Source organism: Ornithodoros turicata, chromosome 2, assembly GCF_037126465.1.
Source record: "Ornithodoros turicata isolate Travis chromosome 2, ASM3712646v1, whole genome shotgun sequence".
Classification (NCBI taxonomy): Eukaryota; Metazoa; Arthropoda; class Arachnida; order Ixodida; family Argasidae; genus Ornithodoros; species Ornithodoros turicata.
Genome location: NC_088202.1, coordinates 120,564,652 through 120,636,740, shown reverse-complemented (window position 1 = coordinate 120,636,740; position 72,089 = coordinate 120,564,652). Strand labels below are relative to the sequence as shown.

Below are 72,089 nucleotides of genomic sequence, written 5' to 3'. Positions count from 1 at the left end.
AGCCAAGCGCACGCGGCTGGTAAAGTAGTGATCAGCTAGCAGTCTGCAGTGCGGTATTCCTATTCCGTGGGAGACCATTTATTAGTGACGGTAGAAGAATCGCTAGCGTGAGTGAATTGCATTCTTCTTCATTCACCAGTGAGTTTACCTTGAATTCGTAACTAAGGTAAGGTGTTTCTTATTCCTTTTTAGGATACGACGTACTCTAGCACGAGCGCACAGGGAAACTAAAGGAGGGACAATGGTAAAAGCGTTGCGCCATATTAACCACAAGTTCAAAACGAAAAGATCAAGCTCGTTTTTCTGTGTCATCACGTGTGCGTCACATACCAGGCGTGCACATCAGTAAAAAGTAGAGATGGAATAAATTCATAATTTTCCGAATCTGAATCGGAATCCAGGGAAGGTTCTGCGAATCCACGAATCTCGAATCTTTCGAACCTTTTCTTAAAGAAGACTTTTAAAAGCCAGGAAAAAGAAACACTTCAACTGAAAAGTTTTTTGAAGCAGAATTTGATATATTTGTTTAACAAAAAAAAAAAAAAAAAAAACGTAATAGCTCACTTTCAGGGGAAAACAAACCCATGTACTTCATTAACATGTTCATCGACTACAGGAAATACATAAGCTCTTGCGTCTGAATTATTTCTATAACACTAAGACACAATCGAAAGCAAAACCATGTTGCTTATAAACTTGTAATGTAAGATTTCCTGCTTGAACTCTTTCAGTCCAGAGCAAAACAAACAAAGAGGAAAACACACCTGCAAGATTTAGATTAATGTGCCCGGGACCCAGGGGAACTCAGGAGCCGACAATTTTAAAAAGCAACAAAAAATAACAATGAACGTGGTTGGTGAATTTGAAAGATTCGATTCGCAGTTTTGGGCACTGGGATTCGGATTCCAGGATCTCGAATCCCTGCCTAGGTTCGATGATTCGCAGATTCGGTTGGCCCATCCCTAGTAAAAAGTGTATGTACGTATACGACACGCAGTGGGAAATGTAAATACGAGAGGCGAAACAGTGCAGGTGGCTATGGAACCACGCAAAGCTTGCACGTTGCCACGTGTACTAAAAGATATCTCCATCGGACCCAGTACAGTACGTAGGGGGGGAGGGGTTACACTAATAAATCATTAAGAATTAATCCTTTACGAAAAACTCTTTCAGGATACATTGTTTTACAATAAACCGCGTCAAGTTCCCCGATAAGGAATCAACCTAGCAAAAATCCACGCCCAAAAACAATCGCCCAGGAATCGACAATGAAAAGTATATCGTTGCAAAATATATCGTTAAAAATGAAATATTTAACAATATATCCTTAAAAATAAACTGTTTCAAAATATATACAGTAGTCGAATACGACAGCGGAGTTATACTTATGTATCTCATCGCAGAGGATAGCGGTACGATGTAGCTTACATAGGTGGTTTTGCAGTTAGCACTCACACCTAACTATGTCTGGACTGTCATGGCTGCCATTTTTTTCTGTGTATGTGTTGTTGCTACGTTTTCTTTTCTAGTGAAGAAAGGAGCGCTTACACAATATGTCAGCACTAAAGAACGCGGAAAGAGGTTATCTTCCTTTATTTTCTGTGTAGTGTGCGCAGGACTCTGTAAGTACGTATGTATACACGTCGCCTAAAAAAAATTACACCAAAAATTAAAATAAAAAGAAAACTAAACTTCGTTCAGAACGTTTCTACCCTTCTCCATGTATCAGTACGATTCCTGCATGGCTGAAAGAGACGAAGGACAGATAAGTCTTTTAAGCGCTGCACAGTCATCTACAGAAACGCATTTAAGTTCTTACTTTAAAACGTCCATATTACCCGATATTAAAGCTAACGCGTCAGGAAGCACTCTGATGGCCGGAAGGGAGTTTTGAAAAAAATGACAAAATCTGCGTATTTTACTTTTACTGCTTCGTGGCTACTCTTGTATGTTCATTCGCGAAGATTTCCAGATGGAATGGGAATTCTCCATTGGGAGCGTCGGGACCTGAGCCTAAGTAGGGATGCGTGTCACGTCCTCTCCTCTTCCTCTCAATTTCTTCTTTGTTTATCCCTCTCTTTTTCTGCTTTACATTTTTGTCCTGGTGCAAATGTGGAGACGGTACAGAGTAGCCTTGCTGATGGCTGTGTGTTGAAGCACGTTTTACAAAATCTTCGATGGGTCACGTGGAAGTGACCCCGTTGCCGAAAGGGTTCTTGAATTGTGTGTGCTCGGATGTTTACAGGTTTTGATTTGCTTTGTTCAAGCAGATTGTTGTGTAGCGCGCACTGTATAGATGTCGGAGTACTTTATCGTCGCGCTGAGGAATGAGTAAAGCATGGATTACAGTACCCGTACGCTTACACCCCCCACTGAAGGGCCACTCTCTTGGAGACTCAAAACTGGGTGGGTTATATTGACAAAGAGAATGTTTTTATTTGAGTATGCACGAGCACGAGCGAGTGACTCCGATGCTCGGCCACTGCCAGTGAGGCAATTCTTTGGTGCCTTTTTCTTGTTCTTTTTTTCTTCTTTTTTTTAGGGAGAGAGAGTGTGGTCTCTATTTTACCGTTTTCATCAAGACGAGAGTCCACCCCCGACCGTGCCTTGCAGCCCATCTTCAACTTGTCTTTATCCCTAGAGTCACTAAATAAGCTACGCTTCATGCCCTACCCATAATGCGCGTCAAATGCATTACTTCGCCCGCGATTCGCCACGAAGTCTTGTGCGAGCTTATTAAAACAGCTTGGGAGAGCGCGAACTTTAAATATAACGATAACGATCACTATGTGAAAGTTTAAAGTCGGGGCCCAGGTGTAATATGACCCAGTGTGGGAATGCACCGGTGCACAAGAATCCGGGACAAAATGTAGCGCAGGCTTCACTTTTTCATGTTCCCACACAAACTATGTATTAGGAATCTAAAAGCGCGTGCAACACATTCCGCTGAACGCTATGCGTTCGTACGATAGTGGCACTTTGCCTGTGTCACGGCGAAGCTTTTAATGCAGTTTCTTTCGGGTGAATATTGGGGTCTCCGAGGTTCCATTTAGGCTTCCAATTATCAACATGTAAAGAAGGCTTCACTTGATGCACTGAAGCGTTGGGATGAAGCCCGCCCGGCGTCATCATGTGCGCCATGTATTCCGAACACCTGCTCCGTGAAGAGCTTGAGGTCCCTGCGACTAATCGGAATGTTGTGTAGTGTTCGTGAAATAGTGTATAAATGTTAAATAAATTAAATTAATTAATTAATTGATTAATTTAAAAATAATTAAATAAATGTTAATAAATGTGAGTATATAACTGGCCATTGTCTTGCTGGTCCCGCATTCTCGTAAAACGCCCCAAACGGGCCTACAATGTGCGAATGTGCGAACAATTCACTTCAAGTACCGTGCAGAAACAAGTAATTTTGCAGTACAGTACATCTGCAGGGTGTTCAAAATTAAGCTTTCACTAGCACTTTATAAATAGGCGAACAAAAGAAAACTGGTGCTACTTAATTAGCAGCACCTGTTTCTTACACAAGTAGCGTAAAGTTATCATCCGGTTTCCTGTCATCGCTGTGTTTGCGTAGCGCTCGTGAAAGCTTAATTTTGAACACCCTGTGTAGGTAGAGCGGATCTTGACGTGGCTGCGCAATGGCGAGTTACAGGGTTGCAAATACCGCCGCATAGAAGAAAATTACTGCAAGCGCGGCTGTACAGGGAGCCTCACCCTAAATATATACTATAGCAGAAGCAAGGAACTTGGTACTATGACGCATCCACATGCGTGATGTTGAATTATGAAACAGGCCTTGCTATTCCGAGACTCGGTATGCCCGAAGACTCTGTTTGTGTAGATTGCTGCTTTTTTAGGGTCTTTGTAATAATAGTGTATGATCTGGTTCGGAATGAAACCCAGGACATCATGTTTATTAAAACGCCAAGTCCTCCTCAAAGCGCAGAGGGCAATTTTTCCACTGCGTTCAACTTGCGTCACTGTTCCGCTTAATACTATGCAGCGATATAGAGTGGAAGAAATCGTGCGCTTCTACAGTTATCTCTTATCAACACCATACAGTTCACAACACCCTCCTTTTTTACCCCCAGTGTTGGTCAAACGCATTTGACGCCAACTGAACGAGCTATATTCTGTGCGGTTTGTTCTCGCAAGGACACATTGCTAAGGGCCATCACATGCCATCACTTCAAGGTGAATAGTAAAAAGTAGTAATAATAAGTCCCAGTGAAAAGTAGTAAACCATAAAATACAGAAGTAAAAAATAGGACAACAGTGTGCGAACGCAAGTACAACATAAATTAGAAGAAATCAATTTCCTTTTGTATTCATTTGCTTTATTTTCTTAATAGCTAACCCGACAATGGTGAAGGAGCCGTAATGTAGAAGGTACAAGGGTCGGTCAAGGTTGGCCGAGAGTTTTATTTTTAAAATACATTGCAAAATTTGGGAAGCTCCAAATCAGGCTTTCAAATTATTCAGCGTGCGCATTTAGACACTGTTGCCATCGCTGTGTCTACTCTTTAGCGCCTTTGACGTAAAAAGGAGTGGTCTGCTCTCGTAGCCACTGCGGGACATCTTTCTAGAGGGTTTCATCTGTGTGGAACGTCTTTCGTCAAATGTGCTCTTTGAGGGGCCCAAACAAATGGGAATCGCTTGGGGCTAGATCTGGGCTGTAAGGGGCATGGGCGAAAACGTCTCAGCGCATTTCGGTCAGGGTTGCTACTGTCAGGTCCGCCGTGTGAGGCCATGCATTGTCACGAACGAAGAATAACCCTTCCGAACAACATCCAAGGCCTTTTTCTTGTGAATTGCGTTCCGCACGGCACCCTTTATAAACGTGGCATTAATCATGGCCCTTTGCTCCAAGGAGTCCACGTGGATGACACCTTGCATGTCCCATAAAGCAGTTCCCATTGGCTTCCCAGCAGGCGGCTGCGTCCTGCTTTTCTTTGGCGGCGGGAAAGCCTCGTGTCGCCATTGCATACTGCTTCTTTTTTTTGACTGGGGTAAAATGATGGATCCATGTTTCAACGCACATCATGAGTGATTGAAAGAAAATTCGTCCCCTTCAGATTGAAATCGGTTCAGCAGCTGCTCAGAGACTGGCATGCGCTCTCCCTTCTGGTTTCAAGTGAGTAGGGTGCCTGAGGTAGGTGCTTGAGCAGGCGCCCTACAAGTGAGGTGTGGGGTACCCCATCTTGCGCTGGCTTTGCGGAACAGTAAGTGCTCGTGGATGATCGTCTCCACACAGCCGACACTAATATTACGCTAAGCTACAGTGTCCCGAACTGCTACTCGCCGATTCTCGAGGGTGGCTTGCTCAACGCCTGCCATGTTCACTGGCGTGACTGCAGTTGAACGAACGTGTCCGTGTGCATCGCAAAACACTGCAGCAAACACAGGACGAGAAGGTTAAGACACGGAGACACCATATCTGCGTGTGGAGCACCGTGTGGTTCATTCGTTATCCTATCTCGTCCCTCGCCAAACTGTCTGCACCATTCGTACACTCTTTCCCTCGACATTGTTTTTTACCCCGTACTCTGCCTGTAATCCTTGCAAAATCTGACCTGGTTTGATGTTCTCCTTCACGAGGGGCTTGATTATGCATCGCTGTTCCACAGCTACAGTCACGGTGCTCGCAGCCATGATAGTTGCCGCCGGTGCACCTGCTGCACCTGCCGTTGACCCGAGAAGCATTGCACTTGATCCTCCGAAGGGTTTATTTACTCAGTGATTTTTCTCAAGCAAAGATCTCGTTCAGACCCTTGTACTGCGCTCGACAAAAGTTTACGGAACATGCCCCGGCGCATTCCTTCCTTAGAGTGACACGCTAGCAGCGAATGGGACCTTACGGACTTACAGGCATGTGCCTAGCTAATCCAGTCACCTGTTTGTAAGTCGACTGGGCGCCATTTGCTGCTAGCGTATCACTCTGAGGAAGGAATACGCCGAAGCGTGTTCCGTAAACTTTTGTCAGCACTGTACACAGCCACAGCCAACCTGGATGACAACACAGCCGTACCAAGAATGAGCATTTGCCTAGCAGAACGAGGATGACAACAGCTTTACAGGGTCGATACCTTATCCCGTTGTTGGAGGTGTTGTGATGGAATAATGAGTCGCTACACAGTGAGGACCGAAGTCCTATGGTGTCCAAAAAAGGTCAGAGCTTTGAGGGCAGAGCGTTGATTGGCTGGATGCGGCCATGGACCAAGCAATTTTGACAAAGAGAGGGGGCGAGAGTCCAGCTGATTAAGAGACCCGGAAAGTGTGGTTCGGGAAGGTTGGTAGCGTGAGCAATGAAGAAGAATGTGCTCCAGATCCTCTAGAGCACCACAGTGACAGTATCTGGGAGAGTCAACTTGTCTCAAGCGGTAACGACACTGATCTGTAAAAGCCACATTGAGTCGCATCCGATGAATTAATGCAGCGTCTTGACGAGAGGTACGTCGTGGCATCTGGAAAGTGAGCGTGGGATCAACTCTGCCAAGCATAAACGGGGAGGATGACATTTCTCCATGTGCAGGAAACCAGGGTTGCGACTAGACGTCGAAGAATGGAACAACAGTCTCCTCTCAGCAGTGCAATACTCATACGTCTTCCATACGAGAGAGCTGCTTCTGGGGCGCTGTCAGCCTGTTCATTACGCAGGATACCACAGTGGGCTGGAACCCATTGGACAACCGGCCAATGCCCCGCTTCGTACACAAGCTGGTAAGCAACTAACACATCCGCCACTAGGTTTGCGGACGAGCCTCGTATGTCTGTGTTTTCAATAGCTAGGGAACTCATTCGCCGCTTTTTCGGTTTTCGCGACCCTCTCGTTCACACAGTGACTACTGGCGCTATCGTACTCCGCTTCAAAAACTGATCAGTTTCATTCTCCGAACTGTACTCAAACTCCACACGTGTAATACGTATAATGTCGTTGTGATAAATCAACATAAGAATTGCAAAACACGTATTTATTGCGTTTTATACAGCAGCCTGAAAAGCGATGCCCGCTGCAAGCAGCAGACAGCATTCATCTACACATGTCTCAACGCAGTCCACCTCTTCTTCTTGTCTTCTCTCAGCAGCTGCTCTGATGCAGTCTTCATATCTACGTTTCTGCTCCTCTTGCGTTTTCTGTCGTATATCATTTAGCGCTACCATAGAGCCTTCCATAGACCAGGTTACACATCCAGCATGTTTGTTGTCCACGCCGCTGTTCTGCTTTCCCAGCATTCTCACTCGTGGAGCGCGCTGATTGATCCAGACTCGTACTCCCGGCAAAAGTAGAAGCAATCTCTACCCTCGCGCTGCGACTTTCGACTCCTTCGCGGCGTACGCGGGATTCACGGATTTCTGTGTGAACGTGACAAGCTCACCGGCATCTCCGTCGCTCGCGACTTTCGCGGCGTTTGCTGATGTAGTGTGAACGGCGCCCGTTCCTTGGTTGAGCGGCGTCGACGTTGTAACCGGCAGAGCGAACGAGGAGCGAAGTACGGGTGAGCATGAGGAGGAAAGCAGCGGTGGAGCGTACGGCGAGAGTGTAGATGGCTCGAGGAGAAGTGAAGAAGGAGGGCACGTACGGCGAAAGCGAAGGTGGGTCAGGGATGAAAGTGGAGGAGGAGGGCGCTACGAAAGCAGTCCAATGAGCCACGCTCGGTCTGCGGTTTCTGCCTATATAAGCACAATAAAACACGCTCATGACCATCCCGAACTGTGTGTAGAAAATAAAAACAGTGTTGTATAGCTCAATATCAACAGCTACTCAAAGTTCGTATTACGGACTATCGTAATCATCCAGTGAATTTTTGTCTTTATTGCATGAAGCAAACAACAGTGCAATCGTTTCCACAGAGCTAGTTCGAGGTCAGATGGAAGCTCCGCAAGAGCTCTGTCATCCAGCACAATCTCGTACGACCTTTCCGGTACCTGCAATATCTTGAGGTTGCGCAAGTCAAGCCGTCGTAGAGTTGCCTCGGCCTCATTGCGTTGTCGGAGGATCGGACATTTGGAAGTTCGAGCAGATGACTCATGTGCTCAGAAATCAAGCGGTCCCTGCTTCCAAACTGTTGCTCCAGGATCTCAGTGGCCATTGGGTAATTCTTGATCGTCATATCCAGGCCCTTGTTGTCAAGTTTCGCTTTGTCCTTGACCAGACACCTATGGAACCTGGGACTTCGCAATGACGGATAAAGCTGTATTGTCATTCCAGAGACAAAGTGATCCTAGAACGACTGTCATGACGACGATTTACCGGTAAAAGCTGCCGGTAAAAGCCTTGGAAGCTGGGAGTGCTTACATGATGACGTGGCGAAGGCGTGGAGGCAGCTGCAGAAGTGGATCTGTGCTCGTCATGAGCCGAAAGTGGAGTTGTCTGTAAGAGATGGCGACTAGCACTCAGGGTGCGCAGGCTTGTGCGATAATATCCTGGTATTGATCACAGGCTTGTGCTTCTCCATCTTGCCATCATCCACACATGCAGTAATTTCACTATCCATGTCGGCCAGTATCGACGCTTTAGCAGCTAACCGGCCAAGTGATCTATCTTAAAGTGAATTACCGAAACGGAAAACTAACACGCGCATGCTGCCACCGCTTGCGCATCATCGTCTACAAATCTTTACAGTGGTACTACCGACAAATTCGCCATTTTACCTGCCTAGTATGACTTGACTTCTTACAGCACATTTCCTATGGTCACTCGAAGTAACACACGCACACGCGCCGTCGCCGGGTAAATGGGCAAAGTTGGATTAATGTACACCGCTTGTGCCCCATGACAGCAAACGTTTTAGAATGCTTTGTTGGACGGTAGTGTATCCTGTGTTAGTCGGACCATAACTTGACAATTTCACAAACATTTCAATCGGACTGTTTTTTTTTTTTTCGTTTTTGTTGTTTTTTATACAGAAATTGTAGATCCACAAGTATTCCACAAATATTGTTCGAACGCGCGTACATCGCGTGTTTTGTATTGCGACGAGAAAAATTCATTAACGCTTCGTGCTTCAACATATTACTTTTCCTCATCTGAGCCTGTTTTGGGAGCCTGAGGAAACTTTCGTAGCACAAACTGCGAGTGAATTATAGGTACACGCTAAGTAAGAAGCGCCGCGGTGAATTTCTAATTCCGTTGTAACCCCCGGCGACAGTGAAATATCGCTTTTTCTTATTTTTGACCGTTTATCGTGGCACGCTAAGAATACCTCGGAAGTGTCAATATTTTTCAATGTGTGTAAGTAAGTTATAAATCGTTAGGCTTATCTCAAAGGAAAATAAATATGGTTCCACGGCAGGCTTTGTGCTGTAGAGAGAGGGAAAAAAACGCACAACATTGCTTCGGGTTATGATAGATTACGTTAATCACTTTTTATCAATAATGTCGTTATCTCCAAGTACACCTGCTTCGCTGTACCCTTGCTTGTAAATAAAATCAGTTTACTCACGTCCGGGCAAAGCACTTGTGAGTCTTCCTCCTATAGAGGTGCCAAAATACGGGAATTTCGAATGTCGATAGATATCGATATCTGAAACATAATATCGTAAACGTCGACTATAATAGGGCGTTTTAGTTGAATCGTTTTCACTGTTCTAGAACGGTTTGAGCAAAAACGATTGACTAAAACTTGCCATTATCGAGTAAAAATAAGTATCGGCATCAGTCGATAACTGTGAGAAAAATATTGATATTTATTCTATATGTATCAATATACGCGAAAAAAATATAAGATAACATATCGATACTGAGAATAACAATGCGATTTGTTGGAAAAAAATATTAATATCATCGACACAAATATCGACACCGTTTCTTACCTGCGTCCCCCACGCGTTTTGATAGTCCCGTGTGACAAAAACGTAATGGTTAGTACAAAGAGGCTTCCAGAGAAGTTCACTGTCATGTGTGGAAGTTACAAGTGCTGTGCTAAAAAATATATCTAATTTTCTGTGAAATAACAGCAGAAGAAAGCAAGTGAGCTAGTGTAACGTTGAGTTTGAAGAATCGGGGAACGAAACACAACACAAGACACATATCAATCTTCCACTTCTTCTCCAATTCTTATGTCTTGTTTGTGTTTCATGCCACCATCATCTACGTTTATTTTTCATGTCAGTCATCGCTTCATCCCTTCGGAGGTAACAAAACAACAACAACAACGACAACCACTTTATTTTGACAGTAGCGAGTAGGGCAAGTCCCGTATGTCCCACATCATTTAGATGAAATGTAATACGACTTGATGTCCAGCATGACCTGAGAAAAGATGAAGACTGGGATGGCGGGGGGGGGGGGGGGGGGGTTCGATTCCTTTCCAAAGACTTTCCAGACGAATGTCGGCGCAGTTCCCCCCGAAGTCGGTCCAAGACGCATGCTAATCCCCCCCCGTCCCCCACTCCTTCCTGCTGTCCTCTCTCCATCTGTCCAAATCGGTACATCGCATTACGGCCGAAAGTCTCATTACGGCCGAAAATCCTTTAATGCCCAAGTGTCTCTTACGGCCAAATCTCATTCCGGCCGAATACGTTTAATCACGGCCAAAAAGAAGCATCCACCATATTAGCAATCGCTGTGTTTTATGCTTCCCAAAGTGTGTCCGAGGAGGTGTGCCCCCACGGCTTGTGTCACGCACAATGGTTCATGCACACAATCTTCCGACAGTGTTTCATGCATCCCTCGTGACAAATGTTTTTATTGTCATACTGTGTCACACGATATTTGTATGTGTTACGCCATTTTCTCTCAGTATTCGAGCAACATCCTACACATTGGTTCTGTGAGCAAACTGTTTGTGTGTGTTCTGAAAAGTTACACACAAGGGAGCCCACTGGGAGCTCCAGGAGCTACACGACCTATGACCATGATCTTTTCCCCCACTAGCTGCCTTATACAATTTACGTCCACCTGAAACTAAAAAAAAAGTACATAAGGTGCTGAACAAAACGACATATGCTCTATGCTGCTATTTGATGATGACCATAAGACATATGCTGTCAGGAGGTACAGACGGAACAGACGCATCGCGCTCAGTACAACCGGTGCAGCGAATGTAATCGCTTTTATGTTCCTCATTGAACGGTGTGCAGCTTTTATTGTTCATTAACATCAATGTTAATTTAAAAAAAAAAACTATGTGTCCCAATTTTAACAAATCGGGAGACATACTGGAGTTTCCACACTCCACACTCTAGAGTTTCCCGCCAAATCCACACGAAGTGGACATGAGAAGAAGATGAATGTCGGCCGTCAAACGTATGCGTCACAAAATAAGGTACTCCGTGGATTCTATCTGTCTTCGTGTATGCCAATGAGCCTAATTGGTAGCCATAATCAGACCGTATATCGTTCGTGTTGTGTTGAGTGATCTTGTGATGTGTGTTCTCCATTTAGACAAGACCTTCCAACTAGCTTGGCCCTTGTCGTTTTTTCCAATTCAGCTAATGAGAATTCTGCATCCGCTGTAGGTGCAACCTTTGCAGGGTTGCTGTAAAAAGTATAAAAGAAAACATACGCAAGTGCGGTGCTCACGAAGAAAAGCTAAAAGAATTGTAATAACGCTCACATGCCTGCTTCTGCATATAGTCTTATGCCTTATAGGCTTATGGCCGCTGAGGACCGAAAGTAGTCGTTCGGAGTTCAAAGCGATTGAAATCCACAAAGTTACACAACCTATTCACACAATTTCGATGTTCATGACGTCCGCCACATACACTTTTGACTGGTTTCGATATCGGACGACTCACACAAAAAGTTCGCTTTCCCACCGCTACGTGGCCGCGCACAGCGCCACCTTTAGTCTGCGCACGAGGCGTATAAGCATGTGTCACTCTGGGCATTCGGAATTCATCTAAGCTACAATCACGGTGGCTATAATATGTAAATTCAGAACCAGTATATCCGAAGGGTAAGCAGCAAATGTTACCTGCAGGCTTCATGCTGAAACGTGTGCGCGAAACACTTCCGCCGTGATAGGCAATGTCATTAGTGTAATCATACACGCAGGACAATTGCGGGCACATGGAGTAGTGGCAGCAACATGAAAACAATACATTTTCTCGTTATATATGAGTAATCAAAAATATACTTTCCCACATGTTTCGTTTTGTCGTTTGTAAGAAGCGCTAGTCGGGGAACAGCTCTTGGTTGATCACATGGAAGCCACAACGCGAGATGTGCCGATATTCCGATTACGCGATCAAAAATTAAAAGTCTAGAACCCATGTATCCACATACAGTGTAATGTGAAATGATCTGCAGGAATGAACAAGATGCCAACATACCTGTAATCCAGTGTCTCATAAGTTTGCTTCGATTTTCTGGCAGCTACCATGAAGTGCAATGCACGATTTACAAGTTTCGTTTCGCCATTCTCATTGCACATTGCTGCACATTTCGCAAGCGTCACCCAATCCCACGTGACCTCTTTTTGATCAGTGAAAATAACTCGCGTCATGGACATGTATGTTCATCTCAGCGCTAATCACGTTTTGCATGCTATAGAAGGAGGGGGATCAATACTCTTTCTTTCGTGTTTTGATATCTTATTATTTTGCTACTCTCACGCTCTCACTTCGGATGGTGTCTAGCAACGTTGGGTATCTAGTTTCTTGTGTCAGCGAGCAGTTGTAGTTTACGACGTGTGTTTATCTATCGATGTATAGTGCTGTAACGTGCAAATTAGCGGACTTAAGTGGCTCTTCCTTTTCCGTCGTTGTCTTTCTAGCAGCGCGTGTTGTTCCGGTGAAAATTGAGTTGAATGAATCGTCACAGTCCCAACGTATATCGCGCAGAGTTGACCAAGGCCGAGAACCGAGAAGACCGAGAAGAATTCTGGTGAGTTATGCTTTCGTGGACTCTCTGGCTATCCACACATAGTTGCATTCTCATACGAATAATTTGACTGCATCAAAGACAGCCGAAGTGCCTGTAATAGATGTAGCTCGGTATGTGTTAGTAGATTTGCACCGTTTGTAGTTCGTTGCGCGTTTAGGAACAACAAATTCATTCGAAGTACACTGTACAGCCGCACCGTACACCAGCATTTATCATTGTGAGCCATATTTCATTTGTTAAAATTCATCGACATATTTGTTCATCAATAAAAGCACAAGTCGGCATACTTGAACTCCTCGAATTGCTTACGGCGAACATCTGCAAATGATGCGCAGGCTTTTGCACCGTACTAAGCGCAAAAGCATATCTGATTAGAATAAATATTTCAAGAGGAAGTCATTTAAGTACATTGTTATTTATAGCTATTTTCCATTCCAGTCACGTTATGTGGCTGCGCGAAGGATTCCGAAAAAGAAAAACAACAGCATGGCTAATAGGATGTTGCTGCCCAGGGAGTCTTGGCTGAAGAGGGGAGCTGTTAAATTACAAATTTATCATACCGTTCTGTTGTCAAATGAAAAAATGTGTAGTAGTGCACGAATTAACATTCGTGCACTACTTTTATAAGAAAGAAACGAGAAAAGGAAAGTCATGCATGCGTCATTTCATGAATTGTAATGTATCACTCTTTCATATTCACATGTTTCCATTAAGTGAATGAACTAATGCAACTAAATGCAATATAAACTAATGCAACTAAATTCATCTCATGGTCATGCATTGTGTTTACCTGGAAGTCACATTTTTAAGGCTTGCCATTTTTTTTGTCTAGATGAAGATTTATGTTAGCCTTGTATGAAATAACGAACACATATCAACATGTATGCAGCTTGTGCACATTAGAACCAGCCATGTAGAGTCAAATGCCTGTTCTTTTTAAATATTCTAGCCTATTCACGGTTGCTCTTTGCTTCTTCCTATTCCAGAAGCTTCTACTCATTCCAGAAGCAAGAATTGTACCATTGTAAAGCGAATGGAAATAAACTGACATCGACTGAGATAGGTGTTCCTTCTTGGCCAGTGACTGTAGGATGACTCCAAAAAACGTCACAACAAAGGCGATGTTCAACTATAGCTCTCCACAAGTAGCTAACTCCACATGGTAGCATAGCAGTAACATCAACACTACCTTTAGGGTGTACACGTTACACAATATGCTGCATTGTGCTGTGGTATGATAACATATTGATTGTCTCACAATATGTGTATATATATGATAAGGGCCCTCAGGGCACATTGCACGGATTATACCCTCTGGAATGTATATCCATACCTGGCTGCAACATTGCATATCAATGCACGTTACAATACACAGTTTGACTCTTGGCCTCTATGAGACATCTTCGGCCGTAATGAGACTACCTTCGGCCGTATTGAGACTTTGACCGTAATGAGACACTTGGGGATTAAAGGATTATCGGCCGTATTGAGACTTTCGGCCGTATTGAGACATCGGCCGTAATGAAACTTCGGCCGTAATGAGATACAACCGTCCAAATCCGCACGCCGCTCATAGCCACAGTTGCTTCGCGTCGCGGAATAAATAAAAAGACGTAACAAAAGAAACTCTTCTTCCATTGGTGCGTGCTACGCAGGTTTGTTATCGAAAAATAAGAACGCGTCGTGCGGAAAGAAAGAAAAGCAAAGTGCAATAATGTAATAGTAGAGATTATGCAATCATATATCTGGTCTATGCACACCCTAATTATTACTTCTCCTGATTCCAAAGCTACAATGAATAAATGCGATAGCTTATTGAAATTGATAGACGTTGAGCAATCCGGGAATGGCTGAAAGCATTTAATTAGAGCTTGGAAGTTTCTTAGGGGGGTTACGCAATCAGTATCGCCTTCCTCGCTTCTCGGACTCGATCGATACTTAAAAAATTTGAATAAATGCTCGTCTGGGCCGCAAGTTCACACGGCACCAAACAGCACTTCTCTCTGGTTCATCTCTCGTGAGGTTTCGAAACCGCTGCTCCATCTTTCCTGGATTGCTCTCACGAATTAAGAAAGAAAAGAGAAAAGCATCGCAACGAACACCACTCAGGAGAGCATGGAGATAAAGATGAATGCCCATAGAGTATCGTGGCACGGGTAACCTCATGGGGATGTACAGCCATGGCAGATATGAAACGGTCGTGGGTTTCACGCGCAACATTTTTGTCAGTTATTATCCGGTTCCGGTAGAAACTATACGCAGCAAGAGGATTTAAAAACGGCTACTACGATTGAGACTTTGATGAACGCCTGTCGCTGTTGCTACATGTTCAGTATGTAGAAGATGGGGCACTTCCTTTGCAAATTTTCGTAGCGCGACATTCTTTTCGGGTACTTCTCGGAAAGGGCGCTGCCTCGAAAACAGGACGAAATGAAGCGTCTTAAAATTGCACGTTCCGTCAATCCCCGGCGGGAGTAATATACTCGTGCATGATGCTGCGAGCAACGTGACTCCCACTTACCCATTAAACGCACAGACTTGGCATAGCACTAACGAAAAATGCAAATTAAAGGTCGCGCGCATTGTGGGCAGCAGTATGAGGCCTGCCCCATGAGCGCCTGTCAAGTACCACAAGCGGAGAGCACATCCTAAGAACGTCGTCTCCGGCGCTGAAGTAGAACTTTATAATATATTATTTTTTACATTTAAATATGAAAATTACTTTTGCCGAAAGTAAATATCACTTGAAGAAATCCTATACATACAACGTTTCAAAAACTATGTTGGCATCTGGTGATTAAATAAGTATAGGGAGAAAAAGATGCACCGGCAATGCCGTCCTTCTTACTGTCGTCGGCGTATAGTAGCATCCGTATTTCCGTACTCTCTCGGTCTCGGCTCGCATATATGCTGTTCCTGAAATTATGGACGGCTATAAAAAGAAAGCCACGTTAAATCTCTCTAGCCCACCATACCCGAGGTGCCAACGCCAGGAACCTAGGATTGGTGAAAATCTCTGGAACGGTTTACGATTTATTTCTCATTCTGACTTCGTTTCATCGATCAACACCAGGGGCATGGCCGAGCGGGTTAAAGGCGTCCCGCTCGTTGGTGGTAGCAAAGGTCGTGTTAAAGACTCAGAGGTGGTGGGTTCGAATCCTATCACGGGCTGTGCTGTCTGAGGTTTTCCCTGAGTCTTCCGAAGACTTTCCAGACTAATCTCGGCACAGCTCACCCTGAAGTCGACCCAGGACGCATACTAACCCCCCCTGATCCACACCTCCCTCCTGCTGTCCTCTGTCCACATTTGTAAGCCGCTCATATAGCTACAGGTGCGTCGCGACGCTAACACGGAAAAAAAAAAAGAAAACATCATCGATCAACCAGCCCAGAATTTGGCACCTTTCTTAAGTATATTTTCTGTTTTCAAGGTCAATAAACCTTTTTCACATACGCGTCATATCCTAGCGGCTCTCCAGCGAACCACACTCGGAGCGCGTCAGAACAAATCCACGTGGGTAGCACAAAGGACCAAAACCGGTCCGGAGTAGGACCGACGAGCTGGTGCCTTTCGTGGGGTCTCCCCACTGGTCCCCACTTCTGTCGTCCCCATACTGCGCCATCTAGTGAAGACAAAGGTAACCTTCTCGGCGCCTCAAGGTCATGGGCATGCGCATAGGCCGTTGCGATAGGTCCATTACAGATGTTAAACTAAATAAAATACTCCAACTGTCCCGCTTACATGAATTGATGTGTCACCTGTTTGCCTGGCACCCTACTCTTGTTTTGTGGTTTACAATGTTTATGGCGACCTGTGCAGCAAAAGTGACTCGAGGCTAGAGTACGAACAGATCTCCTCCAAATGCATCGCTGTGGAAAAGTGTCTACTCCGCAGAGCGTTTGAAGCTTCCACTGAAACCTAAAGCCCTCCTTCCCTTTTCGTACTGCAAACACTCGAGCGAGAATATCTGAAATGTTTGAACAGTAAGTTGGTGGACGTTTTAAAAAATCGTTCCCCGCTTCCGCATCGGGAGGCCTGTCACATCCTACTGCTCGACGCATCTCTACGCTCGTGGCAGATGCCTTGATCTGGTATAGCTTAAAGAGCGCGTAATATTGCGCAGTGTGTAATGCGACTTGTTTCACTTCTAAACCATCTCATCTAGATGATATCGCAACTTTAGTCGCAACATGGTCCCGTCTCAGTAAACCATTTACTTTCCTTCTGCCGATTCCGTTAGTCATGGCTATTTATCTTAAACTTCCCAGGGATTACACTGAATCTCAGAAGCGTTCGGGCGTTTCCAAATCGGGGTCTCTGTCCTGAGTTTTTGAAACGTTCCCCTCAAACGGTTTCATTCCTTTTCTCTTTCCTTTTTCTACTTTTGTATAGACAGGACGGATGCCCGTTGCTTTCAGTTTTCTGTCAATACATATAGTCACAAAAGAAGACAGCCAAGGAAACGCTCCCTGAATCCGCGCGGATTCAGTAGCGTGTGATAGGAAGTTGTGCAATTGGCTCGCCCAGCTGGAAACTGATGTTTTCCGACAGCTTCGAGTGCGGCGTTCGCTTCGTTTCGAGGTTGTGCCGCAATGTTCATTTATACGTTTACGGTGAGGAACTTCAGTAGTAAATATGTTTTTTTTTATATTTTAGAAAACATGGTAGAAGCCAAAACGCACTGCGCAAGAAAGATGATGATGATGATGATGATGATAATTGGAGGTTCTTGGCGTAAAAGCGACTGAGACTATAGAGCGCCAAAAACTATAGTTGTAAATGACTCAACTTAGAAGTAAAAGTAAAAATGATGGAATTAGGAGAGAGAAGCAAATCTAGACATAGAGGTGGATATAAAAAAATTTAGCTAAAAGTTACAAGTTCCTAAGCATTCCTATATCTCTAAAGAAAGTCAAAATGTTCTCGAAAGGAACAAAAGGCTCATCGCCCAGCAGAAGAGTTGGGTGAAGAGGTAAAAAGTACTTGTAGCACTCAGTAAAGTGACGATTTCGATGAGGTTCGTGTTTTGGACACGATATCAAAATATGTACAATAGAAATGGGCTCGTCACAGAGAGTGCACTGTGGCGGCTCCTCCCCACGCCTACGAAGTAGAAAGCCGTGTGATAGGTAAGTGTGTCCAATTCTGAGCCTGTGCGTCAGGACATCACAGATGCGGTGTTCCAATGTGTGCGTGTGATGACTGATGTGTGGCTTTATCAGGTGAAGTTTGTTCTGTGTTTGTGAATCCCAGAATTCTTGCCATTTTGCGTTAATCGCGCATTTTAGCACCCGTCTGAAGTCGTGAAAGGGCATGTCAAATGGACTGATGTCTAAGGTAAGGGCTGCTGAGGCAGCTCGATCTGCCTGCTTGTTTCCTGGGATACCCATATGGCTGGGCACCCAGCAAAACGTTAGTCTGTAACCTCTATTTATGACTCTACTTACCAAGAAAAGCGCTCTCTTAACCAACAGATTCTTGGTTATCTGCAGACTGTGCAGGGCGTGTAGAGAGCTCAGAGAACCTGTGTAGATTACAGCAGATCTAATGCTGGTTTGCAAGATAAAATTGAGGGCTAAGATAATTGCGTACACTTCGGCCGTAAAAATAGATGCGACTGGATTTAGGCGATGCGACCTTGTCACTGCTGCAGAGACCATGGCACACGAAACGCTGCTAGTGGTTCGTGATCCATCTGTGTACATTTCCACGTGATCCCCAAACGAGTGTTTCAGTTCCTCAAACTCCTGTTGAAGAACCAGGGGCGATGTGTCCTTCTTGTCATACTTTGTTAGGGAATAATTGTAGCCGGGTTTTGGCTGCCACGGGGCAACTTCCAGACCGGATTCTAAGATCCAGGAATCCCGACAAGAGAAATCGTAGAGTTCTCGATAGTGTGATACCCTCATGCTGAACTGACGTACAACTGATGATCTACTTATGAAAAGTCAACAAAACTGTGTGCCCTGGACACAAGACAATGCAGGGTGTTGATGATAGCTTTTAATTTTAAGGGCGTAGAGAATACTGAGGTAGCAACGACGTCTCTCCAAAGACCATTCGTTGCACTCTACGTACAAACTCTCCACAGGTGAGGTTCGGAAAGCTCCAAGTGTTAACCGTAGCCCTTGATGATGTATAGGGTCAATTAATTTAAGGACAGACGGTCGATCGGAACCATATACTACAGAACCGTAGTCCATCTTGGACCTAATTACTGAGATGTATATTTTGTGCAGCATATCTCTGTCTGCTCACCAGGTCTTGTGTGATATAACCTTCATCAAAGCCAACGATTTCAAACATTTTGTCTTCAATTCTTTGATGTGTTGCAAGAAAGTGAGTTTTTTGTCAAAGACCATTCCCAGGAATTTGTGTTCGTCCTGGACTGCAAGGTCCCGACCATTGATGGACCGTGTTGAGCTTGGAAGTAGTCCTCTTTTCCTGGAAAATAGGACAGACACAGTCTTTTCTGGGGAGAACTTAAATCCATTTTGGTCAGCCCACCTGACAAGTCTGTTTATCGTCAGCTGGAGCTGCCTCTTACATGTATTCAAATTTGTCGAGGAGTAGGAGATTTGCACATCATCGACGTTCAGCGAGTAAGACACAGAAGGACGAATTGCGGTATCTATTGAATTCATTTTCACAATAAAAAGAGTCACACTGAGAACTGAACCCTGAGGTACTCCGCTTTCCTGAACAAATGGCCTTGACAGGGTGGAACCCAACTGTACCCTGAAGTTTCTCCCGTGAAGAAAATTGATGACACAACGTAAAAGTCAGCCTCTTATGCCTAAGGAATGCAGATCTCGTATGATAACATACCGCCATGTCGTATCATACGCTTTTTCTAGGTCAAAAAATACCGAGACACAGTGACTCCACCTGACAAATGGCTCTCTGATTGCGGTTTCCAAGCGGACAAGATGATCTGTAGTAGAACGCGCAGCTCGAAAACCGCATTGATTATTGTCTAGGCAGTTATTCACTTCGAGGTAATACACCAGCCTGTTATTAACCATTCTCTCAAAAGTTTTTCCAATACAACTAGTGAGAGCAATGGGCCTACAGCTTGTAGCGTTTGATGAGTCCTTTCCTGGTTTCAGGAGAGGAATTACTGTAGCGACCTTCCATGCTGACGGCATTTGCCCACTACCCCAGACGTCATTGAAAAACTTGAGCAAACCTTCTTTGGATTTTTCTGACAAATGGACAAGCATGGAGTAGGTGATTCGATCTGGGCCCGGAGCACTAACATTTACTGATGACAGTGCCTGCAGGAGCTCACGGGCAGTGAAAGGTTGGTTATATGCACAGTTCTCATCTCCCGTTGTTGTGACAATTCGCTGTTCTTCACGTCGCTTGACACTTAAGAATTTGTCTGTGTAATGGGAGGAATTTGATATATTGTGAAAGTGCTGACCCAATACATCAGCTTGTTCATTTAGGTTCTGGCATGGAATTCCATTTACCTCAATCATAGGGACAGAAAAACTTCTGTACTCTCCTTTGATCTTTCTGATTCTGTCCCACACTATCTTTGATGGGGTCTTGTGCGTTAAAGACGAGACAAAATTGCGCCAGGAGGACAGTTTGGCCTGGCGCCGTGTCCACCTTGCCTTAGCACGTGCCTTTTTGAAAGTTAAGAGGTTCTGTGGTGTGGGATACCTACGAAAGACACCCCAAGCGCGATTTTGTTGCTTCCGTGTGTCCTCACAGTCCTTTGTCCACCATGGCTTTGGATACCTAGGTTGACGGGAGGAGGTCTGCGGGATACTCTGCTCCCTTCCAGTATTAGCAAGATAGGGAAATATATTAGGCCTTTCTGATACACGAGCGGGGGAAGGTGTCCGTCACCGCAACTCCATCAACTTGCTGCAGGGTTAAATTCTTTATCTCAGGAATCAGCCCTGGCGTGCAAGAACTGGTTCAGGTAGCTCTACCTGTATATAAGTGTGTGTGCAAAAATATAAGTTAGTCCGCAGTTCGTCCTGTCCTTGCCTGTTTCTCCTTTGTCTGGTGGTTTGTGGCTGTGTGGTTTCAGTTATTACAGCCTCAGCTGTGTAGTGGAGACTTTCCCGAGATCGCGTCAGGATTGTCGGCATTCGCATGTCCGCACAAAACTTTTATCTCATGTACGCTCAGCACTGGGAGTGTGAAGGAGAATCTCGCCAGTTTACAACCGCTATCGAGAGAAAGTGAGATAAATCCGGTGATGCCACCGATAGCGGGTATAAACCGGTGCGGTGTGCTTCCTCACCCCCCACCGGCGAGCCTCGCGCCACGCCGGAACGCATCCACGACCTTATCGTGTATGTACACGCGCCTTACCGGACGCTAAAGCTTCTCGTCGTCGGAGACTTCAACGTGGACGTTTCACTGGTCAAGAACACCACTTTCCTAGGTGATATGTCCGGACAACTGGACCTTACGATGCAGCGTAAGGTTCAGTTCAGTAAGGTAAGTCCAAAGTCCACCGACATCCTCAAACCCACAACTAGACATGCTGGCTCATGCATAGACTTGGTGTTCCAGAATAGCCCTCTCATACAGACCTCGGTAGAACATATCTATGGGGAGGGCGGCAAGGGTCCAAATCATGAGCTTGAAAGCGGGATCATCAGCTATTGTTGCCATACGCAGATGGCGATTGCTTTGCGGTGTCACCTTCAGGGTTAGGGTTGTTTGCATCGGCATTGATGCCGGAAGAAGCGGAGACGACGTGGTTTCTGACTTCTGTATCTTTCTTCATGACTTGATGAGCCGCATGAAACTCCGGTAGACATTGTGGACTGCGCATCTTGTACTGGGATGAGGTCCACGGCGTCACGACCAGGCCCGTGTTACACTTTGCAGACGAGCTCATAAGGAAGTTCCCCATCAGAGATATCAACCTGTTTTGTTCGGAGGTAAACGCTGGCAGAGCAGTAGACTCTTCGTTGGCAAATATATGTTGAGTTGGGTTTACGTCTGCCGCTGCGGACGCGGTTTTGGGCGTACGAACGATTTCACCAAACTTTCGCTTATGGACGCAACCAAGCAGAAGCTTGGTTGCCCTCGCACCGGTGGCAAAGCAGGGTGCATTCAGAAAATCGAACGGAAAGGTGCAGTACAGGTGGCTCGGTGGTGACACTCTCGTTTACATTTGCTACATACACTGTAGTGAAAACACAGCATCCTACGACACATGTTACATACTGCGCATGACGGTGGTACATACGGAGGTAAATGCATAAAACGCACACGCTTGACATGCGACATTACTGGTTTCACGTGAACCCCCACTCAGAGAAAAATCTATACCTTTAGAGGTACAGATCGCCTGCTCAATAATTTAGTCCTTCTTAGGTATTATTTTATACCCCGCTTTCAGGTATAAAAAATAGTCCTCAACAAAGGGCTATATGCCATACCTTTAGGGGTACAGATCTATACCCCTGTGAGACTCTGCACGAGTACCATCATGATATTAAATCACACCTAGGTATGGGCATTTATAGAGGAGGGAACTAGAAAAATCACCTTTGGAGGGTAAGAAAAGTTTTTGACATGCACATGCACACGACTACAAACACGCGCAAACGCATATGGTTGTGAAGTAGAAAGCAAAGCTCGTGCACATTACTCCACATGTAAAAAAAACAAAATATGGAGTTAAAAAATAACGAAAATTTTCAAGGAGCAAGATCGCTCTGCGCAGTCATCAAGTGTGAATCACGATGTATCGCGAGATATACATTTACAGAGCAACAAATGCTGATATACCGGTGGCGACTTGATAAACTGTGGAGCAGCCTTTACCTTGTACGCAACGCTAAGGGTGAGGACATCTATAGATTCAACATTCCAGCAATACAGATATTATGCAGCCATAAACTCACCATGTGGATGCAGATAATACTGTACTGATGTCTGTGTTTTTTAATTAAATATCCGTTTAACTTAGCTGATACCGTCTCAAGAAAAAATAATAATACAATAATAATACAATAATAATGATACAGCACATTGCACGTACAGCACGATACAGCACGAAGTAAAGGTGTGAAAAACCATAAAGGTATAAAGAAACAGTAGGTATAAGCAGCCTGGTACCGGATATAAACGCGTGGTGATGAGGTATAAGTATGGTACGTTAGCCCTCCTTTATACCTCTCTCGTGCCCGTGAAGGGTTGGAGGTATAAATAGGAAATTTGTACCTCATCTATACCCTCCAAAGGTATATATCTGAAGCAGAAGGTATAAAAGACGTATAAGAGCACATTATTATACCTCATTTACACATTTTTTTCTAACAGTGCGTGTTTAGCTAAAGACTAGGCCAGGGATATTCCAAGGATGTTTGGGATTTCCCCTCAGGGGAGTGTAGGTGTCCCGTATGGGGGCGTGACACCTATAATAGCTGATTTTCTTAGGTTTTTTTGTTTGTTTTTTGCCTTTCTTGCAAGCAGGAGGAGGAGGAGGCGCATCTTAGGGGGTGCTGGGAAAATCCCTGGACGAGGCCACCTACCCTGAACAAGCGTGGAATGTTGGTTAGACTGAGTTGAACCTCTATTCCCATGCACCTACCCTGAAGTGCGATGGAGTGGTGTGACGGTGATACAAAGTAGTCTGCTTGGAGCTTGTGGTTGGCGGCAGCGGCGTACAGCGCACAAAGGAACGATGAACCATCCTGATATTGGACGGTGTCTGTGCCAACCACGTCGGTGACAGCATCGACGACGTCAGCGTACGATGCTTCCATAGGGACCTCCAGAGATATTTTGTTGGTGTAAAGTTCGTGGGTGTTAAGTCTACTTTAGTACCAAAGTACGCGTGCTGACCAAAAGCGTATTCAGATACGTAGTAATATAATGATGGCAGCTGCATAAATGTACGAAAGGACGATATTATAATAATATATAATAATCATACCTGACGATAATGAACATGCGAGGCCAATGCTTATGGGCGGCATCGTACACCGTCACACTCTGTCCCAAGGGTCATGTTTGCTTGTGGTGAGCTATTGTTTGTAACTCATACCACAGCTCCTCTTCTCCTTATTTCTCCGCGCATTTTCTGCCTTGGTCGACCAAGGGATCACGGTTCCATCATGTGCTCTGAGTTTGAGTCTTTTTCTTCATTTCCCTTTGCCGACCGAGATGAAATGGTTAGGCGGACGAAATGAAATGTGCAATGAAGTCGAATACGACCTTTATTCGCCATGGGCTCATCACTTGGATAAATCTGGTCCGCATTACCATTGCATGCCCACATTCGTGGTTACCATGAGCAGTACGCGTTTGCTTTGTATTTAACCAAAATCAACGGAAATTTTGTAGCGCAAGTCTGCCACGTGACGCTCGAGCGCTCGTTCAGGGTCCCTTTGGTTTGACATTTTTTTTTCCAAGATGGAATCGTTACGCAAAAAACAGAGGAAAACGTACTGAAAGGTGTAGAAGGTGCGGAAGAAACAGCCTCGATGACTGTTTCGCCCAGACAGCGTTGGACAACCTATGCTGAACCATTTGTAGTAGCCGCCATATCATGAGTAAGGAAGGTGGACGTCTCATATCGCCGGTGGCGGAGAAAAGTAAGGCCGGGAGCGAGCCACGCGTCGGGAATCCACGACGTCAAAGCACAGCTGCAGGCAGTCAACCAGAGCTTAAAGGCCACGATGGGGACTCCGTTGGACCCGTGGAGTATGGTGACAGCCCACGACCATCTGTTAGCGTCATCCAGGGCGAAGTGGGCAATTTGCCGGGTATTGACGAGCACCCGCTCTTAAGTATTGGAGGCACAGACCACCGACGTGAACGCGTACCAGCGAAATCCGACTCTCTGTCGCCGTCTGAGCCGTCCCCTGACGTTATCTCTCCTACCGGCGTGACGCACACGCCCTCGACTACCCCAAGTGCGCCGCGCACCACTGTATCGCCTAGCTCCGTGTCTCCCACACCAGTGTCATCCGCCAATGCGCACACTGCTTCGCCGGACTCAGTGCAACCTGCTTCTGAGGAAAAGGTTGATATCGCGAAAGAGTTTCTTGACGATGTTTATAGTGAAGCTGCAGGTGAACACAAAGTGCCTCCAGTGCCTGCTCAGGAAGCTGCGAAGCAGGAAACAAAGCCTCAAGCAGCGTCACCAATGGCTACTGGACAGCCTGTGGCCCAGTCACCAGAAGGTGGCAAACCACAAGAGAAGCGCGTGAAATCAACCCATAAGACTATCACTTCTGGAACAACGAAGACATCGGCAGCTGGCTCCAGTGAAGAGTCCGGATCAGAGGAGTCCGGTGAGTCGAGCTCGTCAGGATCTGAAGAGACTGGTTCAACAGCGTCAGAGGAGTCTTCTTCCACCGAAAAGCCAGGATCGAAACAGCCTCCGGTTCCTTCAACCGCTCTACCTGCAAAAGTACCTGCCACTCAACCATCGAAGGTTGCACCACCACCTGCAAAGGTACCTGCCACTCAGCCATCAAAGGTTGCACCACTACCTGCAAAAGGACCTGCCACTCAACCAGCGAAGGTCCCTCCACCAGCAGCACCTAAAGGTGTGGCTGCTGAAGCCAAGGAAACAGAAGAAACGTCCGAAAGTGAATCGGGTACAGAATCGAGCTCCAGTTCCGAAACCGAAGGAAGCGAGTCTGCGGAAGCTCTCTTGAAGGCGTCAGGCAAAGGTACCGGAAAGGCACCCTCGGTTAAGTCCAGTAAGATTGACAAACAACCTTCAGCGACCAAGACGTCGGAGTCTGGAGAGACAACACATACCGAGACAACGGCAGCCACAACCAAGAGTACGAAGGCTACAACCAAGGGTACAACGAAGCATACGACTATGTCTGTCACAGAAACCTCTCCAACTGCCCCAGCGAAAACTATTTACCCTCCTGTAACGATTTACCCTGCTCAGCCGGCATCATCGGAGGAAAAAAAGCCTTTGGTTCGGAGAAATGGCAGTGATACTTACAACGACGTGCATTCAAACGCAAATACGAAGAGGCGGCGGATACCATGTCTCTTATTGGTACTGAATATTCTCGTAGCCCTTGTGCTGTTACTCATATCGTGTATTTCCTATATCATTGCGTTGCAACATACACCACCACCTGAGGAACCTGTCACGGAACCGGGCGTGGATCACGTATGCCGAGACATTCAGTGTGGTGTGGCGGGAACTCATCTTTTTTACGTCCTGAACACTTCTGTGAACCCTTGTGAGAGCATATATAGCTACGTATGCAAGACGTGGATGCACGAATCGCCCGCGAACTACCGCAAAGCAGTGCTTGGAGCACAACGTGTATTTGTCGACAATGTCTATACCGATATGAGACGCATTTTGAGCAAACCTGACCTGCTGAGTAGTGAATCGCACGCCATACGCAAGGCGACATCGCTATACCAGGACTGCCTCGTGAAGCCCAACAATGAACATGAGGGTATGGCAAGTTTCGGGAGCATGATGTCCAGCTATGAATTGCTGCACTGGCCGTTCAGAAATAGTTTTGCTCCTCAACCGCATCGAACGCTTGCAGCATTTATTCGAGACTCTGGCCAAGGACCTGTGGTTTCTGTAAAGATTACAAGAGATCCAGAAGGAGACCACAAACGGATGATAGCATTAGACTGTCCTACCTTCGCCGTACCCATCGGTACATTATTGGGCTTCGCAGATCACAAAGACTTCACTCTGTTTGGTTATAAACAGTTTATAACCCAAGTGCTAGCACACTGGCAAGTGCCGCACCGTGAGAGTGAGTGGTACGCACAGAATATTATGGCCTTTGAAGTCAATTTAGCCAACCGTTGCAATGAAATGTGCAGGAAGAAACGGTACAAGAGAATGACCCTCGATGAAATTTCTAAATCAGTTGGCAACGTAGTTATCTGGGAACAGTTCTTACAAGCGGTGTTTCAGGACGTGCCTGTTCAGATCACGAAAGATACACCCGTTTTGACCCGCTCAATTCGTTATCTCAAAGTGGTATCCACGCTCTTTCAGAATCCTACCAGTCTTCCCCGAATGATGAATTATATTGGATGGCGGGTCGCTCATCATTTCATGAAGCAGGCCAGCAGAGTTGTTAGACAAGCGGACGAAGAATTCACAGAACTCAGAATGAAAGCGGAGAAAGAGCCTTACTGGAGAAAGTGCCTCCGAGATGTGAACGACGTGATGCCCCTCGCCATTGGTCGCATCTACATTGAGAAGGTACTCTGGCGAGACAACCATTTCCCGGCTGTTCGGATATTTCTGACTCTCCTAGAGGCTATGGACAACATAATTAATCGGTTTCCTTGGATTGGCGACACTGTGAAGGATGTTCATGTTAAACTGAGAAATACCATGGACTTTGTTATCAGTTACCCCATCTGGATAACAAACACCTCCTTATTGGATATGTACTACTCGGATGTATCGGCGCAAGGCGTTTATTTTGACCGGTTTTGGAGCGCCGCGAGGTCGACGTCCCGGTCGTACTTGAGGAGTTTGATTCAGCCGGAAATACCTCGAGCGTTGGCGAATTTCATCTTCCCTTCCCGCATTGTAGATATAGAACATCGAAAGGGTCCTCCTAGAGAAAAGTTATTTTACGATGTGCGCGACAATACAGTGATTGTACCGGCCGGCGCTCTGCAGCCTCCGTATTACCAGGAAACACCTTCAGAAGGTCTGAACTTTGGTGGCTTGGGGATGCTACTTGCACGAGATATTGTCAACGAATGGTTCCACACTTCCGATGGCTTGCTGATAGGCAAAGCTAAAGATGTATACAAGGAAAAGGCTAAGTGTCTACTCGACAGTATGAAGGAAGGGCTAGGTTCCAAAGACAGTGCTGAATGTACCAGTTTGATAGCGGATGTCTTTGCCCTCCGTCTGGCCTTCGAGGCGTATCACATCTTTCTTGCCGGCAACGACGATACCACACTGAAGGGCGTCGATTTCATGAACCCAGACCAACTGTTCTTCGTGTCTGCTGTGCGCACACTCTGCACCAGTATAAGAGAACGACATTTTGCGAACGTTGTACTTTTGGGGAAGGACGTTTTGGAAACTGATATGATCGATAGAGCCGTCATGAGCATGCGCGAGTTTGACGATGCCTTCAACTGTACTCACTCCAACGGCGAAACAACAAGGCAAAACAGCTTCAACAAGTGCTTGCAGTCTGCAGCAAACTAGCACTATAAAGGGAACGTGAAAACGAAGAGCTTCAGTCAAGGACTTATTGGACAATACAACGCTGGACAGTACAACGCGCTAAGATTGCAGATGATTCTGACAATGTGTGCTTTGTTGCGGTTGGTTATGCCTGTGGGAGCTGCTGTTGAGTGGTGGACAACACGGACTGTTCATGCCGCTGATTGTGGTTTTCACCTACTCTTATACATCATGTACATATGTTCATAATGAGTAAAGTCTGGCTTCACAGAGAGCACTTGCAAGACGGACTCAAGTGCTCACCCCAGATGTCAAAGTTAAGCATCCACATAGTGTAATATACGCAATGTTTGTCTTTTTTTAATGCTTCTCTGTAGAAGAACTGTTCTACGCGGGTTTTAGTAATAAAGAAGCTACATGTCCGGCTTCGAGTACGAGCAGTTGAATGAGTAACTGTACATTCCTATACGGACGAATACAAGGGGAGCTAAGAAACAGCTGAATTCTGTCTTGTGGTGGAAAGATACTTCCAAAACTGTCCTTCCCCCAAATCCTTCCGCGCAACCTCTCTGTCCGTGTACATACCAGGAAAGCGACTGATGTAAAAGGACAGCTGCGCACAACATACATCGTGCAGTAAACCTACTCAGGGACGATTTTTAGGGATGCCGTTATGCTATATGTTTCAGGAAACATTAAACTGAGAAAACGATAAAGGTGACAGGATAGAGGGCATGTTACCCCAGTAATGTTTCGTTACAAGTGATAGACAATGATGTATGCGTCAACTATCAACATCCACAGAAGATGGGCACGCATGCAATCTCGGCACTTCGTGCTAGGCGGGCTCCATGCATGATAAAATTGATAGCCCAACTGTCCTTGGCCTAAGCACCTTGGCACAGCAGACTCTCAGTGGTCCTCAGGGAGGTTCAAGTTTGGTCTTGCTCTGCTGCTCCTGGATGTATAACGGGAGCAGCTGATTAGCAGATGTTATACGTGTGCATTAAAGTCTGGACACGAAAATGTCGCGGCGTAAATGGGACGGGAATGCTGAAGATTTATTTCGACATTGCACAGCAGCAACGTTTATAGGACTCCGCAAAAGTCGTACCCCAGAGGGCACAAGGTACATGTTTGCCGTCACGTTTCGCGGAATGGAGGTACAGTGCAGGAGCACGTAGAAGTTCTCGTACGTCTGTCGCTTCTTTCCCAAATGCCAAAGGATTCACTAAAACTGTTCGTCGAATTCCCTGTTACTGCAGCTTTGAAGTTCCGAAGGATTTCATTCATAAATTGGGACAGAACGAGTCCCAAACACCGAGATCCAGATTACCATTTGATGTAGTAACCAGGGCACTACACGGGCCAGGGCTGACACTTGAATACGAAGCAGGGAACGATCACCATCTTACGCTTTTCGGACAAGCTGTGTTCTGTATTTGAGCATTCTGTAGCATATGTCCGTCCCCAGTTCTAGTTATACATATATTATTTGCGAGTGTACCTTCGGGACACTTCTAGACTTTTCCAATGGAGCCTGTGTGTGTGACAAACTGAGGTGCTCAATGTAGGATCACCTTTCGAGGGAAGGGGGGGGGGGGAGGCGATCGACGGAACAGACTTGCATGGAATTTCTATTTTCTATTTGTTCTTCTGTCGGTGCACCAGCGGAACGTATACGGCTCAGGTCGCATGATGTTGAAGAGCTCACACGGGTCGGTGATTATCCCCTGTTGTGCTACACAACAGCGCCACAGAGTGCGTGATCGCACAACAATGTAAGACGTAGATTGCCGCGTCAACATAATACGTGCGTCCCTGGGTACCGCAAAATACCGAAATGCTCTGAACAGCAAAGCAAGAGCAGTGTATAAAGTAAAGCAAAATTGGTTTGCCTGCAAAAAGAGGTGTATTTGCATGTACACCGGAGATTTTCACGCCTAAGAAGTCATCAGAGAGCAAAGGTAGTCGTGACATCCTCGTAGCTCTCATCGTATAGCTCACACTTGAAACACTTACCTTCGAACCATGCCTAACGTTCAGAGCGCCAGGTCGCTGCTTCACTCCTTGGTGGACGAGCATGCGCCAGCGCCATGAGTAGAGAATCCGTCTCTTACTACGCATTCTATACGCAATTTCTAGCCGCCTGCATGATGTAGCGCAGCGGCGGCCAGCAGCCTGAGAAAATAACGAAAAACTAGCGATTTAAAGACAAATCTTGATGCACACCCCGAGGGAGACCCATCTGTTTGTATGGTTTGATGACGCTCGACGTACGCGCTTTTGCGTATGCAAATAGGAAGTGCTTCCGATGGCATCCCATCATTTTCAGGGGCCTTTGAACACAATGGGACGTTGCCTCGGGATTTTCGCTGATGTACATAAGAGTGGCCGAACTGTTTTTAAACAGCGCGTATATATTTTTTCTTTGTGTGGGATTTTTAAGCAGTCTTTACTCACCTCGGCGGTCCTAGAGAACAAACGTAATCTGACTTCATTACTATGCATGAATGCGCTTAATCCGTGTGGAGTTCATCTTGAGCATCACTGGGAACAACGTTGCGTCGCGGCTACGCCGGAAGCGGTTGTTACGTAAGGTCATCTAATATGATGTGATATGAGATTTCTCAAATAGTGAACACATTGCACGTCTTGTATTTCGTTTCACACCCCTATCAATACAACACGCGCAGACGCAACAGAGAGAGAGAGACAGAGTGAGAACTTTCTAGGCAAACAGAACTACTGGTGATAGTTGTAGGTTTCCTGCATGTTATGCTTGCGCGAAAGACGTACTTTCCCAACGTATAATATCTGTATACCTTTATTTTACTTCAATAATTTACTCGTACGGCAAATACAAAAGAATTGTCGATTTCATCACCACAGACTGAACAACGAGAATTGCGTGTTGCTGTTGACTTAAAAAAAAAAAAACACACGAAAAAAAAAAAAAAAAACAAGTGCTGTCGCACGACTGTTATTTGAACAATTTATCATTTGGGGTCGAAAGCAGATTTGGGAGTAATTTTAAGACGTCGCGTCAAGAGAGCTTATGTGCTGTCGAATAAAAAATTTGGGTAGTGTACATGATTCTGATGGTGCGATCGAGCGAAGATCTCGAGCCCTCTGTAGGTCGTGGGTCGTGCCTTGTATTATACACCCTGTATTTGAAGTTGGACCACCGAAGTTGATTTCTAACACTACTCGTATTCAGTGTTTCTTTTTTCTTTCTTTCTTTTTTTTTTTTTTGTGTGTGTGGTACGACTGATTGATTAAATGGCACGCAAGTAGGGTTTGTACATTTGCGAGAAACAAGAATGGAAACACCCTCCAGTGAACATGTCGTGACCCTGAATATGTCCGACATATTGTGTTATTGCTGTGCATTTGATGCGACCAGCTCAGGCGTGCATGGAGTGCTCCATCTGAGAAGGAGGGTAAAAAAAACTTTTGCTCCAAGTGGCAAAACTTACGTGGGTTCGCATCGAGAAAAACGACCACACCGTACCACCACCACCACATCGGAACAGAATGGAAGAGAACAGGTGTGCGCGCGACAAGTGAGTAACGTTGGAGCGTTTTTCCTCAGGTGGTCGACCATCGCTATGTGGTCAGTCCACTCCGAGAAAAGAGTCTCGGATTGCAGCCCTGTTCACTGTGACCTCTTTAAGTTTTTAGCTTTAACTTTAGCTTGGCCGAATCGTCAATGTCACGTCCGCTGCAATGCGTGCACGAGCACGTCGACGACGAGCTCCTCCTGAGAGGGCGCTCTCCGTGAAGTCGCAAACAAGTAGCATGCCGGAAATAGGGCGAACACCTGCGATGCACCTGTTCGCTACTCGCATTCTTCGGTGTCCAAGTAGAAGAGCGGCGCGCGCGATATGGAATTTCGTCGAACGGAGGCACTAAGTTCGTAAGCAAGAAATGGTAAGTCCTGTGCCCTTATGCATTTTGATTGAGCACTAAGCTGGCGTGCCGGCGTTTACTTTTCGCCTCCGGGCGGACAAGTGGAAAATCCCCGCCCCCCCTCCCGCGCTGTACTGCTGAATTTCTTTCTCTCTTCTGTAGTCCTATAGTGGCTTCTTCCTTGCCCCTGTAGACGCCGGCACTGCCTGCTTGTATTTCGGCGCCTCCGTTTTCGGTGTTGTGCGTCGCATTTAAACGCTGACGTACGAATTCTCTTATTGCATGAGAAGACCTGAAACTTCGCGTCTCATGTGCATACATAAAACTCTTGGCTTCGAATGTTTACTGTTTTCTTCCTTTTCACTGATTTTCGGCGAAGTCCGCCTTACTAGACAATTTGCATGACTTGTGCAATTAAACCAAAATTGCTACAGCCACTAACGTAGGAACACTCGACCTGGAAGATGAGAATAAGTTCTCAACATTTATTTTATTTCTGCGTCTTATTTCCTTCGATCGGACTGTGCAGTGACGCGACATTGCAATGGCGGCGCAGAAGTGTATGTTTGTATGATTGTAAATGTAACGCCCTCCATAACAATAATGTATCTCGTAGACGTATGTGCTTTGCGCTACGAAGCGAACTTCAAACGGCGCTCAACGGCATGTGCCGCTCAAGCCACAGGTGTTCGTAGTCTTACTTACAGCTTGCATGAGGATTAGGGACATAGACGACGGAGTGTCTGTATGGGGGAAGGTGACGCTATAATAGGCAGGTTAATACTTGCTCGGAATGAAGATTGCTCATTGTATGGGACAAGTTGCATCGCAGCACACGTGAAAAACAAATTAATGTAGCACGGACTAGTGCACTGCACGGGCTCGGGCTTACCCGAAAGCCCGAGCCCGTGGGCCGGGCCGGGCTTGGGCTTCAGCCACCGAGCCCGGGCCGGGTACGGGCTTGAGAACGCCGGCCATGGTCGGGCATGTACGCGAACATATTACACAAGACTGGACAGCTGAATTTTCATGTCACTTTTTTTACATTGGGTATGGGATATCATGGCATTCTCATCTGAGAACTATCACTTTTTTATATGTGATCATGCTTATTTTGTGTAATGGGTCTGGATCTCACACGTGCACTCACACACATTTGGGGACGATTGGTGTGGACTGGTGGCGGGCGCGCTGAGATGTTTGGCGACAAGACGAAAGGAGTTGGGCGATTTGGGCAACAGAAGGAGCGTCCTTCGCTTAACCAAAGCCAGAGAGGAGGAGCCGAGCCGCGTACTATGTCTGCACACGACACCGCTGTCTTCGTGAAGCAGAGGGAGACGCTGATCAAGGCGGTCACCACCCAAGCAAACAAACACCAAGCACAGAGCGGCTTGCAGGTAGAGAAACACAGCCGCTCCGTTCGAGTGTACCTCATCACTCACTACCAATGAGGCTCGTGCACATGACGTCACGCGCAGCCTTTGATCGCCTTTGAGCCACGTGACTCGGGAAAACATGTGGATGCGTCACATGCGTCCTACTGCGTGCCGAATGAGGTAACAGCATGCGCTTTTCCAATATCCCGTATACCGCAACAACTCACGACATGCCCTCCTACTGTAACTCCGTTGCGGCAATATGTTTTCCCGAGTCACATGACTAAACGTGACGTCACTGCACAAGCTTCATTACCTGCGTCGTTTTCCTCTTTAGTAAATCTAAATACTCCTCCGGGCCACGAGAGCACATAGAGCAGAGGCGTGCTGTGACCGGGCCAGAGCATGGAAACAGTCGGGTACAAGCTAGGCCCTGGCCGGCGGAGTCGGGCCTGGGCCGGGCAGGGGCTGGAAATCTATAGAAGACGTCGGGCCCGGGCCTGGTGTGGGCCGTAGCAGCGAGGCATGGGCCGCGCACGGGCCTGAAAATTAGGCTCGTGCAGTGCTCTAGCACGGATTATGTATTTATGTAACATTGACTATTATGTAGACAAAATGAAAACTGCAAGTCTAAGTGTCTCATACCGTTCTGCGTTGACTGACATTTATAACGTATTATGAATTGTACATGTTCTTCTTTTTTATTATTGTTGTTGTTTTACGTTTCCCGGCATTAACGCTAAATGCGCCAAAGTTAGTCAACGAAAGGCCAGTTTCCTGCACTTATTGTGGTGGTGAATCATCTCATCCCATCCTCATTTATGTAGTTGTTGCTGCTGTCCCTTCTTCCTAAAGTACCTTATTTTAGTTATTTTTTGTGCGTTCACGACCTCATGATATATCTGCCCATCTTTTTTCTTCCTTCTTGTTTTTCTTCTTTCATCGTCCTTGCCATCTTTCTTACCGTCCTAAGGTTCGCTACCGACATGAGAAGGGTCGTCGAAATCTTTTGAATTGTGAATTCGGTTCTCGTTATTTCGCTTCAGGGTTCTTTGTGGAACATATGGTACATTTCCTTGACATTTTGATCCTGAACGTCTGCAACGCCCTTCTTTTTTTTTTATTTATCTGAAAGTCAGCTGCTTTCTCACCTTTGTGCGCGATTGGACGCCAAGAAGGCGTAACATAATGCGTCGATGCCGTTGTTGTTCCAATGTACAGATGGCGTGCGTTAAGCTAGGTGATGTAAGTTCCTCGCCGATCTAGTTGTGCGGTGTTTCTAAAGATAAGGTGCTGTATTTCTTTGGCTTCGCATCAAATACTGCTAGCACGGCAGACGTCGCAACATTTGTCAGTGATGCATGGTGTGGCAAAAAAATCATGTAAATTTTTTCAGCTTCCAGATTTGTCGCAGTAAATTATGAATAATTAAAGAAAAAGCTCTCTGTCAAAAATTCGAGAAGGTATATTTACCGGAAGTGGAACAGTATAAGTGCATGCTATTCTTCCATATTTCGAAAGCGCAACAAAATGAATATCGTATAGCAGTGTTACGGCTGCTACGAAGCTGTGCAGGACACCCATTGTAGAAAAAGCCTGAGCTCGGGCAAGAGAAGAACAGAATGGACCACACGACACAGTCAGACATGTACGATGCTTAGCAGGTCGTATACGCCAATTGACAACTTTTATAAGAAACTTTAGCGTATATTACGTTCTACAAAGTATCGTGTGGCCCGAACCGTGGCTACGTCCATTCAGGATGATGAAAGTTAGAGCATGGGTTTCTATTCAAATCCCATACTCAGAAGCGCTGTGTATGACCTGACATTTACGTTCGTTTTTTCTGAAAGGTACTGTAAAGCAGCAGGCATACAATTTTATACTTCTGGCTCATTTGACAGCCTGGGTGTTCAGTATACAAACGCCACAAATTTCGTTCAAATCTACCTCGTAGTTTACTAGAAAATTCAGATTTAAGATTACAGGCAACCCTGTGTCTAAGACCCGACACGAATTCCGCAGTTCCCCTTGTAGGGCGGAAAACATAAACATGCCAATAACAGTGGGAATGTACAGCGGCATCTGTGGACCGCTGCCATCACCACGTCGGCTTGCCTGACGTGGTGCATTTTTGCGTGGGTGACTCTCATGATGTTTCAGGTGACAGTTTATTACTCATTTCCACAATATACCAATGTTCTTGCATTTTGAGATAATATATGTCAGGTACTATCTCGTTTGCACAAACTTTTCAAAGAAAGTTCATGAAGCCGGCTACTTAGCCCATGACTTAGCCGATGCAAGGTTGGAGACATGTAACACTGTTGCTCGACGAATAGGCGATTGTTTCCCACCAGGCGTCGCCCCTCGTCTTTTCACCGCAATTTCAGTAAAAATATTTAGAGTTTTCTGTTGCACATAAAATTTGCAGTGTGGATTTCTTTCGGAATAAGCTTTCAAATGCCGCTGCCAATACTAACAGCTTGCCTGCTGCTTTACAGTACCTTTAATAAATACCCCCCCCCCCCCTCCCTGTGTATGTGACATAAGCTAGACCTACCAGTTACCCCGCGTAGCTCACCGTCCATCAGCATACGAGATACGAAAAAAATACTTTGACAGCGCGTCGTGACTGCCCCGTGACGTTAATAAATTAGATTAATAAATTAAATATCCCTTCGTGGATCGCGGCCACTGCATGTGTAAGGTAGAAGAAGATCCAACGCCGCGTTTCGTTGATCAATCTCCCTCCAGGGGTATTTTCGCTGTCTAAAGCAGTGGTTTGGTTCATTGCCCTTTTAGATATAATTTGAACGATACTGACGCGGTTTGTACTTTCTCTGTGAACTCAAATTATGCGTGGGGAAACTTCGCCAATCATCTTAGCGGTTCCAGGGAGCATCCCAGTGAGGTTCGTCTTCCACGTCTTGGTGCACCAGTTGAAAGCAGGCTGACCGCCCCTTTACCAGCATCACTCCCCCTCAAATTATACCAAAATTAAACCCCTCAAGGTTGCAACAGGACTCGCAAAGCGCACGGGTCCCCGCTCAGCCGATATTCGACTTATTCTTCGCTCATCGACATCCCACACCAAAACATCATAAACGTTGACTCTAGGCGCTGCACCTGAGAAGCAAGACGTATTCTTCGTTTCCTCGCAGCAAATCACAATTGGAACAACAACAACAACAGATAAATTAATGATAGTAAATGGGGAAATTCGCCACATAAGGTGCGGCGCACTACCCCAAGGCACAATGGGCAGGATGAGATGTGTCCTGATTAGAGCACTGCACGGGCCCGGGCTTACCCGAAAGCCCGAGCCCGGCCCGGCCCGTGGGCCTGGCGGGCCGGGCCGGCTTGTCCGCCGGGCCGGTCGAGCTTGTACGCGGACATATTTCACTTCAGGAGACTGGACAGCTGAATTTTCACGTTACTTTTTTTCCCGATTCGGTATGTGATATCAGGTATTCTCATCTGAGAACTATCACTGTTTTACATGTGATCATGCTTATTTCGTGAATGGGTCTGGATTTCACGCGTGCATTCACACACATTTGGGGACGATTGGTGTGGGGTCCTGCACGAGCGTCAGTTAGGTTAGGTGTTGGGACATATTTCGTTGAAAGATGAAAGTCACTGAAAAGGTTAGCCAGCTGTAGGGATCAAACCCATATCATCTCTGATCTGTTCCTTCTATGTTGTTCCAGCCTCAGAACATCAGTTTCTCACATATTTCGTTCTCGTGAGGGTCCCGCACGAGGGTCAGTGAGGTTAAGTGTTCTGACATATTTCGTTTTTATGAGAGTCCGGCAAGAGGGTCGGTTAGGTTAAGTGTTCTGACATATATTTCGTTCGCGTGAGAGCTCAAGAAAGGGTAACTAACACCGGAGCATGTGCAATAGAGCGGCGATGAGTCTCTCTTGAACCGCAATGTACATACGCCCATTCGCCGCTGCGCGCTGCGTTCCCAAGCAAGCAACCACACAAAGCACAGAGCGGCTTGCCGGCAGAGAAACACAGCCGCTGCTGCGTTCGAGTGTACCTCCTGACTCTCCACCAATTAGCTGCGTCCTTTTCCTTGCTGCGTTGTGCTCTTTAGTAAATCTAAATACGCCTCCGAGCCTCGAGAACAAATAGAGCAGAGGCGGGCTTGGACCGGGTCTGAGCCTGGAAACAGTCGGGTACGGGCTAGGCCCGGGCCGGTGGAGTCGGGCTCGGGCCGGGTACGGGCCGTAGCAGCCGGGCCTGTACCGGGCACGGGCCTGAAAATTTGGCCCGTGCAGTGCTCTATGTCCTGATGATGAGGTGATGAACCATGCTAAATAGGGGTCGGTAGTCAGTGGAGTCAGTGAGACATCATCAGAACAACGTATGAAGCTACGCCACCAAATGTAAGCCCCTCAGATTACGATGCAGTACGAGCACCAAATGCTCATAACCTCCAAACGCCCATATGCACCAAACAAAAAAAGTTGGTGGTTTTGAGTGTTTGGTGGAAATGAGCAGGAGGGGAGAAGCTGCTCATAAGCACCAAACGTCCAGAACACCCGAATGCTCATATGCACCGAAAGGCGGGCGACCACAAAGGACGGGTCTTCCTCTCCCGCATTTGGAACAAGGTCATAGGGTGAGAAAGGGGGAATCAATGGCGACTACCAAGGCCGCTTAATGTGTCAGTTTGAAGTTTATATAACAGCTTGGTCCTGCTTGTATGTAGCCACAACGAATAGCGCATTCTCGTTTATGGATTTCAATTTGATCTTTATTTTCATAGACATGGGGGCAGCCTATAGGACGAAAGTTCACTTACAATATAGAAGATGGAATACGATATTTATATAGGGTTTATATTATGCATACATATAGGCCTACAGCGAACATTTACGCAAAACCCTTCTTTCGAGCCTTGTTCTTCGCAAGTTGGTTAATCAATGCGTCATAGTCTAGAGATATGATAATCATGTTTTCGGTTGACTACGAACTCAGAAAGCCTGACATCTCTTATGGTTGATCGCAGGATATTCTTGATCGATCAGTTTCATTGTGCTGAGGCTTCTTTCAGCACCAGCGATAAAAACTGGTGTGGTCAGAAAATAGAATCCTAACGCAAATACAAGGATTCATATATATAGCCTGGAGGCTTTCTTGTATGTGTACTTTAAAAATAGTTTGGAGTCTCTTTGTTTGGTGTCGTCTCTTTTTCTCAATGACACAAAACGATATTCCGTTATAAGTTCGTTGGCCTCGATGTCTACCATTTTTGCTTCAAAATTTTTGCTGCGATTCTCCAGTTCAAGTTCTCATTGACACTAATCCAAGTTGTTAGCGTTTTAGAGAAATCCAAACAACTTTTACCACTCCACGATTTGGTCGACAAAACAGAAGATATGGCCTGATCAATGAGAATAAGAAAACTGCGATTTGAATTTTCGTTCTGCAGAAAGACGACTCTTACTTTTTTTTTCTTTTTGTCACTTTTAGGAGAAGGTAGCAGACATTGCAGAATTGCTTCCTGATCTTGTCGCGTTGTCTGTAACCGCAAAATAAAGAGAGAAACAGAAAGAACAGACGCAATTTGTACAATACTAGCGGCGCAGCAAATGGAACCGCTTTTATGTTCCTCAGAGGTTATTGTTCATTAAGATTAATGTTAGTTAAAAATAGCATATGTCTTCCAATTTCGAACAAATGAGGAGTGCGTATGATAGCACATGATTGGGTGTGATCCGGTTCATGAGGTCCACAATGGCGCCCCTGTATGTTTGGGCGCACGAAACCGCGCCGGACCATTTCTTCCGCCACGGAACCAGGGACAAATTTTTCCGGGACCAACTTTTCCGGGACTATTTTTTTCCAGAACTCCATCGGACATGGTCTACACATTCTCGCTCCTATAGTTATCCAATCTTTGGTCTGGAAGATAGTTTCGGTCTTGGTTCTTTGGATGATTGGTTTTCAACTCATTTCTATTTGCCCACAGTTTTAGGCATTCAAGAACAACGTTACTTCCTCTTATAAGTAGAACTCGGAAATTTACGTACTAAAACCACGAAAATAGACAGGTATTTAGACCTTCAAAAACACCTAAACAGGCAAAACCATGCAAAGACAGACGCGTTGTAACACATGCCAAAACTACTTCTAATGTATGCTTCACGAAGCAGACTTTATACTGTGGAACTGTAGCGAATGCTACGGAACCATTCGATGACGCCAGTGACTGGCTGCGACGCTGTTCAGCGCCAAGCCTCCTTCCTGCTCCGCTAGTTCAAGCTCACTGTGTGTTATCGTTGATTCTCTAAAATATATTCAGTTTCATTTTATTTCAGTTTATTTCTTCAGTTTATGTTTACTACTCGTTTTCTCTTATGTTTACTCGTTTACGTAGCTTTAGCCGCTATGGAGTAGACACCGTTCCATGTTGATATCCGTCCATCGGCCATGATTTCAAGTATTAAACTTTTTTTCCAAATAAAGAAAAATAAATAAATGACATTTTGCAATGGTTCATTCCCGTTGAATGTGGACAAATTTTAACAACGTATTATTGTTTGTAATCAACTGACCATTGTATAGGGGAAAGAACAGTTTTAGTTTATTTACTTTTCGCCTATGTGCAGGTGAATCTAAATTTAGTTCTTGCAAAGACATGTAACCTTAGAAGTCCTTCGAAACCTAGACAAGGTAAGCAGGGCAGCAGATCTTCGTACTTTCTATAGTTTTTTTCGGATAGCGTGTATGTGTAGTGACCCCTGAATGCAGATGCATACGCTAAACGAGGTTGAACTAAGGTTTTATATGCTGTTAATTTAATATCTTTCGTTGTGCTATGGCGAAATTTCCTTCTTAGCATCCACAGACTTCGAGTGGCTTTTGCGCACATATGGCTATCCCGTTTCAGACCGTTCCCTTTAAATATGTCAAAAGCAATGAGAAGGGTGCTCAGACGAAGCACAGGCTATTGACTGCTCCCATCCTGGGGCAACTTTCTTCAGTATGTGTCCTACTGGTTCGTAAATGACAAACGTCTGCAAATAACCAGTGGTCTCCCTGCAAAAAGAAAAAAAAAAAAAAGGAAACGCAGAGGACACTGATTGCCCGCTCGTATGCACGAGTCAAAAGTTACAGAAAAAGAGGTGCGGATGACACTGCATGCAGTTTTGAACTCCCTTCGAACAAACGTATTTCGAACAAACGCCGTCGATCAACCGGCTTTCGATCAAACGGCTTTCGACCAAGCGGCGTTCGATCAAACGGCGTTCGACCAAATGGGCGGACACCACGGCGGACGTGTTTGTCACGTTCAAACACCAATTGACTCACGATAATCCCATTCAAACCCACACATTCAGCCAACTTTCAAACTGACACATTAAGTGGCCTTGGTAGTCTCCATTCATTCCACCTTTCTCACCCTATGACGTTGTTCTAAATGCGAGAAAGGAAGAACTGGCCTTTGTGGTTTCCCGCATTTCGGTGCATATGAGCATTCGGGTGTTCTGGACGTTTGGTGCTTAGGAGCAGATTCTCCCCTCCTGCTCATTTCCACCAAACGCTCAAAACCACCAACTTTTTTTCGGTGCATATGGGCGTTTGGAGGTTATGAGCATTTGGTGCTTATGAGCTACTATCGTACGAGTGATAATTCATCGAGCGAAAAACTATCATTTGTCTCCAATTCGTTCAACAGTAACTGCGCCCCTGTAAATCGAATGCTTTTCGGTCGCGAAACCTTGAAGCCTGGTGCTCGTTTTAAAGCTTTAAAGCCTCCCGAAGCGAGCGTGCAGTCGTGTTATCAAAGCTGGCAGGCATTCATGGCTGTGGCTATAGTGGAGGGACACTTATCCTCCGTTGCGCACCATTTTAAAAGGGACTTCCTTTCACTCGACAGCGGAAACGGCGTGACGTACTCTCCTTTCGCCTGGAAAAGAATCATACCAGAGCGACGACGTCGGGAATCGCCCGGATTTTCGTCTCTGAAGACACCTTACGTCGTCTTGTATCATCCGTTGACGTGAACGCCGGAAGACGGAGTGTCAGGTTGTAAACGTCTGTCACACTTTCTACAGACTCTCAAACACGTGCTGCTCGTTCAAACGTGGAGTTACAAAGTACACTATGGGGCAAACGTTGAAGAAGTTTGGTTCCAAGCCACAGTCGGCCCTTTCACCGTTCAGGAGGAAGAAGTTGTTGTGCGAGTTCAACACGTTTTACGGTAAGTGAGAGAGATTTTGAGTTTTCGGTATATGTTCGTGTCTCTACATGGGGGAAAAAAATAGAGTTTGAAGCTCTGAGCGGTACGCTCCTTCTTGTTGAAACTTGGGATAGGAAACCATGCGCAATGCTTGCCCACATCCAGTTTCAAAAATATTACTGCAATCATCGGCGTACCGTGAAAGGGGCAAGGGGGCTGTCCCCCCTCCCCCGTGGAGCTTCAAGGTCATCCGTGAAAATTGTGCACTCTTTATTCATAGGTAATCTGACCATATTTCTCCGACCCCGATGCGGGACACTTGCGGAGGGGGAGGGGGGAAAGGTTGATGTCGACAAGGACACATACCAAATACATATACGTTGTACTTCGCCATTACCCGATGCTGCAATTTTAATTTATTCACAATTTGCATTCTTCTTATTTTTTATCGTTTGAATTTTACGTACTGCCGAACGCGCACATCAAAGACGTTGAGCAGAAGCACAGGTGGGCGTCCTACAGGAGGGCAGATGAGGGTGAGGACGCCCTCGCCCTTATCTGACTCTCACATCACGCACATTGAAGTGAGGTGAGGTGAGGAAAAATATGCGAAATGGAGATTGAGGTGATGTGAGGTTAGGCAAAATGCTTTCTTACATTGCCTGCAACGTTTTGAGATGTGGAGCGGAGCGTGGAGGATTTCAATAGCGGGATCGAGGCACGGGGAGCCAGTTTGTCGATTACCAATGTAGCAGAAATGCTTTTGTACCGTGAGCGCAGGTTCCCTACACGAAAATGAGGCCGCTGTAATCCCTTTAGTTTCAGACTTTCAGTTGAGTCGAATAGATGACAGATGTGTCAGATCAGATACACGTACAAGTGAATGTAGTTTATGTGTGCTTTATGTATTTAGTGTATTTAGATTTCAGTGGAGTCAGTTGAGTCAGATGCATGATATGTCCATACATGAATAAGTCAATATAGTTTGTGTGCTTTGTGTGTTTAGATTTCAATAAAGCTAGACTAGACAGTCTGTGACCAGATGTGTTTCACATAATATTTGGAACGACAGTACATGACAACCAATGACCTTACAGGAGACCGATGTAAGAAATACAGGCAACTACACGCGCTTTTTGTGCAACAAGTGCACATGCTGGCGTATATTCCGTATTACCACAAGCTGACCCATATTGGGCTTTTAACCAGATAGCCGCAATGAAGTTAGCTGAAAGGCATAAGATGTTTGTGCCTTGGTAAAGTAATTTTAAAATTAAGCAATAAGTTGAAATATAAGTGATAAAGTTAGCAAGTCAGAACGTAAGTCAACACATCATAATGTTCTATTGTCTAGATCGCGGAAAGATAAAAGCTGGAACGGGGCAACGTGGGAGTAGAAAACACTTCGTTTGCCGCATCTTTTTCCATTCAGGGGTCGTTCCAGAAGAAAGCGAGACAGCCTCGCAAGCAGGCCAGTGGGACAGCGGGACCACAGCTTTAAAATCGGGCCGTGTCCCGCCTAAAGACATGGTCCGACGGAACGGGGTGGAACAAGGCGCGGCGGACCCCTGTGCGACGCCAGCGGCCGTCGTTCGACGGTATGCAAGGAAACGCGGTGGGACGGCGGCGCGCGACTGCGCCAGACGTCGTCCAACGAGTAGAGCATGTCTTTACTACGACCGGCGGTAACTTCGACAAGAATGCACTTCGCTTGTCCTTCGAAGCCGCAAATGATCATCAGAGTCTGCACGAAACACGTCGAGTAGATGACAGAGGTTAAAAAAAAAAAGAAAGAAAAAGAAGAGATGGAACAAGTGCAGGAAAAATACGAACTTCAGAGCCGTGCGTCCTGTGACACTACCTTCAATTGCGTTGTGACTATACTGTCATTATCCTCTGTCGCTGTTTAAGCAAACGATGTTTCGTCTCATCAATGGACGAATGCAATAAGTACACTGTAAACTGAAAAACACCCTTATGGGTGTAAATGGCTTGTACTATAACTGACACCTCTTTTTACACCATATGGTCTTAGAACACCCTTTTCAGAGGGTGTATTTTGTGTAAGACACCCTTTGAAAGGGTGCTTTTCCTTGAAAATGCTTTCTTTTGCACCCTTTAAACACCCTTCTAGGAGGGTGTAAAGTTGTTAAACAGCCTCCTAAAAGGGTGGTTAAAGGGTGCAAAAGAAGGCATTTTCAAGGAAAAGCACCCTTTCAAAGGGTGTCTTACACAAAATACACCCTATGAAAAGGGTGTTCTAAGACCATATGGTGTAAAAAGAGGTGTCAGTTATAGGACAAGCCATTTACACCCATAAGGGTGTTTTTCAGTTTACAGTGTATTGGAAAGCTGTTCGCGACAGGTTAGTCAAAGACTTGAGGGTGAGGGACGCGTTGACGAATAAAGTGGCACGGACGCATCAAATGATATCGTGCCATCGCTTCGCTCAATCACGTCGCACTATGATCGAGTGACGACGGCAAAGCGTGGGTGTGGCGAACTCTGGCGGGCGGCGCGGCGGTGGCTGACGAAACTTTGAGTCGGACTCTGGTCACACTATTCATAGGTCGTCAGGATTTTTCTCAGATGGCATAATATGAACCTCTGAATACCCGCACAGTCCGCAGCGACCGTCTCCAGGAAAAGAGGAGTGGTTGTTGCACGTTTTGCCCCCACACTCTTAAAAATGAACTTCACCGCATAGCACGCTCCTAGGGAACCATATCTCGAATGATATCGTTACTTGCCCTGATTTGTCGAAAACGGGAGGCGTACGCCTTTTTTGTGACAATTATGAACAGCATAAGTGTCACAAAGAATGCGTACGCCGCCTGGTTTCAACAAATCAGGACAGATAACGATATCATTCGAGATGATGGTTGGCTAGGAGCATACCTGCCAACTCTCCCGGATTCGGACCGGTTTGTACGATTGTACGGCCGAGAAGCAAATCTCCCGGAAAAGCGGGTTTCCCTCTCTATATCTCAAACGCCTGCCTTTTTCTCTGGGCACACAGACGAAAACGTCAATCCAATACCAGCCCAATTGCCATCGGCATCGCTGCCGCTTCCCGGAGCCTCTGTGTTACGGAGTTCAGGTGTTCTAGTCATGGTTCTGGTTCTAGTACTTCTAGTTTCCGTGCATTTCCTCCATGATTTCGGGCGACAAAGGTGACTTTGCACTAGCTGTTTCGACCTTGCGTACCTCGCAAAGAGAACAGAAACATAGTTTTGTGACCTCACCTTCTTTTGACAAAGCGTCATAGCCTTGTCGCAGCTTGACACCCAGATAGTTTCTTGGAGAGGGCATAGTCTGTTGCTGCAAAACTTGTGCCCGACGAGCCTACTGGGGTGAAGTGTGCTCGTGTTACGTATGCAAATAAAAGCCACCCAACATCGGCTTTCTCCTACCCCCCCCCCCGCGCTTTTGAAATCTCCCTATTTTGGATGTTCCCAAGTTGGCAAGTATGCTAGGAGCGTGCTACGCGGTAAAGTTCATTTTTAAGAGTGCACACCTCTAGAAGCAATTTGATCACCCCCTGTTTTGAAAAAAAATCGGCAACGACTCCAATAGACTTAGAACTTGTTCTTGCTCCACAACGCAAATTTTCTAAGGCACGAAGCCACTCATGAGCAGTATGTTGCTGGAGAATCAGGGTGCCACGGTAATTCTTGTGTGAGCGTCCAACATGCAAAACACGAAGAGAAGTGTGCAACAGATTGATGAAGATGTCAACTGGGACGCTGCGTTTGCTCCATCTATTTGTATGCCATGTGAACAGCGCGACCAGCATTCACAATAAATGGCTCCGTGAGTGTGCATTGCTGCAGTATCCCATGCAGCAGGTCGTGTCTCGATGTATGATATAATTATGCTTAGTTAGCTAATTATGTATTAGTTGCCTTTACGGTTGGATACACATTCCTCCTTTTTGTTTCCTTTTTCTAGATATAAACAAGGATGGAGTCATCACAATGGAGGACTTCAACGAGGCAAGAGAGGTAAGCTAGAGAAGTAATAGAGACCCCATGAGGCATCATGATTGAAGAACTTCATCTTGCACATTGTACAGTGCTTGTACATTGTACTTCACCTTGTCCTGTCATTAGAGCGCAGGCAACACTGGCATCGTCACAGGCAACACGTGCGGTTGCACCTGAGATTTATCACGATGTTCGCGCAACTATAAGCATTCAGCGCGTAGTGCAGAGTCCGTGTACACAGTCTCACATAACCGAATATGCAGAAGAGATGATGACTTGGAAAAGCCTGAGGTGGTTGTCAAACGATACTGATAAACTGCTTCCTCGCGTGTCCTGCACAGCATTCGCAACGTACATCATATCCAGCAACACAGCCTGCGTTAGCACCTTGTCGCGATGAGGCGTACGTGGCATACATGCCATCTTCGACCGACTTTGTCTCAGCAGACCCGTTGTTCTGTGACATATTCCCAAAGTTTCGATCTTCCTCGTAAGTGTTCATATTTAAAGGGGTTGTGGCACATTGATAGACGTACGTGGTTCATCACAAAGTACAGCACTACTGCGCCACATGAGGAAACAATAACTATTTTTTCATGTGCCGTACATGGCTAGATATAAACCCTCCAACACATTGACGCGTCAAGCACTGATATCATACACTTTAAGAAATTAACTTCACCGCATAGCACGCTCCTAGCTAACCATCATGTCGAATGATGTCGTTATCGGCCCTAATTTGTTGAAAACGGGAGGCGTACGCCTTTTTCGTGACAATTATGAACAGCATAAGTGTCTCAAAAAAGGCCTACGCTTCCCGTTTTCAACAAATCAGGGAAATAGCGATATCATCCGAGATGATGGTTGGCTAGGAGCGTGCTATGCGGGGAAGTTCATTTTTAAGAGTGTAGGAGTGGGAGCTACGTGCATTCCCATTGGTTGTCGTAGGCACGTGACGTCTCTCTCTGCTTCACCGGTGGAGATGCCTACAGTCATGTCAGAGCCGGATGTTTCGCGGTGCCCGTTTCCTACGTGTCTCTTCTAGAGATGCGAAGCCTCGGAAAAAAAACCCAGAAATTTTGGGAAAAAAATGGTTTTTTTCCTCGTCTCCGGAAAAATTGCCCAAAATTTCCAGGCGACAAAATTCAAAACTGTAAATATTCGTGCCTTCGATGCGTTCTAACCCGCCAACAGTGCCTTGGGTGCCTCTAATCCGCCAACAACCACCAACTTAGAGCTCCGTCTGGCTGCTCCAAGCGATCGCCGTCGCATTCACATAATGTCGGAGTTCTGGTTGGAGTGGACGGGTTGTTCGAATTACCTATCGCTGAGTAGACAGCGGTCTCATGGGATGCTCTGCTCTGCATTTATGCCTAGCGGGTGAACACTACTAAAGTTTCTAGCTCATTGTATGCTGTGGCTTGGCCGGCAATGCTTCGACTCACCAGTAACCGCGTTTGTTTCCATTTTCTCAAATTGTTCGGAAAACACCCGAAAGAAACCGGGTTTTTTCGAGCGATTCAAAATTTCAGGAAATTTGCATCTCTAGTCTCTTCCTCTCTTTGATATGAAAGTTGGAATGCAGGTTCTCATCGAGGCAAATATTTGGCATAACCTTGGATGAAGTGTCGCATACCCTTTATTTGTTTTTCGATGGGGTGAAGGCAACGGCATGGCCGAAGGCCAGCATCCTAGCTCAGAGAAACCAAAGTTTGCGCTTTTTGTTGCATCACATGTTTGTTGCCTGCATAGTTAATCAGTTAATATTTTGTTGGTTGAGTCCATTACCTGTTGGTCGGCGCAATAAATTATGCGGACAGCAAAGGGTGTAGTCTGCATGCGTTTATATCTACATATCTTATTCAGAATTTTTTGCAAATACTTTCAGCACATTTGCCGGTTGAATGGCTGGAAGGATGGCAGCGTCAAATACCGCAAAGCGAAAGAGCTCTTTGATGACATCTGGATCACACTACGCCAAGACGCGGACGAGGACGCGGACGATAGAGTTACTGCGGAAGAATGGGTACGTCATCACATGGTGACAAAATGTTGTCGGCTGAATTCGGTGTTACAAATTGAAGTACTCATGTGCACAAATCAACGGCAGTCAGAGTAATGACATGGTGTCATCTTTTCATTTTTTGACACTCCTTCTTTTCACTCGCGGCTTATTCTCTTTAATGAGACATTCTCAGCGACTATGGTTTGACTGCGTTTCCCAGTTACGTTCTATAAAAGACATCAATATGCGCTCCCGTTATGTTTTCTGTTCGGTGTTTTCCGAAAATCTCCCCCAGTTAAATAAATCAAGAATGACTGACCCAATCGAAACACTTTCCAAAATAGATTATTGGTGACGCAATACGATTATCTTGTAGTTACGACTGTGGGAAAAGCGTGCTGAGGCCGATAAAAAAGACGACGGCGAAGATGCACCAAAATGGCTGTCAACGTACATGTGGTTTCGATTCAACATGTATGACCGCACAGGTAAGGATGTACCGCTATCTAGTAAAATACGAAGTGTTCGCTGATCAACAAAGCCGGGGTCGGTTCATAGCAGATGCCTATGGCCCCCATGCGTTGCTCCGAGTAAAACGTGCATTATAGAGGATCAGAGCGAGCACTCTAGCACACAGACCATGAAGTTTCTCGAACCCGGCCAAATTTTTGCTGGAAACCGTTCTTCCCGTCGGGAAACTGACCTCTGCTCCGAGTTTCTACTTCCTCTTGTGTTCCTCCACTCGCTTCTTGGCTGCCACGCGCGTGGTGTACCGTGTACCCCTGTTTAAAGGGGCACTAAAATGCAAAAACAACTTGCTCTGAAATGAAAGTTCGTGTTTCAATTAGAATAGTGCAAGTAAAATTAAAGAGTGATATTAAACGGTAGGAGCAACTTATTTATTTACACATGGTAACGAGGCTTTCGTGCACGAGACTGCACTTTTTCAGGTTACAAAAATATGAACATGGTACAGGAACATATATACAGTTGACGGCGGAGTTTTGGCATGAGCGGGTAACAGGGTGATGGAAAGGATGCAAATACAGGTAAAAATGAAAAGAACATAAATACAAACGCAGGGTTACCAGTTTGTCCCTGCGTTTGTATTTATGTTCTTTTCATTGTTACCTGTATTTGCATTCTTTCCATCACCCTGTTACCCTCTCATGCCAAAACTCTCCCGTCAACTGTATATATGTTCCTGTACCATGTTCATATTTTTGTAACCTGAAGAAGTGCAGTCCCGTGCACTTAAGTCTCGTACCATGTGTAAACAAATAAATAAGCTGCTCCTTACCGTTTAATATCACTCTTTGATTTACTCACCACCGGCAACTTGACATCGCCTATTTTTCTGCCAAGTAAAATTAGTTAACATAGCGCTACCGTTTAGAAGAAAAACGCAATGAAAACAGAGTCGTCTTTGGCGGCAACGAATGGAATCCCCAGGAGGCAAAGATTGGCGGCATCCAATCAGACAGCAGGAGAAGAGCGCCATACCTATCGTGGCAGTGTGGATTTGGAACGGGTCCGATCGTAGTGTTCCGTATGCGCTGCATGATGCGCACTGCAGCATTTTTCAATGCCGATACACTGAATTTTAGCCCACAACAGTTCTCGCGAATGTTCCACTGACAACATTTATCTTCACTTCCTTCGGACAGCTACGCCAGCGCGCTTCGAAACGCGCACTGTTTTTCACCGGGACTGCTCCATGACGTGGCACGCGCGTGCACGCGCAGCATGGACTAAAAACACCGATGCAAGAGCTGAAACGACGTTCACTGCTTAGCGCCGAAGCAAGAAAGAGTCCGGTATAATTTCGATTGTAGCTCCGTAGTGGAATCAAAGTTTTGAATTATGTAACAAGGCCGAAATTAACATAGCGTGTAACGTAATTTGAACTTGTTTTTGCATTTTAGTGTCCCTTTAAGTTGCGCACGGCTCACGTGAAAGAAAGGAGTTTCGGCCAATCGTGGGCATAATATGCGATGAGCGGTGACGGCGTTGGTAACGTAATCTGGCACCATGGTGGCAGGGTCTCCAGTCGCCCTCATAAGGCACGTTGTCAGGTGTATCCGTTTTGCGTAACTTCGATATCTCGTTTGAATTATCTCGTAACAAACAAACAAGAACCGTTCGCTTGCCGAATGTAAAAGTCCCATTAGAGAGCTTTATTGTATCGTACGCTATCGCCTTTGCGTACGTAGGGGATAGCGTAGTGGTTCTGCGCAGTGCGCGAAGCTCTCTTTATGTTTTGCGCGTGCGCATAACCACCAACGCTATTCCTTACGTACGCAGAGGCGATAGCGTACGATCCACTAAAACTCACTATTGTGTGTTCAGAACCGTCCCTTCTGTCCAACAAAAATAACAACGACAATGTCCAACAAATAGAGTCGTTTCATAGCCCGTAGTTGGGTTGAGGTTGCGTGGTGCAGAGGAGGATCGAGTGACTTCTGTTAGAATATCGCGGTTGAACTTTGCTATTGAAACCGTCCCGTACTATGATAATGATGGTGACAATGAAGATGCCGTTTCACCTTGACCGTGTTTTCGGTTCGCGGGCTATGACGAAATTCGGTAACTCTCCTCTTTTTCACGCATTTCACCCAACGGATCCATATGTTACCGGACTTGTCCTATCTAATTTGTCGTTGCGCGAAATATGTCTCCTTTTACACTGACGTTGTACATATTATGCGTGAAACTTTACGCTGATTCCTACATGTGACCGGGTTCTGTGGGTATAACTTGTCGCACCCTATACATAATATTTACATGTCCCTATACATGTCCTATCATCGCGCTTTTCTTCTGTCCTGGTTTCGTGCTGGCTTATACCCAGTTGTCCATATTGCCCCTTCGTCATTAAATAGAATGCAGCAGTGCTTCCTCTTCATATTTCAGGTGATGGCGTCGTCGACGAAGAAGAGTTTTGTTTCGTATTAGAGGACTTCAACATTCCTCCGAAGCAATCCAAACAGTGCTACCTTATCATGACTGAGGTGTGTCTTCTTCTGTACTCCCGTCCCGTCTTGTGTATCACAGCAAGTTTAAACAAGCAAAGGAGTAAACAGAGCAAGTTTAAAAACATGCTACCCAACGTTATCGATCCGAAGGATGGACGTACGAACATAGCGTGAAGAACAAAATAGAAAAAAGCGAGCGAGCTGGTGTCTAGGTGAAGTGAACAACATTTCCTTGAGTCTCAGAACGGGACGGGAGACAGCGTCTCCGTGACAACTTCTTGTCCGCTGTCCCTCGTCCCGTCCCCAGTCTCAAGGAACATAGCCCATTGCGAAACAAACGCTTCTCACACTGCGAGTCGCTGCAATCTCTCAATGCGACATAATTGTAAATAGAGCGCGCTCTTCCAATAACAGTTCCTTCTGGCGCCAATAAACGTATCTGACTTTTTTTTTTTCACCTCCAAGCGACGAAAGTTTGAAGGTCGCCGATTTTTTCGTAAGAATGTATTAATTACAATTTTTTTTTATCACGTACTTTCCAGCTAAGCAGCGTCACGTACCTCACACGAGTTGGATGAAACCTGTTGCCCTTATACCCCACTAAGCAGCTTGGAGTCGTTGAACGTAAACTTTCACCATTGTGCTTCACTGTATTTACAAGAAACTTGAGACTTAAAGGGAGGGGGGCACTGTCGCACCCGTCGCGGTCTTTTCCGAAACCACAGTGCCATCTTACTCCTCGTTCGTCACCGACAGTGACGCCGAAAATCCGACGCGAATTAGCAGAGTTGTTTCTGTGCAATTTGATAAAATGTGTGGCAAGAGCAGACGACAAATGTTGAGAGAATTCCGGAATTCCCTCTCTGTAAGCGTCACTTTGACAAGGCCAATCAGTGAGCGCTCTTTGACGCGGACAAGGCCGATCAGGGAGCGGCAGAGAGACCTTGGCGTACGACCGCGTTGCAGGAATGATGGCGCCCGCAGGTGGCGGAGAGGTCTGAGATCGGCTCGTGCAATGTTGTTTCTGGTTAGCGCCGTACGTGTTTTTACAGCCAGGAGCGTAACACCGTGTTCCACGGAACATGGTCACGTCAGCACTCAAACTGGAACGCCAAAGTCGGCGTATTTACCGAGGTCTTTTCACTTAGTATGTTGCCGTGCGAACGCAACACAGACGTCCTCGGAAAAAATCGACTGGCGCTCCGCTCCCATTCGTGTGCCCGGCTTACGTCATCCTTGCTTAGCTGCAGACGGAGTGCGAATCTTTAAAACTCGTTTATTTAGTAAGTACGCTGTTTTCGGAAGAGAAACTTGGCGAAGTAGATTGGCGAAACCATGCCAAATATTACTGTATCGGTATCGTACACACCTTTCCGGATGCGATAGCCTCTTTAGAGCACGAGGCATAGTTACGTTAAGGATTTGTTCTCAGGATGCAGCTTTAGTGTTGCGCCAGTAGGTTCCGCTGTGTGAACAGGTTGCGCAATACGGTTCCTAGAGTTGCAGCACGAATCGCTTTGCTTCTCACAACGTGCAGGCGCAACGTGCCCATCACTTGGCTCCTCCTCCGAAGACACGCAGTCGCAATGACTGGCTGTCGTAACGCCACTTCCGAGACGTATATTCCGCAGCCCCGGCGCGGGTTACGAAGGCGACGCTAGCAGCATGAAATCTTCCCCGGCGGTTCATGTAAAATATTTCAATTGAACGTGTTCTTGAATACGTCCTTACCGTCAACCTTACAGTTGCTCTCGTGCGACTGGACGAAGGTGATGATGATGATGATGATAAAATTTTCTCTCGCCATCTCACGAGTTCGTTCAACACTACGATGCGGCGAGTTGCTCACCATGTTGAAGGAGCCTACTCTCTGCAACTTCAACCGCGTGCAACCGTTGGCAGAAAGTAGTTGCAGCGAAAGGTGCATCGTGTGAATGGATCCCAAGTTCTGAGTCACGTATGAGGACATGCGTTGCTATAACTGCTATAACTAGCGTGCTATAACTACAGCAGTAAAGGTGGTTCGATGAAGCGCATTATCCACACAGTTTGGCCTTACTCATGAACCCTGAGATTCACGAGTAGATCAAAGGAAGCAAGAGGGGGAGTCTGTGATAGTTCATGTCACTACAATAAAGCACTTAGACGGGACGAAGGGTGGTTTTATAACAAGGAGACAAACGCATCTGCGGACTCTCAACTGACAGGATTTTTTTTAAAATATGCCTGCGCAAATAAATTCCTGTCAGTTGAGAGTCTGCAGATAAGTTTGTCTCCTTGTTTTAACCGCCCTTCGTCCCGTGTGAGTGCTGCATTGCGTAGGGACATTGACGAGTAGGACTTTTTGTACTACAGTTCTAGGAAGTGCTTCCCGCTTTAACTACATGCCGTAATTCTGTGTCACATAAGACTTTGGTGAAACAATGTCTATTTGTTACACTTTTATTTCGTCACGTGTAAATGATCTGCATTGCTCTTTCTGTTTTTCAGAATGGAGAAAAAGAACTGAATTATGATTATTTCTGTCAACTGGCTGAAGAATACTTCAATTCTGACGACGAATCTGCCCTGGGGAATTTCATTACAGGCAGGCTGGATTTTCGATCATGACAACTCTTATGCAGCTCAGTTCTGGGTAGTTCAGTGGCTCAATTTCGAACGTTTCTCAGAAGGCTACCTAGAATCCGTGTCATTGAAATCAACAACAACAAACAGGAACTGCACGGTTACATATTCATTTTACGAGGTCAGACGAAGAGGTGCTGTCTCATGTTCCAGCGTTTGGCTGAACGCTTTATGTCACAACTATGTACATCGCCACTACTTTGTACAACTATGTTCAAGTGAAGTAGGGGGCCTCTGAACTCTAAGCATTGATAACTCTGCGCACCTTCCAGTATCAGTATCCTGGAAAAGGGCAACGCGTCCTCAGGATCATAACGCACCGAAGTACCGGTGCCTGGACTAACCATTGGAGCGCTCGGCTTTTTACCACCTCGGCATCAAGCTAAGTTCAGTATGAATCAATACATTCTCCGTTCCTTGGTGCACAATGGCACAAATCTCCCTTTGGTCCCTTTATCCATTCTCGTTTTCTTCCGTGCGGATGACAGTCCTGGAAGAGAGAGGTCGAATCGCTCGAGTCGGTCTCGCTTCGACGAATGTTCATTTCACATTTCTTAACAACGAGAATAACAGCGAACTGTATGGTTAGGAAGTGGCAGTGCACATGATACGAACGCTATGGACACTTTCTTACCAGGTTAGACGTGGCCATGTGATGGCACGAAGCAGCTGCGATACAGAAATGGACAATATACGTTGGGCACATTCCCCTACAACCTCCTAACCTTCACAGGTGGCCCGGTTTTCTTGCTACACAACCGGCAGTAGAAAGCAAGAGTCGGCAGGAAGTGCTACGGGCCCTGGTCCCTTGCAGATTTGGTGAGGTTAACTAGGGCGCCCCTGTCGTGTAAGCTGTATGGCGTCCATTGTTTCTATCACCAGACTCACCTCACCTAGTCATGCCTATTTCGAGGACAAGTTCCGGCCATATTTTTGATTGCAACTGGAAAGGAACTAGAGGAACACACTACCTATAGGGCCTCTCTCACTGTTGTGTACTATGGCAGCAGAAGAACAGCTGCGGCTACTTCGCGTTGCGTGGACGATGACGTCATGTGTTCCGTGTACTTTCCGGTCTGTGGCGTACGTGCAAGCACCAGGTGGCATACGGGATGCCCTTTGCTACTAACAGATTTTGTGATGTGGGGTACCTATGACAAGGGCCTTCTCTCATTCAGCCCGTCGCGCCTGCTTTTATCTTGATTTTTTTTTAGATTGATCCTGTTGCACACATATCATACTGTTCGATAATTCCTAGTTACCGTTGTTTTACAGTTACGCACTGACTTATCGCTGTGCAGACTGTATGTTCTAGAATGCGTAGCACAGTGCGGGATTGTGACGTGAATAAACGAAATGCTCTAGCACGTTGTTCGTCTTACCTTAACATGGGGAGCTACAGGACACGGCGAAGAGATCATGTAATGAATGGCACAGTGAACGTTATCTTAGCATATATTTTGCATATAGAGTTTATTCACTAACATCATCCCCGCAGAGGACACTATAGCTTCAAAAAAGCGAAATCGCCGCCATGTTGTAGGTCCCTCGAAGTTTGGTTCCTGTTTTCTTTCGCTGACACATGCTACTTAGAGGTTTGTCAACGTTGAAAACATGGAAGTTACTTGTATACGGTACGGATAATATTCACACAGTACAATAACCTCGAAACACTAAATGTACGGTGAACCCGATGTGCGTGAAGCTGGACAGTCCAAACCGGAGGGACCTACATTATGGCGGCAAATCTACCAGCGACAGTGACGCTCTCTTGCGGATGACGTGATGTGAATAAATTCTATACCTTTACATTGCATTTTGTATTACATTTCATATTTGTATTGCTATATACGTAGTTTGCTTGGGTGCTCCCCAGACTGGACGGTTTCAATATGATGTGATTTCTTTTATTTCTCACGCGTCATGTCAAGTTAGCGTTTGTGAACGCGATCGCAAATCCCAACGCATGCATGGATACACGCCATCAAACCTCAGGGTAGTACTCAGACTTACACAAGTGGTACTCAGACTGTCTGGCAAATGTGGTCATTACGCTGTGTGCCTTGTCTATGGTACAGTTCGGTCACATACGATCTAGGCTTTTTGTAGCATATCTCTACAGGCTTTATTAGAAAGTAAATATCCAGAGAGCTCGCGCTGTAACGGTGAGGATATCCACGGTACGATGTGATTACAGCTCAACGCACACAATGCTCAGGATCCAGTAAATGGGCACTGTCTCGAAGAACCGATAGTGCGGAACGATATCTGTAAAAGTGCAGTGGTCGTGTAAACATATGAATCGTATACGCACTGGACGTGAAATTAACTCAGCAGAAAGCAACCGTAGACTGCGCATACCTTTGGTGAGCAAGATTCTATCCTCCTGAAAGTAATACGCTTAGGTTCGACAGATGCGAATGCACTCCTGGTAGGAATTGAACCGGTTTCTGTTTCCTTGACATCCCCCATAGACGAACTGCACGCAGTCACCTCTTTGATGCGAGTAGTGGTATGACGGAAAGTGGCCATAACACAGACCACTATCTGGAGGCAGGTAGCAGAACCTTGGTCTGTTGTTTCCTCTGAGTGACGCCGCTGCTTGAAGAAGGCCACAGTAAAATTAACGGAAACAAAATTCACAAGAACGTTTATCCAACATCAACAACAATAAATGAAGGAGAAGTGATGATGACATGGGATGTTTCCCCGTGGTAGCCAAAGAACTCTACCCCACTTCACACAGGTTAATATGAGAGGATGAATTATGACGAACGCGAAGCGACGACAGGTCGGAGTTCTGTTTAGAGCTCTTCGAGGAGTCCAGTGGCTTACATAAAAGCAAAAAGGGAGGGAAGAGCCCGGCACTGATGCGCAGGAGAGCTCCATGGCCCAAGTACGTTTATCCAAAATATGCTGATAATGTTTGCTTTAATTTTTTTTACTAGAACAGTTGTATGTCTACTCCGTATTATTTAATTTACGTTGCTATAGTGGACTAGGCTAAGGGATGTTTTTCTCTGTCCACCTCTAGTCCACCTTTTTTCTTACATCTTGGATTGATTGAAGCATCACGTTTTCAAATTTTAATATTTGTAAATGTAAAATGTCACCCATTGGAGTTCGTAGCTGTAACGGCTGTTGCACGTCTTGTTTTCACCCCTATGAAACAACTCAACCCAGGTGATAACGCCATCCCGTGTAGCTTGTAACACGCCGGATGCCGAGACAAAGTTATTCGCAGCTCAGCGTGTCGGGTAGTTGCGGTAACGTATGGCGACGCCCCGCTCACGACTGTCGTGTACTCAACCAGCCCGAACCTCTGGCTTCTGAATAACCGTTATTAAAAAAAAAAAAAAGAAGAAAGCAGCTCACTAATATACACATAATACAGGTTGTGACTCTGAAAGTGTGCCTCTGCAATATACACAAAAGGGGTTACTCGTTTGCGTGAAAGAGTGGGAGACCTAATGTCAGTTCTAACTTGTCGTTCTAACCCGAATTTACTTATGTAACGCGAGGCGCACGCAGATGCCGTTGTAGCGTTAGCCATTTGCCAAATTAGCAGTGGCTCTCAGCGCTCCCCATTCACAAAGATAAGGGGAGGGGTGTCGTTCTCTGAATCAAGAAAGTCCGAACAACGAGAAAAAGTCATTTTGAACACTGCTTCATTGATGGATGACAACAGGGCCGCAAACCGGGATAGCATCATGGTGTTATATGCGCTAAATTGGACGGCGCCGCACTGTTGAAACGTCAAAGTCCACTCACCAGTAGCGAAGCCAACAGTGACAAACAGCAGGCAAAAGACCACCGTGCGAGACATGGTGTATTTTTGTTGAGACAGGTTGCAAATACTAGTGACGGGTGAAACCGGTGGAAGGCAGCCGTCTATATCGTGAATTCAAACACAAACTCCTTCGTGAAACCAGCAGCTGGGATGCGAGGGCTGGGCCACGACCTTGGAATGCGGATGACAGATACGAGCAACCTCTGTACTCGGCAAGCACGTGGCTACAGAGTTTTGTTTCTATTATTACGATAAGTGTGGTGTGCTCTTTGGCGTTTGAGCTGATACGCTGAACGCATGCGAGCGCCATCTCTTCCGCATCCTGCCCGACATGACGCGTAGCCTTGGTTTCGGTCTGGTTGGTGAGAGAAAAATAGTCAGGACGCTTTGGGCGGAAATATGGGGGAAATTGATTACGGTGTTTCCGCTTCATATGTACATATGCAAGGCTGCAGTTCAATAAAAGCGTCACGCATGAGGCACAGCGGAACGCTCGACCATGAAAACATGGAAAGTTGTTCTTGGCATGAAAAGTATGCCGTTGGCCGAAGAAATAATAATTGCTGCAGCACATACCAACCGTTTTCTTGCAAAACCTAAAGGAGTTTGACTTCGCTAGTGGCTACGGAAAATATTAAAGGTGCCGTAAAGCTGCTGTAGACGTGGAATCCCAGAAAACGTATCGTCTCGATAGCGTGAGCCCTACTACTCTTACGTGGCAGGCTTTTTTTTTACGTCACTTCACGTCACAGTCTTTTTTTTTTTGTTATTATTAATAATTAAATCGAAAACTACGGGCAACACTGTCATTACTCGTCGGGCGCGTTAGTCGTCCAGTACGGTGGCGAAACTACATTACGTGCGCGTATCACTCGGTCTAAAACGGTACAATTCTGCTGCACGTCGACTACGTAGCCATCGTGAGCGGCGAATCAATTTCGGCCACATAGATCACTGTTACTTGACGGATAGAGGATTATTTCCTCCCAGACATTCGCCCGGAGACCTTTTATCGCTATTTCGCTAACAAATTAAAAATATCGGGCTGCTGCTGCGGCGGGTTTATAAGCAATAAACTGTTAGCAGGGAGAAAAACCAGAGACACGGAGACAAAAAAGAACGAACACAACGCTTTTATTTTTTCATGACTTTGTTTTTTCTTCCTGTCATCATGTGCAATAGTCTGTGTTCTCTCCTTTCTATCGAACAAACAGTTACACTACGCTGTCAACATAAACTGCCTGTCTTCTGCTTTGTGGAACCTTTAAGGAAGGACAACGATAAAATATGATGTGACAAAAAAAGTGATTTCGTAATTTCCACGGAACGGGTAGATGCTTCTGTCCGTATAATACTAACTTATCTAAGTAAATGAAACGAAATAATCTAAGGCAGGTTGAACAGGGTAGCTTTAATCGAAGAGCCATCCTCCTCAACAGCTAAGGTTTTTGCCAATTTCCCTTTATTTGAGACTTTATCAGTGATGTGCACGCTACTCCAACCTTGGGCAAAGTAAAGCGTAGCAAACGAGGAGCTGGGCTAGCTGAGTAGAAGCACGGTCCTTCGATAATCCGTACATAGTCGGAGTATAGAAAGACCGTGGTAGAAGTCATGACGAGGAATCGCGAACAGGAACGGAGACAAGAGGAAAGACACGGCACAGCGATCCCGGATGCGCGCTGTCCTGTGTAATTGACGACTTCAGAAAATCCCAGTGCTCCTTGCGCACGCATTGCATTCTGGGCGCTTGCTGAGCGTAGGAATGATGAATAATCTTTCGCATTTCGCTTTCACTGACCTTGACACTTCGTGGACCGGTAGGAGAGAAATCGAAACAGTTTGGAGGCCACCCGTTTCTTTCGTATTAGTAAACTCCCACAGTTCAAAGCGGCGCTAAGCACTCTGGGATTTTCTGAACTTCCTCTTTCCTCTTGTCTCCGACCCTGTTCGCGCTTTCTCGCCATGGCAGATAAAGGTTTGTTCTGTTTTGCTCTCTTCCCACTACTTGCCGATGCCAGTGGATGCTGGCGGTTGACTCCGTGGTACTCGAAGGCGAACGTAGATAAATTCTTCGGTTCTCAACGACAGGTTTATTTATGCACAGCGTAATGCAGCACAATTCAACGATCAATAGACCTCCCTGTTTGTAAACAAATGGCGTCATAGTGTTCGACAGCGCCACCAATTTGGTGGAGTTGAACTACGCTCGAAGCTAGAGGCGAACAAGGTCGCGTCTGAAAGCCATGGTCTTGAGGGGATTACGATGGTCCCTGAAAGGGACGCGACCTTCGGTCCTACTTTTATTTCAATAGGAGGCAGCAATCAAGTGCCCATTCGTGAAACCGAGACCCCCCCCCCCTTACGATTTGTTTCGGTTTCAGTCTAGAGCATAGCTCTGCGTCCTCACTCATGAGGACCCTCATGAAGACGCCTCACCCTCACCTCACGACGATGAGGTGAGGGTGAGTGAGGCGAGAGCACGCTGAACGTTCCTCACGAGGACAGTCGTGAGGCATTGTCCCCCATGAGGCCCACCGTGAGGGCCCTCATGAGGCCAGTCGTCGTGAGGCCATCAATACATGACGGTACAACCTATTCCGTGAGAAGCCTCACGGATGAGGCAGTGAGGCCCTTTGTGAGGAATCTCACGGATGAGGCTGTGAGGCCTTTCGTGAGGAACCTCATGGATGAGGCCGTGAGGCCTTTCGTGAGGGACCTCAAAGATGAGGCCGTGAGGCCTTTAGTGAGGGATCTCACGGATGAGGCCATGAGGCCTTTCGTGAAAGACCTCACGAATGAGGCCATGAGGTCTTTCGTGAGGGGCCTCACGGATGAGGTGATGGGTTCGGGCTCCTCTTTGCTGATGCCAAACACTAATGTTAAACCTCACTGTGACAGTAACAACTGTTACCAAATTTAACCAAGCACAGCACGAAACCCTATAAACAGTTTAATGCCAGGCAGTATCATTAGTAGCAACTACCGACACAGTAGTTCTACGCCGACGTGTCATGTGAACATGACGGAAAGTTCTTTTGAGGCTCATGTGCCTCCTAGTGACTTGAAGACACGTCAGGCCATGAGGGTATTCACGAGGCGAGGGCTCGTGAGGATGAGGGGTCGTAAGGCCATGTAGGACCTCATGAGAAGAAGGTACGTGAGGCCATGAGGGCCCTCATGAGGTGAGGACACGTGAGGCCATAAGGGTTGTGAATAGCCTCATGAGGTGAAGGCATGTGAGGATGAGGATGGTGATGCCTCTCGGGATCCCGATGCCCTGAGGTGAGGTTTGTGAGGGCAAAATTTAAAATGGAATGTGAGGGTGAGGGCGACTGAGGTTTAGTTACTGGTGAGGAAAATGTGGTGAGGGTGAGTGAGGCCAATGAAGTCTGTGCTTTGTGAGGTGAGGATGAGTGAGGCCGCAGGAGAATGCCCACCTATGGTCTAGAGGTCTATAGGAACACTCTTACATTGTATGGCCAAGACCCTTATCTTGAGCAGTTCATCCACTGCGGAGTCCGTTATCCAAGGACTCTCTATACGGTACTCCTCCGCTCTAGATAAGATAGTGCATGGCCTCATCGACGCTGCTCACAACACCTTCGCCCAGTCGCGAGATGAAAGTGGTAGTTCAAAGTCGAGGCAGTGTCCACACCGTAACGTACACTGATACACACCGTTGACCTTTTCTATCGATCCTGTTGATGCCGCTGCTCCAATGTTGCTTCACCCACTCTTGGTCTTCTTCGCTCCGGCTGGTCGTTGCCTTCGTTGCTGCCCGTTGCTCGTACAGTCATATACGGCCATACGTGTAAGACCGTGTACACGCACTGACATACACAAGCAGGAGGGTATCGTTGGTAACTAAACAGAAACGCCAAGAGAGGGGGGGATGGGAAATTGGGCTGGTCGCTACATCGTACTGAAGCGAGCAAAGTAACCAAAGCGACTCTTTTTTTTAAAAATAATTTTATTTTGATTATTTATTTATTTATTTTCCAATTTCCAAATAGAAAAATTAAACATTTTGCTAGTTTGAGTTGCCGTGTTGTGTTGTCTATGCGTTTTTGCCCCGCTCATGTTTACCGTTATGGAGTTTATCCACCGGCTTTTGCCTGTGTCTACCCAACGCATTACTGTTTTTTTTTCTTCACTGTTCTGACTTTGTGTGACTATTGGTATGTTTTCTGAGAATTGTCTACGTGGTATGGAGTAGCCGGCTTAGACGTTGGTGGTGCCAATTTTCTCAATTTTCTTTTTAACTCACTCACTCACTCTACGCAATTTTATCTGTCACCCAAAACGACACGCACGAAAGGACGGGACAATGACAAGGCGCTAACCTCGAACAAAGTTTGTTACAGCACAGCACCGTGCAGTGCCTATGAAGTGAACATAAGTGAACATGAAGTGACACTAGGAACATATACTCTACATATCGAAAAACAAAGTTAGTTGGAAGTGAGCGCCTGTCCGTGTTTCGTCCTTTCGTCCCCGCCTTTTTTGTTGCGCTGTTTGCTTCACCAAGGACGCAGGAGTTTCGTAAAGGAGGCGTGGCTAAGAGTATTCCGATTGATGGTCCGGCCTCGGTAGCTTAGTCGGTAACGGGTTGGCGTACTGAGCTCAAGATCGCGTGTTCGATTCCGCACGAGTATGGTAGTAATATGGGGGAGGTAAACATTGCTTCCAGCTCCGTGTGTCGCAGATTCTCAGCGCACGTCGAAAGAACCCCAGGTGGTCGAAATTATCCGCAGTCCTACCTTGCGGCACGTGCAGCATGTTGCCACACCTTACGTGCAAATCTACTCCAATTACCAATTTTTATCCTATTGATCGTTGTGTACCTACTGTGTTACTTCGTGTGTAAATAAACCTGTCGTTGAGTACCGATGATTTTATCAATTTTCGCCTTCGTACTGCGTAGACAACCGCGAGCATTCAGTGGATTCGGTAAGCATTGGGGAGAGAGAGAAGAGTAACCTTTTGTTTTTTAACCTTCATACTCAAACTCAAGAACCACAAACTAATTTTTAGTGGCTCACGCGGCCATCGTTTGAGACCGTCATGCTAGCAGTTGCACGTTTTGTGAAAGCTTCAGCTTAGTTAACGCCTTGTGCCCGATGCGGAGCGCAGAGTACCGCCAAACGCTTGGCTTGGCTTTGCCTCACGTAACCAGGCAACGCCGCTATTTTCCTTCAACGCCAATTGGGCCCGCTGTGTTAACGCTGTGCGAAAAATGCAGATTTATGTAAACTCGCGTGAGATTACCTGTGCAGACGATCCTGGATGGTACAGAAACTACTGTGTGTACAGATATGCGTACATAGACAATTATAAAGCGAATAAAGCGAAAAAAGTTGTAGAGGAGGTGGTGTTCCTCTACATGAGTCCTGATCGGCGATGATGGAATGTCCCAGCGGGCAGATAGACGTGGCCTCACGCTAGGACGGTGCCGGTAGAACTGGCTGGTAAGCGGAGTGGCGCGCGTCAACAGAGGCACGTCTTCATTGTCTTCGACGGGCCGCCACATCACTCCCTTCCTCAGACGCGGAAGGGTGTAGAGCTAGCGGTTGACGTCCGCGTCGATATGTGAAGAGGAGGAAGAAGGGCGACACGTGGAACAGGGACAGCTGGACTTGCGTCTTGTGCTGAGTGGGCAGAAGTGGCGGGATGAATGGTGCGGACAAGAGCTGGCCTGAAGGGTTCCAGGGGCGGGCGGGCCGAAACGGAGAACAGGCAGGAGACCGGGAGTAGAACTCAGTAAAACGTTGGTCCCGGTGCCTCTTGACAGGAATTGGAGGGGCTGCCAGCATCCTGTATCGAAGCCTGATGGGAAGGCGAGGCGGGCAGGGTTCTTGGGACTGTCATGACGATGCGGATGGGGTAGTGCAGTCGGCAGCGGCGTATCGTGACCGGTACGGGAGCGTGATGCTCGTGAAGGTGCCGCTGGGGGAAGCCCGAAGAGTGCCATCACGAAGCGTGTAGCGACGTGACGAGGAGTGTGCGACCATGGCGAACTGAGCGGTGTGGATGAGCGAACCATGGTGTTGAGCGGCCGGGGGTTGCGATGAGTGAGCCGCGGTGGATGCTTCGAATGCGGTCTTGCGGAAATTTGGGATGGTATTGGGCCGAATTGCGCCGAACATGGTGTTCTTCGTTCGAGTCACCAAATGTAGAGGGATGCCACCTCCTCTACAAAGTTTTCCTATGTAGGGACAATAAATTCTCAGGTATACAATAATTTGATTTGAAAACACAGACGTCAGGCTGTAGTATTTTAGTCAACTGGGCCAGTGATCTATGGCATATTACATGTACAAGAGATAACCAAAGGAATAAATAAATGGAGGGAATATAGTGGATCACGGTCACGTGGGTGGATTCGGCAATAACCATCGCGGCGGCGAGGGAAAAGGCTGGCGGCACTATGTAAGGCGTGTCGAGGTCTGAGGACAGGTACTTTGGGGTGCAAGGTAGGAGTCCTACGGTATCTTGTGTCTACAACTTTTACAACTACAAGAGGAATTCTGCAACTTGGTGATTTGTTTTGTAGGTAAGCCTATCGCAATCGTTGAGCGTGTTGATGTTTTCCATTTCAACCCACTTTTGCAGCCTGCTACACTTTGTGGTCAGTTCAACTAGCATGTATGCTGGCGCTTTTAGTGCATCGAATTGTGTATCTACAGTGGCTGGTGTGCCACGTTACACATCTATCTTGAAAGGAGTGTCAAATGTATCTAGTGTTTGTGTTCTGCGATTGTACAATGCGCCAATGAACGCGGTATACACGCCAAAGAAACTAGCTGTTGGGTGGTGAGAAAAGCACGAAAAATAAAACGTATAAAAGGGAAGGCTGAGAAGAAATTCGGAGGCGCAAGATAGTTATTGTATTCATTCTTGTGTTTTTAAACACTTCCTCTGGACTGATTGTGCCACGGGGCACTTGCTGTCCTTATTTCGAAGCAAGCACGTCATGTGGGTCGGACGTAGAGATGGAAAATTTCCGGAAATTTTGAATCGCTCGAAAAAAAACGGGTTTTTTCGGGGGGGGTTCCGAAAAATTGGAAAAAATGGAAACAAACGTGGTTACTGCTGAGTCGAAGCATTGCCGGCCAAACCACAGCATACAATGAGGTAGAAGCTTTAGTAATGTTCATCCTCTAGGCATAAATGCAGAGCAGAGCATCCCATGAGACTGGTGTCTACTCAGCGATAGGTATTTAGAACAACCCGTCCACTCCGACCAGAACTCCGACATTATATGAACGCGATGGCGATCGCTTGGAGCGGCCAGACGGAGCTCTAAGTTGGTGGTTGGTGGCGGATTAGAGGCACCTAAGGCACTGTTGGCGGGATGGGACGCATCAAAGGCACGAAAATTAACATTTTTGAATTTTGTCACCTGGAAATTTTGGGCTATTTTTCCGTAGACGAGGAAAAAAAAAACGAAAAGAAACTGAGTTTTTCCCCAAAATTTGTTGTTGTTTTTTTCTTTTTTTTGGGGGGGGGGGGGGGCTTCGCATCTCTAGTCTGAAGCACAAGAAAAGAACGATGGAAAGAGTATGAGAAGTCCTCACGTATACATATTACGAAATGCGGCGCTTGCGACATACCAGTGACCTTGCTGAACCTTTCCAGACGACAACTATCTAAACTGCTGTCGCGCATCGTTACTATTGAATATAGACTAGGGAGCCAATAGACGCATGCGTTGCGCCATCTGTCAGGTGCAATATGATGCAGGGGCTGATTTGCGCGGGAGAAGTTCGTTCAAGGATCACAGTGATTCCCCTGTTGATTTCTCGAACTAGAATTGGAAGTGAAATTTTTTATTTGACTTCGCACGAGTATATCAAATGAGTACAGGAAAATAAGCAACAGTAACTTTGCGTTTATTGGCGAGTGCTATCGTCTCCGCGGACGTTGGTACTTGGGTAAAGAAGTTGCATAAACCGAACAATTTTGAAAGCTATTTCTGTTTTTCGTACTGGTAAAACAGGAATCGCTTTTATCGAGTATCTCTCAATGATATGAGCATGATAATGGAGCTGCGAAGGTCGTTTTCGCGTCGTCCGCCCTCCGGCACCCCAGCGTGTGTTCCAGGTGGTGCTGGCAGCAGGGTGTGGCGATTTGCGGGTTGAACATCTGGAATAGTGAACCTCTGGATTCCTAACTCCGGAATTTCGGGATACCCCTGGGGCTGGTTAGCAGGTATATTGTCAGTGAAGTACTTCCATTCGCGGAGCTGCCCACGAAGAAAACAACTAATGTCGATGCTTGGGATAGTTGATACATATTAACTTGCGATGCTGGAACAAACACCACATACCTGAGAGACATACGGAAAACAAACCATGACCGCCTATTTGAGCAAATAACCGTTTTCGGATGTTTTTGGGAACGCAGGCGAAAGGACCCAGGCAGCACAATGTACTGAAAGTCGAGTGCAATAGGCGTGGACGGGTAGGTGGAAGGCCTTGAACAGACCCGTGAAACAAAAGAACATTGATAAGACAAATAGCGTCCACCCCTATTGCATTCGACTTTCAGTACATTGTGCTGCATGGGGAACTTTTGGAGGCATACCACATCACAATATACTGTTTCCGATAAGTGCATACAAGCGTTCCCTCTCTGGCTATCACGCCTGAAGAGATAGCTTATCTTGAGCTCGTAGGGCTTGATTTGATTTCTTCCTTTTTTTTTTGTCGCAGGGTAGGTCAGCAGGAAAATTTATTTTCAATAAACCAGTTGGCAATTCACGGGGATGGTTGTTTCCTGTATGTCTGTCCAGTATGTGGTGTGTGCTGCAGCGTCGTCAGTTCAAGATGAAGAAAACAACCTTGAAAGTTGAAACCACCCGTCCACCTTATGCACTTGCATGTTAAGTAGATTGTGCTGCTTGGGTTGCACGCGGTACTAGCCTTCTTTGTGTGCTGTGAGGAAGTACGTCCACAGAGTGAGTCATCATTCCTAACATCTCACATCTGTTTTTACACGAAAAATCAATAGCTTTCTGATAGAAGTGCACTTTTCGCGCAGCGAAGATTTTTCTGGCCCCTACCCGAATGGCAACTCAATGGAAGGATGCTGAGCAATTTCGGTTTTCCAGACCGCATGCCAGTAAAGTGCACTAACCAAGCTAAGATTATCAAGGTGAGGGGTGCCTTCGGCCACATGTGATTTTCCGTTCCGTCTTATGTCTGTCTGCATATTGCAGTGCAGAAACTGACATTGCTTCTAATATAAGGTACTGTGATAACGAGCAAATGTTGTTTTGAAGCTGACTGGCACTTTCATTTCCCCGGAAGCCGGCCTTCGGCTAGACCGCACACGAAACTAGTTAACTCGTAATTTGTATTCGAGTGTGCAGCAGACACAGATAACCGTGTTAAGGATTAGCATAAGGCGTGACAGGCTGGTTTCCAAGCGTTATTGCTACGTTTACGTGAAATTGTTATTGGTCTGATGCAAGGGGAATAACATTCACGCAGAAAGCTGCACGAGTGAACGTACCTCCGGGGACTGCCAATTAGATTTGAATTGAGAATGTTATGTGAAGCTTGTGTTACCTGATGGGGTTTCTGCTAGAGAGCACGTGCACAGCAGACTGTTTGGTGACGAGGAAGTGTATTGCCCCCGTCGCTGTTACGTTGTAATCGCTCCAGGACATCCGGGACATATCCGAACTAACCATTTTGTGCACTTCTAACGAGCGCACGAGAAATTGTGCAGTTGATTGATGTTCATTGTAACTCGTAGTCACCGCTTTTTGAATGATATGTGAAAACACCTGAACTTTTTGTGTGTCTGACTCTGATACCAAGACAGAAAACTGCTATTTATCAACCCCTTTCCGTATGGATATTTTGCATGGCACTCCTCCGGACTGTTCGCCTCGGGCTGGTTCACATGATGATGGTGTACTGGCTTTTGTGGCCACAAGGCCCAAGGCCCAGCTCATTACTGCTGGCTACTCACATTAATCTATCATATTAACTTTTTTTGTTGTTCGGAGTATGGCACGTATGAAAAGCAATATAATTGGGAGCGTTCTTATCTGACACGTAAGATCCCCATATGTGTAGTTTCCATCCTCCAAGTATAGCAATGCAAGGTAGAGTTCCCGTCGGTGTAAAGGGGACTAGCGCCATAGGTAGTTCTCCTACTTGATGTGAATACACACCATTTTCCAGGTAGGAGGAAGGTGCCCTTACTTTTACAATACAATCTGAAATCATTTACATTATTCCAACTCTAGCCCACATACTCGAGAACAACTCCATCCCAGCAAGGATTGCTGTGCGAACCTGCAAGACCGTGCGAACAATCCGTGTAAAGGGGCCTACTTTCATAGGTGGATTCCTTACTAGATGGCAATACACTGAAATCATTCAGCTATACAACGTAAGAACATGACTTGGGAGAGAAAGGGTAAGGGTAAGAACAAAAAAAAAAAAAAAATCACGAAAGTGGCAGTGCAAGGGTTCTATGGCAGTTGAGGGTGTCAGTAAGGGGTGTTACAGGCTCAGTATTTTCATGACTCATCTAATCGGTCAAGAGTACAAAAGAGGGCTCTAGACTTCAATAGCGGCGGCTCTTGTGTCGGATGCTGACATCAGTCTGAGATGTAAACCTTTGTGGTCACAAGGTCTCCTTCAGATCCGCATTCTTGTGTTCACCAGGGAGTGGAACAATACACTGAGCCTGCTACCCAGCACATGCCAGTACATCAACGTTGGCTACTGACACTAATCTGAAATAGCGGCGTCAATGACCTGCCATCCACTTTGATGTCAATACATGACCATGCAAGAGAAAGCACGACCCTTTTGTGACTGAGTATTTTCTCCTAAAAAAACTCATCGCCATTATATTGCAGCTTAATGCAATTGTAATGGCATTACGTACGCATGTAACTTGTGGGGACGGGACCCCTGTTTTTGCTTGATACCTGCTGTACTGATACGGTAATGTATGCGTAGGTGCAGTTGAGCAAGCGTCCACTATAAATATCGCACCTGAGGCATATTACAGGAAGCCAGCCACACACACACACACACGCGCGCACGCAGACAAACGAACAGACAGACAGACAGACAGACGGACAGACGGTATGATGATGTGGCGGGCCATTCACCGCCGCTATTGCGGTACACTGCCCCATTATTGCTCTTGCGGAAGGGATGAGAAAGGGATGATTATGGAAAATCAATTTTGTTTTCAAAATGTTTTCCTTTTGCCTTCCGGCATCACCAGGATGTTTGGTATTATGTTTTGTTTCTAAGATAAAGTGGATAAGACTGGTGTGCCTCGAAATAAAGTGGTCGAAATCCCTGTTGCAAAAAAAAAAAAAAAAAAAAAAAAACTAATGTAAAGAAATGTATCTGACTATAAAACGCACAGTCGCGCGCGGGATACTGCCGACAGCGAACTTAGATTAACCTGGACATGGGTATGCAAACAGTGAACTTGGACTAACCTAATATAATAAACTAGCCAACGTGCTGTAGCGTCGTGTCCGCCCTGCTAAGCCTAACGGTCACTAAAATGTGGCTTTCCTTCACTAGAATCACTTGGACAGATCATCAAAAACCCGTGAATTTGAGTGGTTAACTAGGGATATTGTGTTTTTAAACACGGCATATCATCTTACGAAGCAATCGAGCATTCTCCTGGTATCTCTGGTTCCGCTTTGATGCGAATACACAGTCGAGAACGTGAATTTCGAGTTCGGGGATTTCGCAACCGGGAATATTGAGGTCCTCCCGTTACGACACTGAAGTATGTTAGTAGAGCGGTAAGATAGCGGTAATGTAGGCTCATCTCATAGAGTCAACAATACACACACAAAAAAAAGATAGCCTTATTGGAGCATTATTACAGGAACCTAACTTGTGGTCGGCTCTAGACAATATCGCTGTTTGAGACACATCTGCCCGTAGCTCGTACATTTTGCCCCTGTGGTCATTTTAACGTAAAGCATTTTTAATGTATTTCGCTTGGCAACAGGCATAACGGAAAACTAAGTGTGCCTCTATTCTTTGAAGGTTTATAATTTAGCTTATGTGCACTGTCACCCAGTGGAGAAGCGTACCTATGGAAGTAGGTCCATTTACACGCATTCCAACTTTAGTCTGGTACTGGAGAACAGCTTCACCCCAAGGGATATTGCTATCTGTGCGCATCCGCCAGACCATGCGAACAATCCTTCACACCCAGAGTGTCGCTTCAGAGTCTAGTACAGACCTATAGCACGGTGTCTAGAACATGATGTCCCATGCACTCACCTTGGACATTGCGAGAAAGACGTGTGGGAGACAGCCACTGGGGAGAGCTCTGTAGGATTCCGTACTGGCTCTGCTGACGTCGAAGGTTCGCACGAAGGTCAGCACAAGTGCTACGTCTTAGCTGATACGTCTTGCTCTCCAGCTGAGTGAACGGAACGGAAACGTTTCACTGAAGAAGGAAACTGCTTAGGAGGTACCGGACTTCATGAGTAATTAAGTTGGCCTGCCGTTCTAAAAGCCGAAAGGCAGAAAGGAGACACAATGCATTGCACACAACGTATGTAAGTTTATTATACCGTCATACAAAGCGACGAGTCATATTGTTTGCTCCTTGCGCAAGCAGGACTAGTTTGTGATATCAACGGGTCGATTATACGTGTACAAGCGAGACACAACTGTAAGGCGTCCAAAGGCCTATACATGGCTGTACGAGCGAAAAGTGGAACACACTAGAGGTAGTACATGCAGTCAGTTTTATAGAGGCAATCATGTCAGTTGCGGCAGCGAGCGGTGCATTCTTCATAGGTATCGAAACGGTTGTCGTTGCCTCCGCAGCCGCCGTAGACGAACTCGACGCAGTCTTTGACGTCAGTTGCGTAGTAGTAGCGGGGCATATATGCGTAACAGAGGCCGCTTTCGGCGGGCAAGGAGCAGTACCTCGGCTTATCACCTGTATATGGGGGACTTCTGGCAGTTCCTGCATTACAAAGGAAGAAAAAAGTGATCTACAGTTACAACTGACGAGAACGTCCTGTACGTTTTGCTGTGCACTGTTATGCTGCTCACAGGGTTGCCGTTACATATTATGATGTTACGCAAGAAGGGATACTTTAGTGCAAATAACCTCAGAGACAGCTTTTTGGCTGGAAACAGTCTTATTATTTTATCATAATAATACCTCTCACTTACCCAAAGCGAGGGCAGCAGCCAGAAGGGCCAAACAGAGAAGTGCTGTTCCTCGTGTCATTGCAGGTCCTTCCCAACGGTTCGTGCGTTCTCAGTAGCAGGTTTCAATAGTGAAAGTGTCGCGGAACGCTTGATATGTGGCATGGAGACGGAAGGAACTTCGATTTCCTGTTTCGAACCCTGCAGCAAATCAGATCCCGCAATAGGCCGACCTTCTGTTTCTGATAGAAAGAACATGCGGGCGATTCGTGGTCATGTAGGTTATTCCGCATATACGGAGGCGTGTGTGCGTTATATCCCACGTGTAGCCGTCTCGGCAACCGTAATCGCATATATTAGCGCGTATCAAACAGAATTCCGCCTGCCCCGGTGGCTCCGCCTGCTGATCCCAAGATCGTGGGTTCAAACCCGGCCGAGGACGGCGGCAACCTGGTGAAAGGGTACAAGCTGCTCAAACACGTTAAAAAACCCTCAGGTGGGCAAAATCAATCCGCAGACCCGACCACTGTGGCGTGGCTCATGACCACTGTTATCTGGCGACGTAAAGCTCTGAAGTAGTATTAGTATCAAGAAGAATTGCCTCTTTGCAGGGGAGGGCAGTAATACCCATATTTTGTATTATAATACTAATGCATGATACTTCCTAGAAATCGGTATTATAATGCTACGTAATACTTTGATTCTGAGGTATTGTAGTACATAATACTAATACTTGAGTGTACTACACAAATAATACTAGTAATACATTGATACGTGACTTTAAGACAAAGAAAAGAAAAGCAGAAATATATTCAATTCATTCAATTCAAGAGCAGTACTTATCGAGACAGTCATTCTCAATCACGTTTTATTTCAGGTGCTTACATTTGTAGCATGGTCTCAAAGGGAAGTCCTCTATAGTGCATGACCTCTTCGAGTATGATGAGATAACGCTGATCAATTCGATCACGGTGAACAGCTTGCCCTCAGTGTGGCAGAGTCTTGATTTCGTCCAATCTGGACGATAAAATGTGGGCCGTTCAAAAGTGTGCGACTGTCCATAGTGCAACCGCAGACAGGGGTGACTGAACTTTACGCACTCTTTCATATACGACAAAGGACTTGTAATTGGATGGCAAGCCTCCGGTAACTTCTGACCGCGAGGTTACTCCGATTGGGATAATTTGGGACAGGGAAAAATAGGAGCCTTGCTCATGTCCAAATGTTTGAAGGACAGGAAAAATTACAGATAAATGGCTGTCACACCCGAGTGTGAACAGAGGGACGGATGAGTAGGAGAATCCCACACCCTGACAATGTTGGGATAGAGATCTCGCTGCTTATCGCCGATCAGTGAACAATCACACAACTCCACTCGTATACAATTTCAAACAAAACATTTATACAAACAAACAAGTAACGTTGGCAGCCAACACAGACAATGATGACTGTATAGTTCGGGAAGGATGAAATAAACTTATATTACGGTAGGTCCGGTGGTTCCTGATGGGGGCTGTCGATGTTCAGATGCTTGTTGAGATGTAACCGAGGGAGTTGCCGCGACGGAAGGAGGCTTGCAGGCACGGCACAAAAACTCACAGAAGAGTCTGATGCACAAATTATGCAGACGAACGAGATATACTTGCTCACATCAACTCAATGCTGATGTCAACTTTGCCGCTGCGCTTGATACGCGGCTCAAAGCTGACCGTTCGTGGAGGTGACGTCGGGGTGCACATATGCCCCTTTGAGGGATCCATGCCGACGAATGCCGTGACCTTACAACCTGGGTGTCCTTTAAGGGAAAACACATGTTGCATAGCCGTAAGGCTGCAAAGGTGTCGGGGAAGGTATGGACGGGATACATCATACGTGTGTTTTCACTTTACCTCCCAAATAGGGAATACGGTCCCTGGTACGCGAACTAAGTGCCGTTCAAGGACCGTGACAATGGCACTCAGCAGGTCGGACCTACGACCTCTGGAAAAGTATTACACCTTTAAAAGTATTATAATGCATGTAATACCTCGATTTTGTGTATTGTAATACGGATACAAA

General features: G+C 46.1%; 2 protein-coding genes and 3 long non-coding RNA genes across 5 annotated transcripts; 2 read left to right on the top strand and 3 right to left on the bottom strand.

Annotated features, from left to right (window-relative positions):
• Positions 1-19,095: 19,095 nt before the first annotated feature.
• On the bottom strand, positions 19,096-23,922 carry LOC135383994 (uncharacterized). The gene is made up of 3 exons (XR_010420194.1): positions 23,755-23,922; positions 23,410-23,590; positions 19,096-19,280 (listed from the first exon to the last, which is right to left on the bottom strand). It is a non-coding gene; the product is annotated as an uncharacterized LOC135383994 (long non-coding RNA).
• A 263-nt stretch (positions 23,923-24,185) lies between these two features.
• On the top strand, positions 24,186-28,415 carry LOC135383993 (membrane metallo-endopeptidase-like 1). The gene has a single exon (XM_064613263.1). It carries the CDS (start codon positions 24,370-24,372, stop codon positions 28,006-28,008), a length of 3,639 nt encoding a protein of 1,212 aa, XP_064469333.1. The 5' UTR covers positions 24,186-24,369; the 3' UTR covers positions 28,009-28,415.
• A 3,365-nt stretch (positions 28,416-31,780) lies between these two features.
• LOC135386010 (sarcoplasmic calcium-binding proteins I, III, and IV-like) lies at positions 31,781-54,433 on the top strand. The gene is made up of 7 exons (XM_064615699.1): positions 31,781-31,920; positions 41,173-41,496; positions 45,427-45,479; positions 47,350-47,487; positions 47,843-47,954; positions 50,380-50,477; positions 52,932-54,433. Exons 2-7 carry the CDS (start codon positions 41,400-41,402, stop codon positions 53,049-53,051), a joined length of 618 nt encoding a protein of 205 aa, XP_064471769.1. The 5' UTR covers positions 31,781-31,920; positions 41,173-41,399; the 3' UTR covers positions 53,052-54,433.
• Positions 54,434-55,161: 728 nt separating this feature from the next.
• Positions 55,162-57,108, bottom strand: LOC135386011 (uncharacterized). The gene is made up of 3 exons (XR_010420558.1): positions 56,838-57,108; positions 55,428-55,664; positions 55,162-55,334 (listed from the first exon to the last, which is right to left on the bottom strand). It is a non-coding gene; the product is annotated as an uncharacterized LOC135386011 (long non-coding RNA).
• A 12,304-nt stretch (positions 57,109-69,412) lies between these two features.
• Positions 69,413-70,361, bottom strand: LOC135383992 (uncharacterized). The gene is made up of 2 exons (XR_010420193.1): positions 70,056-70,361; positions 69,413-69,843 (listed from the first exon to the last, which is right to left on the bottom strand). It is a non-coding gene; the product is annotated as an uncharacterized LOC135383992 (long non-coding RNA).
• Positions 70,362-72,089: the final 1,728 nt, after the last annotated feature.

Bases quoted from the DNA above. Each gene is read 5' to 3' on its own strand.
- LOC135386010 (XM_064615699.1), top strand. From the start codon at position 41,400: ATGGGGCAAACGTTGAAGAAGTTTGGTTCCAAGCCACAGTCGGCCCTT. The intron at 45,480-47,349 runs GTAAGCTAGAGA...AAATACTTTCAG, and splicing joins ACTTCAACGAGGCAAGAGAG to CACATTTGCCGGTTGAATGG. The intron at 47,488-47,842 runs GTACGTCATCAC...ATTATCTTGTAG, and splicing joins GAGTTACTGCGGAAGAATGG to TTACGACTGTGGGAAAAGCG.
- LOC135383993 (XM_064613263.1), top strand. From the start codon at position 24,370: ATGAGTAAGGAAGGTGGACGTCTCATATCGCCGGTGGCGGAGAAAAGT.